At 39.7% G+C, this 65383-nt stretch overlaps 2 protein-coding genes across 2 annotated transcripts; both read right to left on the minus strand.

Annotated features, from left to right (window-relative positions):
* Window positions 1-1275: 1275 nt before the first annotated feature.
* Window positions 1276-11651, minus strand: LOC100772132 (cell surface glycoprotein CD200 receptor 5). The gene is made up of 5 exons (XM_035444116.1): window positions 11588-11651; window positions 7214-7357; window positions 4900-5142; window positions 4539-4760; window positions 1276-1394 (listed from the first exon to the last, which is right to left on the minus strand). Exons 1-5 carry the CDS (start codon window positions 11649-11651, stop codon window positions 1276-1278), a joined length of 792 nt encoding a protein of 263 aa, XP_035300007.1.
* Window positions 11652-18958: 7307 nt separating this feature from the next.
* On the minus strand, window positions 18959-54065 carry LOC100772423 (cell surface glycoprotein CD200 receptor 2-like). Its single transcript, XM_035444117.1, has 5 exons — window positions 53885-54065; window positions 31708-32028; window positions 31348-31596; window positions 28826-28940; window positions 18959-19238 (listed from the first exon to the last, which is right to left on the minus strand). The coding sequence occupies exons 1-5, from the start codon at window positions 54063-54065 to the stop codon at window positions 18959-18961; spliced, it is 1146 nt and encodes a 381-aa protein (XP_035300008.1).
* Between the last annotated feature and the right edge of the window lie 11318 nt (window positions 54066-65383).

Genomic DNA, 65383 nt, shown 5'->3' on the forward strand with positions numbered 1-65383 from the left:
ACCACTGAATATAAATTACCCTGAAAACAGAGCAGTGGAATAAACCAGTAGCTTAGATCAGCACCCCTTTACCATCTGTCTTGGCCCAACCAACTACATACATTAATTTTCCCCCTAGATCTTTACTAAAAATAAAAGTAATAGCCCAAATAACTTGACACTTTACCCAAGAAATAATTCTTTTAACTAAAAATATATTTTTATTATAGGACTACTGTGTCAAGTGAAGACAATGTCTTTGTTTAGAGTTATTAGGGTTCACCTGTGTTTTATCCTTACCTTCACTGATCTATCCCAATACCTATATGTCATAATGCAAACAGCAAAGGAAATTGAGACACTGAGACTCTAAACAGTAAGGGGATTTTGAGTGTTATCTCCATGATACTGGCAGTGCCTTCTCTGGGCTCAACATTTAATTTTTAACTAAAATACAGAGATAGCACTTTAAAAAATGGTTCCTAGCTATGTATTCAATGATTGATGTAAAAGGCAACTGTCCAGATACTTGGTAGCAAGGAAACAAGGAAAGAAGGCCAGTTAGTGGCTGACTTGAAGGTGTTGCTTGTCATGGCACCTGACAGTGTAACATTTGTGATCACATAAAATAAAGCTATGAATAGGAATTTGATGGAAGCAATTCCCAGAGGATGTGGGTGAAGGAAATCCAGCCAACACTGTTGTTCACCTTTTGCTAAGCCATCTTCTTCTTTGGTCTGAGAAATGGGGAAGGGAGAGAGTAGATGGCCATTCATACATGTATGGTGGGAAACACCAAGCTTTTGCCTGTAGATTCACACTGCATGGCTGCCAGCTGTCACACAGTTTCTAACAAACATGAAAACATCAGGAACAGGTATGCTGGATGTCAACAAGAAAGGTGATTGCAAATGGCTGTTTTCTTGTATTATGTCATCAGACTAATGGGCTTCAGAAATTAGATTTTCATTTTCTAGAAATAAACAACATAAAATTCAAATAAGCAGGAATGAACAGAAACCCACCAAGAGAAACTTGTAAATAAATTCATAAAGTTCCATCTACTTCATTTTTACCAATGAAGCCTGAATAAGAGGGCCTTCTTAATTAGCACTGCAGCAAGGCACACACTTTTGTCAGAGCTGTGGTCTCCCTTATGTAAAGAAAGCCAATTCTGAAGAAGGCTGAGGGAACAACAATGACAGGGCCATCTAACATACTTTCCCAGGCCACTGGAACTCAAACTTATGACAATATTTTCTTCCTAATGAGCCTTAGCATTTCAGTTTTCTGTTCCTACCTGAAATAATTTCTCTTCTGGAAGAAAGCAAATCCTAGGATGAGCAGAATAATCCCCAAAAGGGAAAGTTTCACATAGAGAATGATCAGCAAGGAATGCAGAGGGCTGGTGACACCTTTAACAACAGGCAAGGACAAAAATTCAGGTCAGTTCAGTAATAGTTCTAATCAAGAAACTGAAAACAAACAGCTTTAAAATCACTTAAAGTATTTCCAAAATTTTAGAGAATGTCAAAATCAGAAAACCTTATCAATTATAATTCAAATACCACTCATATATCTTTATTTCAGGATCAAGTTTATAAATGAAGTCCAACTTTTGTGCTTGGTAGGCATTAACAAATATTTTAAAGTGATTAAAAGCACACTAAGTATTGTTAATACTAGCCAGTTATGCAAGGGAAAAGTTCGCATGCAAATTTTATTTTTAATGAAAATACAATTGCACCATTTGCATCAATTCCTCTTTCTTCCTCCATCCTCCTCCATTTGTCCCCACCTCCCAATACTCCCTCTCAAATTGCTAGCCTATTCTACACTGCTATTGTTGAATATTTATACATAATATGTAAGTGCAGTCTGCTGAGTCCATTTGTTGTTGTTTGCACGTACATAATTTCAGGACTGACCACTTGGTTTTAGATAAACAATTGGGGGCCATCTTCTCTCCCACTCAGCATACCTTAGTCAACTGTAGTTCTCTGACTAAGGGTGAGGTCATATGAGATTTCGCCTTTTCATGTTTGCTATCTATTGTTGGTTTACTAATTCAGGTCTTGTTTGAGCAGCCATATTATTGAGGTTTCATGGGTGAAGCTTCCGAGTCTTCTTAGGAGGCACAACTCTATAATAGATTTCCTGGTCCTCTGACTCATATAATGTTCTGCCTCTACTCTACAATGTTTCCTGAGTGTTAGGTGTAGGAATTGGGTTGTAGAAATATTCATGGGGCTGGACATACCATGATCAGTGTTCTCTGCATTTTGATCATCTGTGTGTTCTATAATGGTTTCTGTCTAATACAAAGAGAAGCTTTTTGGTAAGGGTTAAGAGTCACATTCGTTGGTGGTCATAATTATGGACACTTAGAATTTAGATAGAAATTATGCTGATTTAGTGAAGGGATGTAGTAGGGTCATCTCTGATCAATGACAATTGATCAATGACATCAATATCCTTGAGTAGTTGGCTAGTTTTCCAGTACAAGGCATGGCTTTTCTTCTGGTAGGTGTCACTCTAATGTAACCGGACAGCTATTGGTTGCTGCTAAGATATGATTGCCACTATTTCGCCATAGAGACCAACCAGCCTTGCTGGTGATTGTTGTGGTTCATAAGCTTCATAGTTCAATGGCACTACCAGTTGTTTCCCTTTGATGATTATGAGAGTTAGTCATCAGGGAGGAGGCTTTCAGGTCAAATCCAGTTTAGATTCTCTGAGTCCTCTGTCTAAAGTGCATCCCATGCAAATTTTAGTCTTTTGAAAGACATTGGTTTTTTTTAATAAAAAAACAGTTTTGAGAATTTCACAAAATGTGTTTTGATTATATTTACCTACAATTCCTTTTAACTCCTACCATATCCACACCCCACTTTGTTACTCCACCAACTTTGTGTCCTATTTTTTAACACACTGATGTTGTTTGTTGTACAGATTGTTCTAGATGACTTACAAGACATCAGTGCTATCCAAGGATTACATGCTCTAAACATCTGAAGAATCAGAATGGTTCCTCAGCACCAGCTCGGGGTCCAGGAGAAGTGGGAATAACTAGATGAAAGAGGTTATAGAAAGAGGAATTTTGGAAAGGAGCAACTTGAAAATCCATCTGAGCTGGGTAGTGGGGGCACAAATCTTTGATCTCAGCACTCAGCAGGCAGGGGTAGGCAGATCTATGAGTTCAAAGTCAGCCTGGTCTACAGAGAAAGTTCCAGGACAGCCAGGGCTAGGTATACAGAGAAACTGTGCCTTGCAAAACAAAAAACAACAAAGCAAAATAAGAGAGAGAAAGAAAAACCCATCTGAGAATGAATTAACCTGAATCCTGTTGGGAACACAGAAAGGGGAATGTGGAGATCAGATCTATGACAATCACAACCTAATTACAGGTGTCAGAGTTTGGAAATGCAGAACTGAACAACACAGTTCTTACACTTGAGGAGATCCTTATACTGGGGTAGAGAAGATGCTGCTTGAGGTACAGTGAGAAATACAAAGCCAGTATGGTACCCCACACCTTTAATCCCACTGTAACCTGCACGGTGAGTTACAGACTGCCAGGGCTATGTAATGAGATGCAATCTCAAACAAAAAAAACCAATTAAAATAAAAGTAAAAAAGAAATTCATGCATGGTCTGTGTTCTCCATCTCCTGAAACACAGCTCCTAGAAGAATTGCCACCATAATAGAAACATCTTAGGTATGCCAGGAAGATGATTGATGTCTAGAAACTCTTAGAGAGATTCATGGTGGGGGACTATCACCAGAAAGACTAAATTGTGATTAGATGGTTAGGAATTGGAGCCAGATACTACCTCCATCACCATCACCAAACTTGTCATGAAGGAAGAGGGGCTAGGGATTGATCTAATCACCAATGACCAATTATTAGCCATCATGACTATGTAACAAAATCTTAAAAGAAATCCTAAACACTATGGTGTGAAAAGTTTCTGTACAGGGATAACATCAGGGAACTGAAAGAACAAAAATCCTTGAGATAGCATGAAGCTCTATGCTCCCTCCTCCACAGAGGGCCCTATGAACCTCTTCAACTTGTCTGTCCCCTGTTGCAGTCTTTATAATAAGCCAGTAATAGTAAGCAACATGCATCCTCAGTTCTGTGAACCATTCTACCAAATAACTGAGCCTGATACATAGATTATGGAAACATCCTGAATTTATAGCTAGAGTCTGAAGTGGATCTGTTGTGCTAGTTAGCTTTAACTGCCCATTTCTAGGGCAGGTGAGGTAGATAGATGATAGATAGATAGATAGATAGATAGATAGATAGATAGATAGATAGATAGATGGATAGATAGATAGATAGAGCTAACTATGGGTCTGAGTAGCCAGCAAGCAATGTTCATCCATTGTTTCTGCTTCAAGATTCTGCTTGAGTTGTCTTGACTTCCCTCTTTCTTTCCTTAAGTGGTGTTTGGCCACATTTGTCATAAACAGAATGAACTTCAAATATTTATTTATCGTGGAATAAGTTAAATATCAATTCTTTCTTTTTTAAAGAAAAAGTAATACTCACCTTGATTTTGTTCTATGGACAGAGTCTGGTTGCCAGTCAGATGGGAGACGAAGCAGAACACAGCAGACACATTGCTGTGCTCCCTGTGGTATGTGCTCCTCACAGTAACAGTTCCATTGCTGTGTGATTCAGTCTTAGTCACATAACACCCATCTGGGGTCCAAGAGATCTGAGCCGCAGGCTTGCCAGCAATGGCCTCACAAACTGCAGCTCTCTTTTCCCCTGGAATCAGGGTTACTTCAGGGGGGACTGTAGAGATAGTAAGGGAAAAGATACAGTCTTGCCACAAATTCCAAAGTCATTTGTTTCTGTTTAAAATCCTGTGACCTGAAATACCACAATTTGTGACATTGTCACTTACCTAGAACTTGGAGGTCATGTATCTGTTGGAAATGCCCTTCAGTTGATGCCATCTGACATGAATAATGCCCCTCATGACTGAGTTCCACTGTATCGATGTGAATGTCAGGACTCTGGTCAGGTGTGAAGGCCAGGGTGATTCTCCTGTCGGTACAGTTGATTGCACTGATCTCCTCTGTTTCTACTTCATAGGATATTGTGCAGCGAGGCTGGTCTCTGAGGGTTATTTTCCACGTTATTAATACTACCTTTGTCAATGGAATAGGAGTGCAGCCCAGCACAACCGTTGTACCCATTAATACAAACACTTGGGTGCTACCTGGACACACACACACACACACACACACAGAGAGAGAGAGAGAGAGAGAGAGAGAGAGAGAGAGAGAGAGAGAGAGAGAGAGACTTAATAAAGGACTTGGTGTATTAAATTTACCAACAATAAATTACACAAAGTTGTATTAGAATGTCTTTTGTTCTGGCAATCACATCATAAAAACTTTATAATTAATAAATTACAGTTCACAAAGCACACATTGTTTTTAAAACCAGTTCACATACTAGCCAACTGTGCCCTCTGATACACATTTCTGGTGGATCAGTGTGTTATTAAATTATTTTAATTTAACACAACAGTTTTGCTATCTAGACACAGAAAATTGCTTCTCAGTCTTTGAACTGAGAGCAAATAATCCAGACATGAGAACACAATAAAATCACATTACATTACAAAAATAGTGTTCTAAATACAATTTATGGTGGTTGACAATATCACACAATCTGAGCTTCTCAAGAAACAAATGGAATACTCAATCATGTAATCGTCTGCTAAGATTTAATAAGTACCAGTATAATCACCAAGACCCCACCAAGGATTGAGATAAACATTAATGTAGAAAATATAAAGACACTGTCACTAAAAGTAGTTCATGGCATATACATTAAACTAGTTAGAAATTTTTATATTTATTTTATTGACAGATTACAAATATGTGAAATCGATTGAATTTAAAACATTGTATAACTTCCCCAGCTTGACCATCTCATGAAAAATAAAAACAATAATCAGTAGAAATAGAAGATGCCTAGAAATATTTGCTTCCAGTGAAAATGTATGAATATTTTGAGAACCTTTAAAATTCATAATTTTACTGAAAATGTGTAAAACTGTCACACATACTACTTAGATATGTGTTCCTTCCTTCCTATTAGATAAGTATAAAATTCAGACAGTTCAGCTGTAAGTTTTGTTCATAGATCTTATTTTTGTATTTTATGAGGATGAAATTCACAAGTTGACCATTGTGCCTATCTATAAATATTAAATTAAACCCTGGAATCTTCTAGCTTTTCTTACTTAGAACTCATGCAATCTGTGCATTGTTAAAAGACACCATGACTGATAAGTTTGCTGGAGGGTGTTTATTCAATCAAAACATCAGTTCCAGCCGACCTGTGACAAATGCAGGTGTCAGGACGATCTCAAATTAACATAATCAGAAGCAGTTATATGATGGAGGAACTTTGTGCATCTCTCCCCTTTTTTGTTCTTCTGCCAATTCCCTCCTCTGGGCACACAAGCAAGCCTCATGTCTTGTGCCCAAATAAAGGCCAATATAACCAGATAAAGGAAAAGGTAGGACTTTAAACCCATTGTGGTCATTTGAATGAGAATGGCCTCCATAGGTTCATATATTTGAATGCTCAGTCAGAAGGGAGTGGAACTATTTGAAAAGATTAGAAAGATTAGGAGGTATGGCTTTGTTGGAGTGGGTGTGGCCTTGAAGTAGGAAATGTATCATCAAGGGTGGGCTTTGAGGTTTCAAAACCTCATGCCAGGCCTTGTTTCTCTCTAGTTCTCTCTAGTTCTCTCTAGTTTTCTCTCTCCCTCTCTTTCTCTCTCTCGCTCTCTTTTCTCCCCTCTCTCTCCATGATTTCTGCCTGTGGATCAGGACCTATCTGTCAAATCTCTCCATATGAGCCACTATGGACCCACCCTGATGATATTGGACTAAACTTTATAAACTGTGAGCAGGTCCTCAATTAAATGCTTTCTTTTATAAGATTTGCTTGGTCATGGTGTCTCTTCCTTCACACCAGTAGAACTCTGACTAAGACACCCATAGTCTTTCTATCACCACAAGTTTGCAAAGGCTTAGAGGAAAACAAGGATGCATGTTGTTAGGGAAACAACTAACCATCCATTTATGCAGGACCTGTCATAGCAGAGCACTTGGACTACTAGGTGTTTCTACTAAGAAGAGTAAGGCTGGAATACTACAGCCAGGGTATCAGCTACTTTTATAACCAAGACTCACTCTCCATCTCCTCAGTGATAACCACTACATGAGCAAGAATATTACCATCTCCTGGAAGTAGCTCCTGCTGTTTATCATCACTTTGTTCTGGCTGCTGATAACCCCATGGCTCCTGATGCTGTTCCGTAATTGAACAACTTGAATCTAGAAAATATTTAAAGAGAAATCTATGTTATATGTTCATATAGAGTAAAAGTCTTCTTTCTCAACAAAGTCTTATTCAACACAACAGATAATCATTAACCTTGACTAAAATTACTCACCAAAACTCATTGTAAAATATTAGATATTATAACATCCGGGATGAGACTAGATTATTGTCTTAAAATCACGTTTACAAAGTATTAATTAATAGTTTCTTATTTATAAGAAAACTCATTTAAGCAACAGTATTTTACAAGGGGCCCTTTCCCTTTCCCCATGTTCTAATCATGCCACAGGCATAGCATTAGTCATTGTGGGCATCCTCATCCAAGTTGATCTTAAAAACTTTCTACATATACCATACTCTGATTATGTTTCATGAAATGATAGGCACCTAACCTAGACAATGTACAGATTTTTTCAATACATTTAGAATCAGAATTAAAAATGATTTTTCCAATATCTCCCTTCCTCTTTGGTTTTTCCTACTTTATAACAGGAAAAAATAAAACAAAAATCAAAGGAAGAATTGAAATGAGAATTAAGGTCTACTTTGACTTTTGAGTTTCATAGCTCCAGATTCCTAATGGCAATTAATTCCTGTGTATTCTGTAGAATACTTGACAATTGGAATAGTTCTATTCTATGTCATTAGCTTAGTTTTTGTTGATCTTTGCGGTTACACTCTACTTATTCTTATTCTCTATTCTAGGTTAACAATGAGGCCATGGCTTCTGTTACTTTAGTGGAAAATGCTGCTACACAGAACTCTATATCCTTTCTACTCTTGTTGAAAATCCTATCTTTCAGAAACCATTCTTCCTCCATTTTCAGATGTTAGAGTCTGATCAAAGATGATTTTAAAATTCTATGCTAATAGTAAACAAAGGTTGGTAGTTGTATTTATTTTAGATAAAGAAATTTGAGAACAAGAAAAGATATCAAGGATAAGTTGGGCATTGTAGAAAGATGCACCATCAATTCTCCTCCAAGAACAAATTCCAACTCTGAGCTTGTAGATACATACCAACAGAGAGTCCAGACAAAGAAGCAAAACCTCTTACAACTTCTAGAAGAAATAGGCAAAAACACTTCTGTAGTTTACAGATTTCAACATCCCTCTATTAGAAAGGGAGAAACAAATAATTGGTACAAAATCAGGTAAGGCATAACTGAACATTAAAGCTCTGTCACCAGCTCAGTATAATTTATGTCTCTACAGAAATCTACCTATAGTAGAATACATATTTTCCAAGCTCATATGGAGCTTCCATGAACATGAGTGTATCTTCATCCATGACCCACATATTACATTTTTAATGTATTTTATGTGTATGGTTATGGTTCTTGTATGGTTCTATATGCACCACTTACATGCCTGGGGGCCTCAGAAGACAGAAGAAGACATTAGATCCCCTAGAATTGGAGTCATAAATTGTTGTGAGCCACCATGTGGCTACTGAGAGTCAATCTAAGTCCTCTTCAAGAGCAGCCAGTGCTATGAACAGCTCTGATACATCTCTCCAGCCAGGCATATTAACATATTTCAAAGAACGGAATCATACCATGACTACTCTTTGACTATAATGGAATTAAGCTAGAAACCAATAATTGTAAATGGACCAACAAGTATTTTTGAGATGATGTCATATAATTTTTAAATAATAATTTAGTGAAAGAAAAAATCTTATATTTTTGGTGGGAGCCAGACTTTAATGACCAAGTTATCTCTCCTTCATGAAAAAAGAAATCTTAAGAAAAAATTTAAAATATTTTGAAATAAGTAAGAATAGAAATTATCAATACTTATAGAATACTATCAAGCAGTGCTTAGAATGAAAGTTTTAGCCATGACTGTTATTATAAGATAAGAAAAATTATCTAAAAATCAATCATTTAAACTCCAACTTCAAGAAACTATAAAAAGAAGAGCAAATCAATCCCAAAATAAGCAGAAGAAAAATTAGAGTCAAAATTATTGAACAGAGGAGAATGGAGAAAATCAAGAAAACTAAAGCTGATTCTTTCAAGGGATCAGTAAATATCCCAATAACTAGCCAAACTAGTTATGAAAATTAATCAACTAGCCAAACTAAGGAGGAAAAAAATCAGAAGTGGTATGACTTGAATTCCAAAGGACATTAAAAGAGTAGTGGGATTTCTATAAAGAATTCTATGACAAGAAATTTGATAATCTATATGAAACAGACAAAATTTTGAATGACGCAACTGCCTAAATTTATACAAAGAGAAACATATGGGGGGAGGGAAGTGGAGAAGAGGAGGAGAGGGAAGAAAGGAACTAGTTTATATTAATCAGGAAAATCTTCAAAAACAAAAGATTTTATTAGAAACTTTTAAAACTGTATAATGTTAATCATAATGATGAAGAATAGCTTCAGACTACATAAAGCAAAATTTTAACTAAAGAGACATGTACATGGTTTCACAGTCATAGATGGAGACTATGGCACATCTTCCTCAAAAAATGTATAGAACAACAAGAACTTTTTTATCATTTTTTATTTGAATTAGAAACAAGATTGAATTATATGACAATCCCAGTTACCTTCTCCTTCCCTACTCTATGTCTAAAATCCAAATATGAGTGAGTATATATCATATTTGTCTTTTTTGAGATAGGGTTACCTCACTCAGAATGGTTTCTTCCAGTTCCATCTATTTTCCTGCAAATTTCAAGATTCCATTGTTTTTTTCTGCTGAATAGTACTCCATTGTGTAAATGTACCACATTTTCTCCATCCATTCTTCAGTTGAGGGGCATCTAGGCTGCTTCCAGCTTCTGGCTATTACAAATAGTGCTGCTATGAATATCGTTGAACAGATGTCTTTGTTGAATGAATGTGCTTCTTTTGGGTATATGCCTAGGAGTGGAATTGCTGGATCTTGTTGTAGACTGATTCCCATTTTAACAAGAACTTTTAAAAGTATAGATAAAGAATATATTACATCACTATCAATTGTAGTGACCAAAATTGCTGTTATGAGACAATTCCAATGTAATACTACATGTTTTTAAAGTGTCCTAGTTATGTTAATCAAAGTTGATTAAATGTGCTGGATCACAGTACAAATCTATACCTTTAAGCAAGAAGGCTCAGCAGGTACAGGTATGTAGCCGAGCCTGAGGATCTGAGTTTGAACTCTAGAACCCATATAGTGAAAGATAAGAAAAATACCTGCAAGTTATCCTTTGACCCCCACACAAATGCTATGTAATGAACACATTCACACACACACACACACACACACACACACACACACACACACACACACACACACACACACAGGCAGCAAGAATGGCACACACATTAAATACATATATACTTTTAAAAATTTTTAAAGGTTAAATTATTTTCATATAAAAACCTCCCATGCTTTCTTAATTGTTGACAATGGATTATTAATGTTGGAATTTATGTCACACTTGCATCTTATACATTTTGAAGTAGAAGGAAATACACTGGTATTTTTCTATTTGAAGAAAAGTCAATTTGCTTTCACATTGATCAGCCTGCTTAGGAACTGTGCTCCTGGTGAAGCAGAATCTGGACTAGAGTTTTACCGTTCAGCTAGCAGACTGGTCTGTCCCGTCTTTGTGATGATGATTTCACAGACTCCACTCCTTATCTTACCCCCTCTTTCCACTGGTAACTTCCAAGAGCTTTACCTCAATTGCTTAAGAGTAAGTATTCTGTAACACCAATCCATAAACTGACCTGCTTCCAGGCCACTTTTTCTCTCCCTTATGATGATGGACTGTCCCTTCCTAGCTCATTTCAGTGTCTCCACTTTACTCTGGGTCCCACTTCTTGGAGATGTTTTCCTATCTCCTCTTTTTCTCTGTCTGTCTCTGTTTCTCTCTTTCTTTCTATCTGTATCTATCTCTCCCTCTCTCTCTCTGGTACATGGCAACATTAAAGAGGAAAAGCAAGAAACATAGGATAACATTTCTTTTCAGGCAGTTACTCATCTTCAAAGTCATGATAATAACTAATAGAATAATCTTTTGTGGGATATTTGTAGAAAACCTGCTTATTAAAAATAATCAGCTTTAGAGTAACCTGTAGAGTGTTAAAGTTGTCCTGTTAGACTGAAACAAAGGTAGATGCCTGTAATCCTAGGAGTCAGAAGGTTGAGGCAGGAGGATTGTCACCATCCAAAGTGAGCATAAAGAATGTTTTCATTTCCTAAAAATTGCACACTTACCAGACATCAAAATCTTGATGGAGATCAGTATGCCCAAAGCTGAGATCCTGCCGATAGCATTCATCTGGAATGTTTTCTAATTAAACATAAATCACCATAAACCCTGGATGGATTCAGTGAATCTGTCCCTTGAGGTCAACTTTGTTTGTGCTCAGTTCACCAGATTTAAGGGTGACTTTTCTTCCTCATTTTGCTTCTCTTCTTCATCTCCATTCTATGTGCTGTTGGATGATTAAGTCTGCACAGGAAATAGGTATAGTGATGTTTGCTGAGTGATAAAGAAAGAAGCCAAAGCTTAACTCATTCACTCCCTTGCAATATTAAAACATTAAGACACATTTTATGACAATTCCCATTTTAATGCAGCTTTTAAAGAATAAGTTATATACTAGAAAATGAGGAAATACTGTGTGTACAGCTGATGAATCTGTACATCTGTGTGAACTCAGATAAGCATTTGCAAAATTTCCAAACCAAGGTGCTAACATATTGTTACTCAAAGTTCCTGACATACTCTTCCTTTGTTCTCTTTCTCAAGAGGCAAACAGGGCCCTAACACCTCTCACAGTTTGCCTATTGTGCTGGTTAATGAGCCCCACATAAATGAAATGCTTTAGTGAGTTCATCCCTGCATGCTGGTTTGGACTTATCAAAGAATACATCATAATTCATTCATCAGTTTCTCTGTGACTTTGATTTGCTTTCTTTGATGACTAATATATAAAGCTTCTAGGAGAACTCTTGATTTGCATATACTTTTTGGTCTCTATGGGACCATTTTCTCAGATATATACATACAAATAAAGGCGATGGTCATAGGATAGTGTGACTTTAAACAAATGCTTCCTGTTATGACTTAACTGCCAGCCTGTCCCTCCTTTTCTTCCCTTTTTTATATTTCTTTTTTTTTATTTGAGTTAGAAACAAGATTGTTTTACATGTCACTCCCAGTTCCCACCCCCTCCTCTCCTCCCCTAGCAACCCCCCCAACTAAAACGCTACCTATCACATATCCTTTCTGCTCTCCAGGGAGGGTGAGACCTTCCATAGGGGGTCATCAGAGTCTATCATATCCTTTGGGATAGGGCCTAGGCCCACCCCAGTGTGTCTTGGATCCTTAAGTCCATTCCTATGGTAGCTATAAGTACTGATCCGCTACAAGCGGCCTCATAGGTTTCCAAGGTCTCCTCACTGACACCCACATTCAGGGAGTCTGTATCAGTCCCATGCTGGTTTCCCAGTTATCAGTCTGGGGACCAAGAGCTCTCCCTTGTTCAGGTCAGCTGTTTCTGTGTGTTTCACCAGTCTGGTATGGACCACTTTGCACATCAGTTCTCCTCTGCAACTGGATTTCAGTTCAGTTTAAGGTTGAGCTGTGGGTGTCTGCTTCTGCTTCCACCAGCTGCTAGATGAAGGCTACATGATGGCATATGAACTAGTCATCAATCTCATTATAAGGAGAAGGCATTTAAAGTAGCCACTCCTCTGTTCCTTAGATTGTTAGTTGGTGTCATCTTTGTAGCTCTCCAGACATTTCCCTCCTGATTTCTCTTTGAACTTACAATGTCTCCCTCTATTATACTATCTCTTATCTTGATCTCTTCTGTTCTCCCCCCAACTCATCCTCGCTGTCCCATCATGTCTTCCTCCCCCCTCTTCTCTCATTCTCCAAGTTCCCTCTCCCCTCCCCCCATGCTCCCAATATGCTCAGGAGATCTTGTCCCTTTCCCCTTCTCCAGGGGACCATGGATGTCTCTCTTAGGGTCCTCCTTGTTTACCAGCCTTTCCGGCAGCCTGGGCTGCAGGCTGGTAATCCTTTACTCTATGTCTAAAACCCACATATGAGTGAATAAATACCATGCCAGTCTTTTGTGACTGGGTTACCTCACTCAGAATGGTTTCTTCTAGTTCCATCCATTTGTCTGCGAATTTCAAGTTTCCATTGCTTTTTTTCCACTGAGTAGTACTCCATTGTGTAAATGTACCACATTTTCTCCATCTATTCTTCGATTGAGGGGCATCTAGGCTGCTTCCAGTTTCTGGCTGTTACAAATAGTGCTGCTATGAACATCGTTGAACAGATGTCTTTGTTGTATGAATGTGCTTCTTTTGGGTATATGCCTAGGAGTGGAATTGCTGGATCTTGTGGTAGACTCATTCCCATTTTCTTGAGGAGTTGCCATACTGATTTCCAAAGTGGCTGTACAAGTTGGCACTCCCACCAGCAGTGGAGAAGTGTTCCCCTTTCTCCACATCCTCTCCAGCATAAACTGTCATTGGTGTTTTTTATTTTTGCCATTCTAACAGTTGTAAGATGGTTTCTCAGAGTTGTTTTGATTTGCATTTCCCTGACGACTAAGGATATTGAACACTTTCTTATGTGTCTTTCAGCCATTTTAGATTCCTCTATTGAGAATTGTCTATTTAGTTCTGTACCCCACTTTTTAATTGGATTGTTTGGTGTTTTGGAGACTAGCTTCTTGAGTTCTTTGTATATTTTGGAGATCAGCCCTCTGCCAGATGAGCGGTTGGTGATTATCTTTTCCCAGTCCATGGGCTGCCGTTGTGTATTGCTATGTCCTTTGCCTTACAGAAGCTTCTCAGTTTCAGGAGGTCACATTTATCAATTGTCGATCTCAGTGTCTGTGCTACTGGTGTACTGTTCAGGAAGCAGTCTCCTGTACCAATTAATTCAAGGGTATTTCCCACTTTGTCTTGTAATAAGTTCAGTGTGGCTGGATTTATGTTGAGGTCTTTGATCCATTTTGACTTAAGTTATGTACAAGGCAATTGGCTTTGGTCTATCTGCAGTCTTCTACATGTCCGCAACCAGTTACGGCAGCACCATTTGTTGAAGATGTTCTCTTTATTCCATCGTATATATTTGGATTGTTTGTCAAAAATCAGGTGTTTGTAGGTGTATGGGTTAATATCAGGGTTTTAAACTCTATTCCATTGGTCTACCTGTCTATTATTGTGCCAATACTAAGCTGTTTTCAGGACTATAGCTCTGTAATAGAGCTTGAAGTCAGGGATGGTGATGCCTCCTGAAGTTCCCTTATTGTACAGGGTTGTTTTGGCTATTTTGGGTCTTTTGTTTTTCTATATAAAGTTGAGTATTGTTCTTTCAAGTTCTGTGAAGAATTGTGCTGTGATTTTGATGGGGATTGCATTGAATCTGTAGATTGCTTTTGGCAAGATTGCCGTTTTTACTATGTTGGTCCTACCTATCCAAGAACATGGGAGATCCTTCCATTTTCTGGTATCTTATTTGATTTCTTTCTTTAAAGACTCAAAATTCTTATGATACAGGTCTTTCACTTTTTTGGTTAGCATTACCCCAAGGTATTTTTTGTTGTTTGTGGCAATTGTAAAGGGTGATGTTTCTCTGATTTCTTTCTCAGCACATTTATCATCCATATATAGTAGCGCTACTGATTTTTTTTTTTTGAGTTAATCTTGTATCCTGCCACTTTGCTGAAGGTGTTTATCAGCTTCAGGAGTTCCTTGGTAGTGTTTTTTGGTTCACATATGTAGACGATCATATCATCTGCAAATAGTGAAAGTTTGACTTCTGCCTTTCCAATATGTATTCCCTTGATCTCCTTTTGTTGTCTTACTACCCTAGATAGAACTTCAAGGACAATATTGAAGAGATATGGAGAGAGTGGACAGCCTTGTCTTGTCCTGATTTTAGAGGAATAGCTTTGAGTTTCTCTCTATTTAGTTTGATGTTGGCTGTCAGCTTGCTGTGTATTGCTTTTATTATGTTCAGGTATGTTCCTGTTATTCCTGATCCCTCCAGGACCTTTATCATGAAGGGATATTTGGGTATGTTGTGTCCGCATTCTCACTGAATTCTAGGAAATCTTTAATTTCTTTTTTTATTTCTTCTTAGATGCAGGAATTGTGCAATTGGGAGTTGCTTAATTTCCATGAGTTTGTAGGTTTTCTGCGATTTGTATTGTTGTTAAATTCTAACTTTAAAGCATGGTGATCTGATAAGATACAGGGGGTTATTTTAAATGTTTTGTACCTGTTGCAGTTTGCTATGTTGCCAAGTATGTGGTCGATTTTAGAGATGGTTGCATGTGGTGCTGAGAAGAAGGTATATTCTTTTGTATTTGGATGGAATGTTCTATAGATGTCTGTTAAGCCCAATTGGGCCATAACTTCTGTTAGTTCCTTTGTTTCTTTGTTAAGTTTCTGTCTGGTGTTCCTGTCCAGTGGTGAGAGTGAGGTGTTGAAGTCTCCCACTATAAGTGTGTGCAGTTTTATGTGTGATTTGAGTTTTAGTAATGTTTCTTTTACCAACATGGATGCTTTTGTATTTGGGGCATAAATGTTCAAAATTGAGACTTCATCCTGATGGATTTCTCCTGTGATGAGTAGGAAGTGACTTCCTTCATCTCTTTTGATTGATTTTAATTTAAAGTTCAATTAGTTGGATATTAGGATTGCTATGCCCGCTTGTTTCTTGGGTCCATTTGATTAGAAAATCTTTTCCCAGCCTTTAATTTAGGTACCGCCTGTCTTTGAAGTTGAGGTGTGTTTCTTGTAGGCAGCAGAAGGATGGATTCTGTCTTCTTATCCATTCTGCTAACCTTTGTCTTTTAATGGGCCTGTTAAGACCATTAATACTGAGGGATACTAACGACCCTCAGGAGGCTGTCCTGGAACTAGCTCTTGTAGACCAGGCTGGTCTCGAACTCACAGAGATCCACCTGCCTCTGCCTCTGCCTCCCAAGTGCTGGGGTTAAAGGCATGTGCCACCACCGCCCGGCCTTGGTGGTGGTAAAATTATGTGTGGGTTTCCATACCTTTTTTGTTTTGTCTGTTGGTAAAGTGGGATTATCTATTGCCTTTATTTTTCTGGTTGTAGTTAACTTCCTTGGGTTGCAGTTTTCCTTCCAGAACTTTCTGTAGGGTTGGATTGGTGGATATGTGTTGGTTGAATCTGGTTTTGTCATGGAATATCTTGCTTTCCCCATCCATATTGATTGAAAGCTTTGCTAGGTATAGTAGTCTGGGCTGGCATCTGTGGTCTCTTAGTGTACGTAGAATATCTATCCAGGACTTCTGGCTTTCAGAGTTTCCATGGAAAAGTCAGGTGTAATTCTGATAGGTTTGCCTTTTTCCTTTGCTGCTCTTAATATTTTCTCTTTATTTTGTATGTTTGGGGTTTTGATTATTATGTGGTGAGGGAACTTTTTTTTGGTCCAGTCTATTTGGTGTTCTGTAGGCTTCTTGTACTTTCATTGGCATGTCTTTCTTTAGGTTGGGAAAGTTTTCTTCTATGATTTTGTTGAATATGTTTTCTGGGCCTTTCAGTTGAATTTCTTCAACTTCTTTTATACCTATTATTCTTAGGTTTGGTCTTTTCATGTTATCCCATATTTCCTGGATATTTTTTGTTAGGGATTTGCTGGACTTAAGGTTTTCTTTGGTTGATGAGTCTATTTCTCCAAGTGTATCTTCAACTCCTGAGATTCTTCTTCCATCTCTTGTATTCTGTTGGTTGTGTTTGCATCTGTAGTTCCTGATCATTTATCCAGCTTCTCTATTTCCAGCATTCCCTCAGATTGTGCTTTCTTTATTGTCTCTACTTCAGTTTTTAGTCTTGAAGTGTTTCCTTGAAAGATTTGTTGATATCTTGTATTTTTGGTTTGTTTTTTCTTCCATTTCTTTAAGGGATTTTCTCATATCCTCTTTGAGACCCACCATCATTTTCATGAACTTGCTTTTAAGGTCATTCTCTTCTGTTTCATCTGCATTGTGATATTCTGGTCTTGTTGGTGTATGGTCCCTAGTCGCTGGTGGTGTCATATTGTTTTTTCTGTTGTTGAATGTGCTTTTATATTTTCTTCTTCCCATCCTTACTTCTGGTAGGTGTAAGAGGAGTCTCTTCCTCTCCTGGTGGGTATGGACCAAGGTTCCCTTCTGGTAGATGCAAACAGTTCCAATACTCTGATGTCTGTCCTCTTCTCTGGGATGGAGGTGTCCCGCGCGCTATATGTTCTCGCCGGCAAGAAATACACGCAGGACACTCGGATCCTTCTGCAGGAAAGCTATAATGCGTCTTGAGAGAGGAGAGCATAAGCTTACCAGAGCGGAGACCCTGAACCAAGAATCCCATCCCTTAATAAAGGCTGGCCGCGGCCACCTGGGACGTGTTACCCTATGAATGGCTTCAGCTCCCCAGGCCAAATGAGCCACGGGATAGGCAGAGATCAAAGGAATGGAAATTACCCAGCGCCTGTGAAATAATTTACATTTGGTGCCTGCAGGCACCATCATTGTAATGGAGAATGCAAGGACGGCTCCCTACATATCCCCCTTTTTTTATTAATTAATGATAAGGCTTTATATTTTTACAAGCAAATAGGTCACCCATATGTTGAGGGATAGAGGCAGAGGTTGTACCTTCCCAAATCAAACAATAAGACTGTGTACGAGAGTCGCGACTAGGCTGTTAGCTTGACCCGAAGCACTCTCGACCTGTCCTCTGCCGTTTTTCTGGGAAAGGGAGGCTGGGGCAGGCAACCCTTATGCAGGACAACATGCCTCCCAGAGAAGCCTGCATACTGGGCAACTTCTCTGTGTGAAGCTCTGTTCGACATCCCTCATGGGCTGCTCAAACCAGACACTCTACCCTGTGCAATGAGCCTAGGCTCCGGGTGTGTAAGAGGTGTCTGGCCAGCGGCCTATTGCTTAAGCATAGTTAGCCAAATATCAGTGGAAGCCCCTTGTTTTAAAACTACAGGCGCTTGGGCTATAACCATCTTGCCTCTCTTAGTTTGAGCCTTGAGCTTACAGACCAGCCAGAGAAGTAACACCAATCCACAGCAAACGGCTGCACCAAACAATCCCACCCCCACCCCTTTCTCTCCATCAAGGACAGGAGTTAATCTGGATAATAATAGCGGCTCTCAACTCCCGGGGAGAGGGTGGAGTTTCAACTTTTGAAGGTCCGAAGGGGCTCTTCGGGTGAGTCTTTCTGGGATCCACAGGGGATTTTCTTCATCCTGTGGGAAAAACACAATAGCTCCCCTGGATCTTATGAGAATAGGATCCGGGCCTCTCCAAAGACCAGTTAAGATATCTTTTTATTTTATCATTTTCTTTGGCCTTTTAGGTTTTGAGGTGAGATGCTTGGCCTCAGTATGGCCCTGAGTGTCAATGTTTATGAGGCTTTAAAGCCCCAGGCATTCCAGGCCTAACATGCATGGCCTTTTCCCCTATCAAAGACTGGGAAAGCCATCTGTAATTTCCTCCGCTCCTCTAATGGTAAGAAGGAGTCGGTACCAAATAATAGGGGTGTTGATGGAAGTACACCCGCTGGATTAACAGGCGATGGCCTCATATTTGCTTTCACTTTTGGCAGCCGATATCTATCGGGGTGGTATCTGTCCTCTTTATATCGTGCTGCTCCTCCTCTAGCTCTGCTTCCTTGCTAGAGTCTAAAATCTCAGAGTCTGAGCTGCTCAGCTCCAAGGCCTCTAGTTTCATTGTAGGGCAGAGGCTAGGTTTTGAGTCTTTATTTCTCTTAAATTTACCGGGGTGTGACTGGTTATCTCCTATTTTCTCTCCCTCCTTTTTTGTTTCTTTTTCATCTAGCTGAGCTGTTTTCTCTAAAACTTTATCTCTTGAGCTTTCAGAGTCATCAGAGCTATCAAGATTTAAAGCTTTAAACTTATTTACAGAATCATCTAACAAATTATTCACTCCCTTGTCATTAGACATTCCGGGAGGTCCTTTTTTCTTACACACTCCCTTGTCAGTAGACATCCCGGGAGGTCCTTTTTCCTTATATTTTATTGTTGGACGCGCCCCATCTCTCACTACATTCGGTTTCTGACATGTAATTCTGGACTTCTTTAAGATTGCTACAACAGTGAGAAAGGTCAAAATAGCTCCTAGTAAAAGCACAGAAGCCTCTATATTAACCTCCCAAAATAGCAACATTCCCAAGCCAAAGTCCAGAAAAGACATACCTCTCCGAATTTACCACCCTGCAGTTCTGAATCCACCCCGTTAGAGGGGTCTCCGTGGTGCCGGTGATGTTGAGGTCAATTTCCCGGGTTTCGGCACCAGATGTCCCGCGTGCTATATGTTCTCGCCAGCAAGAAATATGCACAGGACACTCGGATCCTTCTGCAGGAAAGCTTTAATGCATCTTGAGAGTGGGAGAGCATAAGCTTACCAGAGCGGAGACACTGAGCCAAGAATCCCATCCCTTAATAAAGGCTGGCCGCGGCCGCCTGGGACGTGTTACCCTATGAATGGCTTCAGCTCCTCAGGCCAAATGAGCCACGGGATAGGCAGAGATCAAAGGAATGGAAATTACCCAGCGCCTGTGAAATAATTTACATTTGGTGCCTGCAGGCACCATCATTGTAATGGAGAATGCAAGGACGGCTCCCTACATGGAGGCAGGACTATTACTGGGGCCTTGGCAATCTCTTGTTATTCTGGAGCCTGCCAGCCGAGTTTGGATCCCGTGAGCAGATCTCTGGTGTCAGGTGTCCCCCAGTAGGACAGGTGTCCCCCCTTTTCTTTGTGTACCAAAACCTGAGAATGTGGTTTTATTTTAAAATAAAGATATTTCATCTGTAACTAGTTAAAAAAAAACATACAGGGTTGGTATAGGTAGAGTGTGGCTGGCATCCTTATGAAAGAAGAATGGGCATATACATGCATATACGGAAACGTTCCTGTGAAGACAAAGGCAAAGACAGAGATGTGTGTCTTCTACAAGTTAAGAAACAAGGATCAGCAGGCCCCCAGAAGCTAGGAAACAGGAAAGGACCAGATCCTTCCTTCCTGCATTAGAACATTTAGATTCATGTGATGACAAACCACAGCACAAAGACACTTGGAGAGCCAAAACTCTCTTACTTATTTACTTACTTACTTACAGCCTCAAGAAAATGCTGCTATGCAGGGTCACAGAAGACTTGTGCCCACCAACAGGAGAACAGCAAGCTGGATGAGTAGCGGGTGGCTCATGTGTGAAAAGCAAGGGGTAAGGGTGGGGAGTAGGACTGAGGTTGTTGAGTTTGAATAACCTCACAAGACCTGGGCATGGCTATCTGTAGGACAGTATTTCCCCCCTTTAATTAAAACTAGATTCTTTTCTTATACAGTATACCCTTATTTCAGTTTCTCTTCCCTCTACTCCTCCAAGTTCCTCCCCACCTCCACTCCTATCAAAATCCACTCGCTTTCTGTCTCTCATTAGAAAAACACAGGCTTCTAAGGTATAACCACAAAACATACCAAAATAAAATATAGTAAGACTAACAAAAACCATCACACTAAGGCTGAACAAGGAAATGAACATAGGGAAAAGAGTCTAAGAGAAGACACAAGAATCAGAGACCTACCTGTTCACATTCTCAGGGTTCCCATGAAAATATTAAAACTGAAAGCGATGGTATATACACAGAAGCCTGTGTCCCCTGAGCCCTGTAGCTTTGTGCTTGCTGCTGCAGTCCCTGTAAGGAGATATGTGCCTTGCTTAGCTGATTTAGAAGGCCTGTTCTCCTGGTGTCCTCTATGCCCTCTGGATCTTACACTCTTTCCACTTTCTAAACAACAGGGATCCCCAATCACTGAGGGGAGGGACTTGATGGAGGCATTCCATTTAAAACTGTGTGTTCTAAGGTCTCTCTCTCTCTCTCTCTCTCTCTCTCTCTCTCTCTCTGTGTGTGTGTGTGTGTGTGTGTGTGTGTGTGTGTGTGTGTGTGTGTTAGAGTGTAAAGTTCGGATATGGACTTCTGTATTTATCTCTATCTGCTGCAGGAGGAAGCTTCTCAGATGATGGTTGGATAAAGCACTGATCTATGAGAATAGCAGACTATCATTAGGAGTCATATTATTATTATTTTCTTAGATTAATACTATTTGATTTTACCCTGAGTCTCTGGGCTATCTAGTCACTAGTTCATGGTCACCTGAGCAGTGTCAGTTGGGTTCTATCTGGTAGAGTGGACCTCAAGTCAAATCAGATGTTTACCGGTTCTGCCACAAGCTTAGTGCCACCATTGCCCTAGCATATTATATGCAGTATAAATTGTAGATCAAGACTATTGTGTCTGGATTGGTGCGTACATTTCCCTGATAATATACCGCAGAGTGCCTTCCCATACCAAAAATACTAGAATGTAGTGTTGAAGGCTATATTTAGGCACCAGCTCAAACTCTCCATGTTCAATGACTTCTGTAGGTGTTGTCTTCAGCAATGTGGCCTTGCTGTCAGTCTGTGGAGAAAAAGATCCTGGATTGTTTGGGGGAGGTTCTCAGGGGCCCCTGTGACCAACAACTCAATGAGATATAATCCAATCCCAGTACTGGAAGCTCTGTTTAGTGACAAGAGATGGCCACCTGAGACTTCATCTTCCTCATTTTTTAGAGACTTCATTAGGATTGCCTTCATGTATTTTAGAAAGATTTCACTCTTCTAGGTTTCCATATTGTTTCTCAAATGGCCCTCCCTTCTAGCTGTCTTTCCCTGAATTCCATGTCCTTTCCCCTTCCCCACCTGATCCTGCTGTTCCCATTGACTCATGACCCCAGTCCACCCATAACATCTATTCCATTTCCCCCTCCCAAGGAGATCCACGATCACCCTAGCCCTTTCCTATATTCCTAACCTCCCTTGGTCTACAGTTTATAGCTTAGTTACCATTTATCAATAGAAAATATCTACTTATGAGTGAATAGAATACATCAGATATGATTTTTCTGAATCGGGGTTAGCTCACTCAGGATGATTTTTTTTCTAGATCCATCCATTTGCCTGCAAATTTCATGATGTTATTTTTTTAATAGCTGAGTAATGCTCCATTGTATAAAGCATTACTTTTTCCTTATCTATTCTTCAGTGGAGGGACTACCTTCAGTGTTTCCAGTTTCTGGCTATTATGAATACAGCAACAGTGAACATGTTTAAGCAAGTGTCATTGAGATAGGCAGAAGTATCCTTTGGGTGTATGCCCAAGAGTTGTATAGCTGGGTCTTGAGTTAGATTGTTTCCCATCTTTTTCAGGAACTAGCATACTGATTTCCATAGTGGTTATATAAGTTCCCACTCCCACCTGCTATGGTGGAGTGTTCCCTTTATTCCATATGCTGGCCAGCATCAGCTGTCACTTGTATTATTTATCTTAGCCATTCTGACATGTGTAAGTAGTTGTGATTTGCATCTCCTGGTAGCTAATGATGTTGAACATTTATTTCTTTATTTCTTTAAATATTTCTGGACCATTTGAGTATCCTATATTGGGAGTTTTCTTTTTAAGTCTTTAACCCATTAATCCTCTATTAGATGTGAAGTTAGGAAAACACTTTTCCCATAGTGTCCTTAGCATTATAGAAATTATTCAGTTTCTTGAGGTTCCACTTATTAATTTTTGGTCTTATTGCCTGTGCTACTGGTGCTACTGGTGTTCTGTTTAGAACATGTCCTTGTCAAAGGATGTTCCCCACATTCTATCAGGTTCAGTGTATCTGGTCTTATGATAAGATTTTTGATCCATTTGAAGTTGAGTTTTGTGCAGGGTGATAGATATGGATAGATATGGATCTATTCACATTATACATGCAGACATCTAGTGTGACCAGCCATTTGTTTAAAATTCTCTCTTTATTCCAGTGTGTGTTTCTGGCTTGTTTATCAAAACAGATGTCTGTAGGTATGTGCATTATGTCTGGATTTTCAATTCAATTCCACTGATCAACACTTCAATTCCATTGATCAACACATCTGTTTTTATCCTAATAGCATGCTATTTTTATTACTTTAGCTTCATAGTACAACTTGAAATCAGGAATGGTGGTATCTCCTGCAGTTCTGTTATTGTTCATGATTGTTTTAGCTGTCTTGGGTTTTTTTTTCCATATGACACTGAGAATTGACCTTTCAAGATCTATCAAGAATTTCATTGAATCTGTAGACTTCTTTTAGTGGGATGAACTTTATATACTTTGTTTAAAAACAAAAAAAAACACTTTCCATCTTCTAATGTCTTTTCTTATTTCTTATTTCAAAGCATTGAATTTTTGTCATACAAGGCTTTCACTTGTTTGGGTACAGTTACCCCAAGATATTTTGTATTAATTTTGGCTATTGTGAATGGTGTTGTTTTTTTGATTTCTTTCTCAGTAAATTTATCACTTGTATATAGGAATGCTACTGATTTTTTTAGTTAATCTTGGATCTAGCAACATCACTAAAGGTGTTTATCAGCTGTAGGAGCTCCTGAGTAGAAATTTTAGGGACACTTATGCATACTATTGTGTCATCTGCAAATAGCAAAAGTTTGACTTCTTCCTTTCCAATTTGTATCCCCCTTGATTTACTTCAGTAGTCTTATTGCTTTAGCTAAGAATTCAAGTACTATATTGCATAGGTATGGAGAGAGTGGAGAACCCTGTGTTATTCCTTATTTTAGTGGAATTGATTTCATTTTTTCTATGTTTAAATTGATGACTATGGGCTTGCTGTAAACTGCCATTATCCCTAATCTCTCCAGGACTTGTGTTTTTATATTAATTAATTTTTCCCAGTCCAATGACAGTTTCCCCTCCCAGTCTCTCTTTCTTACACTTCTACTCCTCAGTTCTCCTCAGGAGAGTACAGGCCTCTCGAGTATATCAGGCAGTCGTGGCATATCAAGTTGCAGTAACATTAGGCACCTCCTCTCCTGTTAAGGCTGGATGACGCAACCCAGTAAGAGGAAAGAGTCCCAAAAGCCGGTAACAGAGTCGGAGATAGCCCCTGCTCCTTCTGTTAGGAATGTCACAAGAAGACCAAACTACAAAATTGTAATATATGTGAAGAGGGCTTCAGTCAGTCAGTCCCATGCAAGTTCTCCTGTTGGCAGTTTAGTCTCTGTGAGACCCTAAAATCCGAGCTTTGTTGATTCTGTGAGTTTTCTTGTGGTGTCTTTGGTCCTTATGGCTCCCTTAATCCTTTCTGTCTATTTTCCACAGGATTCCCTGAGATCTGACTAATGTTTGGCTGTGGGTCTGCACAGGTTTCTACCAGTTAGTTGGTGAAACCTCTCTGATTACAATTGGGCTAGGCAACAATCTGTGGGTATAACAGTATTTCATTAGGAATAACTTCATTGACTTTTCTTCTTTTTTGCCAGTCATGGTTGGTTCTATCCTAGGTTTCTGGGTATCCAGTCCCTGGGTTCTGGCCCTCTAGACTGTGTGAGGTATGGGCTCACTTTCATAGTATGGGTCTCAAGTCATTGATTGGCTACACCCATAGTTTCTGCTCTACCTTTGTCCCAGCATAGCTTGTAGGGAGGGCAAATTGTAGGTCAAAGGGTATGCAGCTGGGTTTGGGTACCAAGCCCTCCAATGGAACTCTTACCTGATGACAGGAGATGGCCACTTTGGCACCATATCTGCCATTGCTAGGAGTCTGGTCTAGGATCATGTTCATAGATTCTAGGAAGTTTCCATTACACTAGGTTTCTATCTCACCTCAGCAGTGCCCCTGATTCCAGCTGTCTTCTTCAGTACTCTCTCCTTCTATCCTCCCCACACCTAATCCCTCCTGTTCCCATGCCTACCCCTAGTTCAGACTTCTCCCCCATCCATCTGTGATGTCTGTTCTGTTTCCAATTCACAGTGAGATTCCTATGTTCCTCTCACTCACGTCTGGAGCCTTTCTTGTTACCTAGCTTCTTTGGGTCTGTGGATTGTAGCATGGTTATCCTTTATTTTACAGTTAATATCCACCTATAAATGAGTACATATCATGCTTGTCTTTCTTGGTCTGGGTTACCTCACTCAGAATGATCTTTTCTAGTTCCATCTATTTGCTGGCAAATTTCATGATGTCATTGTTTTTAACAGATGAGTAATACTCCATTGTGTAAATGTAACACATTTTCTTTCTTCACTCTTCATTTTATGGATGTCCATGTCATTTCCAGATTTTGGCTATTATGAATAAACCTGCTATGAAAATAGTTGTCGAAGTGTCCTTGTGGTATGTTAGAGCATCCTTTGGGTATACACCTGTGAGAGGTATAGCTCGGTCTTGAGGTAGGTCTGTTCCCAATTTTCTGAGGATCCACCACATTGATTTCCATAGTAGCTGTACAAGTTTGCATTCACACTGGCAATGGAGAAGTGTTCCCCTTGCTCTACATCCTCTCCAGCTTAAGCTGTCACTTAATTGATATTAGCCATTCTGACAGGTGTAAGATGAAATCTCAGAGTCAGTTTGGTTTTCATTTCCCTGAGAGGTTGTTCAAGTGTTTCTTGGCCACTTAAGATTCCTCTGTGAGAATTTTCTGTTTATATCTATACCCCATTTTTAACTGGATTATTTGGTTTGTTGCTGTCTAGTTTTTTTATATATATTTTGGAAACTGGCCATTAGTCAGATGTTGCTTTTGTGAAGATCCTTTCCTATTCCATAGTCTGCAGTTCTTTCTCTCTTTTCCTTCCTTCCTTCCTACCTTCCTCTCTTCCCTTCTTTTTGTTTGCTTTTTAGACAGGGCCATTCTGTGTAACCACTCTGGATGTCCTGGAACTTGTTTTGTAGACTACGCTGAACTGGAACTCAGAGATCTGCCTCCCAAGTGCAGGGATTAAAGTCCTGTACCACCATCAACAGGCTCTTCAGGACTTTTATAATGAAAGGGTTTTGCATTTGTCAAAGGCCTTTTCTGCATCTACTGTGATGTAGGTTTTTTCCTTTTCTTTTCTTTTTTTTTTTTTTTTGCTCTCAGTTTTTTTATATGATGGAATACAGTTATTGATGTTCATATATTGACCTATCCCTGGGATGAAGTCTACTTGATTTTGTTGGGTTTTTGATGTGTTCTTGGATTTGGTTTGCCAGTATTTTGCTGAGTATTTTTGCATCAGTGTTCATAAGGGAAATTAATCTGTGTTTCTCTTTCTCGGTTGTGTCTTTATGTGGTGTGCGTACCATGGTAACTGTCGCATCATAAAATGAATTGGGCAAGCTTTCTTTTCTATTTTGTGGAGTTAGGTTTGAGCAATGTATGAGTTACTTAATGCCACAAATGTGCTACCTGATACATAATCACAGGAACTCTATGGCAATGACTCTTTATTTGTCTGGGATCAGCACTGGCTCATGTCTAATAATGCTGATTGAGCTTGCTCAAGTGTCTGAGGGAAAGCTGACTCCTGCTTCTTGAGATGGCCTCCACAGAGAGATGAAAGTCTTGACTACCATGGATCAGTTGTGTTCTATTCTCATCCTCCAGCAGGCTAGGCCTTCCATATTCCCTTAGAATAAAAAGTAGAAACATTCAGGAACTTTTGAGACCCAAACTCAAAATTGACAAACTGACATTTATGTATCTTTTTATTGGCCAGAAAAAAAAACTAGTTCAAGTGAATACAGAGCCATGGACTCTATATGGAAAGAACTTTGAGATCTACTAAAAATGTGAGAGACAGGTGACAGGAAGATTTAGTCATGAACAGAATTGTCTTCCACAATAGAACATGGAAGAGAGACAGCAACCCAAGCTACTTGCAATCTCTGCCCCTGTATTTCCCAGTGTGTTAGAGAATTCCAGTATTAGACCTCTTCCCTCTTTATGTTCTGACTTAAACATGAAGACCTTGTAAGGAAAGAGGAGATAAAAAGAGCACAAACTTTACAGGTGTTTGAGTGACAGTTATGATTTTATTCACTGTTTGACACATAGTGATTTCCCACTACTAAAGTAGGCATTCATCTTGAGATTAGCACCCTTTCTCCTCTTTATTGTGTGCAGAGATTTGCTAAGTGTGCAGAAACCCTCATTCTCAGTACTAGTCATGGAATCTCAGCAGGTGGCTTACTACTCCAGGACTGATTCATAAATTATCCCATATACAATCTTCCCCTCTCTGCAGTCACCACTGAATACAAACTATCCTGAGAACAGAGTTGTGGAATAAACCAGCAGGTTAGATCAGCACCCCTTTATCCTCTGTCTTGACCTGATCAATACATTAGAGTGTACAATGGACAAACTTAAACTTTTAAAGAACCACCCGAAGCTCCTGTGCAAGTATCCTTTAGCATCATACATTCATTTTCTTCCTAGACTTTTACTAAAAAATAAAAGTAATAGCACAAATCACTTGCCACCTTACCCAGGAAATAATTATTTTAAATATATATTTTTATTATAGGTCTACTATCTGTGTCAAATGAAGACAAAGTCTTTGTTTACAGTTATTAGGGTACACCCGTGTCTTATCATTACCCTCACTGATCCATCCCTGTAAGTTACAATCCAGACAGGAAAGGAAATTGAGACACTGAGGCTCTAAACAGTAAGGAGATTTTGAGTGTTATCTCCATGACATTGGACATTGGCAGTGCCTTCTCTGGGTTCAATGTTTAACTTCTACTAACATGCAGAGATACTGCAAAAAAAAAAAAAAAAAGCTCCTAGCCATGTATTCAAAGATTTACACAAAAGCAACTTGGTACCAAGGAAGTAAGGAAAGAAGGCCAGATGGGGATGACTTGAAGGTGCTGCTTTCATTGCACTGACAGTGCAATATTTATGATCGCATAAAATTGCTAGGAACAGGAAGTTGATGGAAGCCATTCCTGTAGGACCCAGCCAACACTGTTGTTCACCTTTTGCTAAGCCATCTTCTTCTTTAGTCTGACAAGTGGGGAAGGGAGAGAGTAGATGGCCATTCATACATGTATGGTGGGAAACACCAAGCTTTTGCCTGTATGTTCATACTGCATGGCTGCCAGCTGTCACACGGCTTCTAACAAACATGAAAACATCAGGAACAGGTATGCTGGATGTCAACATGAGGGATGATTGCAAATGGCTGTTTTCTTGCATTCTGTCATCAGACTAATGGGCTTAAGAAATCTAGATTTTCATTTTCTAGAAATAAACAACATAAAATTCAAATAAGCAGGAATGAACAGAAACCCACCAAGAGAAACTTGTAAATAAATTCATAAAGTTCCATCTACTTCATTTCAACCAATGAAGCCTGAATGAGAGGGCCTTCTTAATTAGAACTGCAGTAAGCCACACACTTTTGTCAGAGCTGTGGGCTCCCTTATTTAAAGAAAGCTGGATTCTGAAGAAGACTGAGGGAACAACCATGACAGGGCCATATAAAATACTTCCTCAGGCCACTGGATCTCAACCTTATGACAATATTTTCTTCCTAATGAGCCTTAACATTTCAGTTTTCTGTTCCTACCTGAAATAATTTCTCTTCTGCAAGAAAGCAAATCCTAGGATGAGCAGAATAATCCCCAAAAGGGAAAGTTTTGCATAGAGAATGGTCAGCAAGGAATGCAGAGGGCTGGTGACACCTTTAACAACAGGCAAGAATAAAAATTCAGGTCAGTTCAGTCATAGTGCTAATCAAGAAATTAAAAGCAAACAACTTTAAAATCACTTACAGTGTATCTAAAGTTTTAGAGAACGTCAAAATCAGAAAACCTTATCAATTATAATTCAAATAACACTCAGATGTCATTATTTCCGGATCAAGTTGAGAAATAAAGACCAGCTTTTTTGCTTGGTAAGCATTAACAAATATTTTAAGGTGAATAAATGCCCACTAAGTATTGCTAATACTTCCTAGTTATATAAGGAAAAAGTTCCCAAGCAAATATTACTTTATTTTATGAACATATAAGTACATCATTTCCATCCATTCATCTCTTCCTCCAACATTTGGTTTTTATTTTTGGTTTTTATTCTAAATGACTTACATGTTCTAAATACAAACCCTCTGCCAACTCTGTAATTAGCAAATATGTTTCCCACTCTATAGGCTGCCTCTGTAGCCAGTTAAGAGTTTCCTTTGCAGTACAGAAACTTCAATCCCATTTAGTTCCACTTGCAGATCCTTTTCTTATTTTCTAAGCAACCAGAGTCCTATTTAGAAAGTCCTTACCTGAGCCTATACCCTGCACTGTACTCAGTGAACCCCCTGCTCTTTATTCTGCAAGTTTTAGAGTAACAGGTGTAACAATGAGATCCTTGCTACATTCGGGATTTATTTGTGTGCAATGAGAAGAATTGAGTTTCATTTCAACATGTAGATATCCTATTTTCCCAACACCATTTTTAAAGGTGCCATTTTCTTCAGTGAATGTTTTTTGAATTGAAAAAATCGGGTGGCTATACACACATGGATCAATTCTGTTCCATTAATCAATATGTCTAGTTTTGTTCTGATACCATTCTGGTTTTGCCACTTTCCCTGCATAGTAGATCCTGAAATTGGGTCTGATGATACTTCTAGTGGTTGTTGTTGTTGTCCTTATTGTTCTAGATGACTTACAAGACACCAAACAATGCTAAGCAAGGAAGACATGCTCTAAACATCTGAAGCATCAGAATGGTTCCTCAGTACCAGCTCCAGGTCAGGGAGAGATGGAATTAGGATAGCATCTTGCTGACCTACTAGATGGAAGAGATTAGGGGAGGGCTCTTCTGGGAAAGAGAGCAACTGGAAAAACCATCAGAAAATGAATTAACCTGAATTCTGTTGGGAACACAGAAAGGGAAATGTGGAGATTAGAGCTATAATGATCAGAACCTAATTACAGGTAAGTATGTCAGGTGACACATCAGACTTTGGAAATGCAGAACAAAACAACATAGTTCTTACTCTTGAGATTCTTCTACTGCGATCAGAGAAGTAGATTTTTGAGATATAATAAGAAATAAGAAACCATTATAGTGGCTCACACCTTGACTCCCAGCAGCGGGATTAAATGCAGGTGGAGGCAGAGGCAGGTGGATCTCTGTGAATTCCTGGCCATCCTGGTCTGCATAATGAGTACCTCCTAGGACTAGGTACTAGGATCCTATCTCAAATAAACAAACAAAAAAATCTTAAAATTCAAAATAAAAAAGAAATACATAGATGGTCTTTGTTCTCCACATCCTGAAACACAGCTCCTAGAATAATTGTCACGATAATAAAAATACCTTTAATATGCCAGGAAGATTATCAATGTCTAGAAGCTCTTAGAGAGCTTCATGGTGGGGACTGTCACCAGAAAGACTAAATTGTGGTTAGAGAATTCGGATTTAGAACCAGAATCTACCACCATCACCACCATTGACTTGTTGTGAAGGAAGAGTGGCTAGAGATTGAGTCAATCACCAATGATCAATAATTAGCTATAGTGACTATGCAACAAAATCTTATTAGCAATCCTAAACACTACAGTTTGAAAGGGTTCATTATGGAAAACTGGAAGAACAGAAGTCCTTGTCTGTCCCCCTGTTGCAGTCTTTATAATAAACCACCAATAGTAAGCAAAGTGCATCCTCAGTTCTGTGAACCATTCTACCAAATCACTGAGCCTGAGACATACAGAAACATCCTGAATTTATAGCTAGTTGATAAGAACTGCAGGTGATAGATAACTGAAAACTTGTTACTAATGTCTGGAGTGGGTCATTGTCCTAGTTAGCTTTAACTTTCTATTTCACACAGCCTAGATCCACCCAAGAGGTCCGTACACTGTAGATGGCACCATTCCCTGGGCATGTGAAATACCTTGGCATAGGTCTGAGGAGCTAGCAAGCAGCTTCATGGTTTCTGCCTGAGTTGTCTTGACTTTCCTCTTTCCTCCCCTAAGTGGATTTTGGCCACAGTATTTGTCACAAATGGAATGAAATTAGAATGCTTCTCTTTCATAAAAGAAGAAGTTAAATATCAATGATTTCTTCTTTTAAAAAGGAGGAGGTACTCACCTTGATTCAGTTCTATGGACAGAGTCTGGTTGCCAGTCGGATGGGAGACAAAGCAGAACACAGCAGACACATTGCTGTGCTCCCCATGGTATGTGCTCCTCACAGTCACAGTGCCATTGCTGTGTGATTCATTCTTAGTCACATGATACCCATCTGGGGTCCAAGAGATCTGAGCAGCAGGCTTGCCTGCAATGGCCTCACAAACTGCAGCTCTCTTTTCCCCTGGAATCAGGGTTACTTCAGGGGGGACTGTGGACACAGAAGGAAAAGAGACTCAGCCTTGTCACAAATTCCAAAGGCATTTGATTCTGTTTAAAATCTGGTGGCCTGAAATAGCACAATGTGTGACAAGTTGCTTACCTAGAACTTGGAGGTCATGTATCTGTTGGAAATGCCCTTCAGGTGATGCCATCTGACATGAATAATGCCCCTCATGACTGAGGGCCACTGTATTGATCTGAAGGTCAGGACTCTGGTCAGGTGTGAAGGCCCAGGTGATTCTCCTGTCCGTACAGTTGACTTCACCAATCTCCTTTGTTTCTACATTGTAGAATATTTTGCAAGGAGGCTGGCCTCTGAGGGTTATTTTCCACATTATTAATACTACTGGCTTTGTCCATGAAATAGGAGGGCAGCACAGCAGAGCCTTTGTACCCATCAGTACAGACACTGGAGCGCTATCTGGACACACACACAAAGAGAACGAGAAAGGGAAACCTGTGAGCTAAGTCTGTCCACAGTAGCATATATAAAGTTACACTAGAGCATTGTTTGGCTAATGAATGTTTTCCAGAAAAAATAGATTTTTCTCATATTTCTTTTTCTATATGTTCAATCTATTAGAGAATTAAATACATTTTCACCTTCTAATGTAAAAAATACAAGGCCTCTGGCCTACACACATCTTGTACCATAAAATCTCACAGTGCCTGTACATAGACTTAAAGAGCCCATGAGGGATACAAGTTTTCTGAGTGGTGATTACTTAACAAAATTATCTGTTACACTCACCTGTGGCAAAAAGTCAATCAAGTCATCACTCTAACAGGAGCAGAAATTGCTTGCTTCTGATAAACATTGTATTAACTATCTCAACCATTCTATTTCAATGGTACTTGCTCTTTGGAGTCCTCAAGTCCTCACATCACATCCAGATAAGGGTCATCGAATTAGATGGTGAAGGGTTCTTTAATGCAGACCTGGGATGGTGCTAATCCCATAGCCTTTCTTACTCTAAGGCAGCAAAGCTTTAGAAGGATCAGTTCACCGTCCCTTAAACCAAAAACCTCACATCACCGGATTATCCCATTCATCCTGAATCTGTCCAGCATCCAAGGCATTAGCTACTATTTCTAAGCAAGGTGAACTCTCCATTCCCTCAGTACAGGCCACAGACAAAGAAAAATAGTACCTTCTGATACAGGCAATGAACTATTCTATGTCATTTGATTCCAATCAATACCTGAACATCTTGACTCTAAAAAATATTTAAATAAGAGTTTTAAATATTTAAGTGATTATAAAATAGTAATTAGAAGTCATATCATATGTCAACATCTTTAAAACTAGATTTATGATATATTGATTAAGTATTTCTCATTTATGAGTAACCCTATTTTGTCAAATTGTTTGTAGAGTAGCCCTGCTTTCTTTCTTCCAACCCCTTGCTAGGCAGGCATAACAGATGAGCTGACATGATTAAACTCCTTTCTCTAGATGTCATCTGTTGGGGGGATATTCAGTCACACTGTGAAGACCAACTGTGCATTTGCATTGATTAAATGAAATTAATCTAGTTTCAGGAGACTGAGTTAGCAGCTAGTTAACAGAAAGTAAACATGGAACATCACAGGGCATCCTGCAGAGATAGAAACAGGAAATAGTAGGGAGAGGTTTGGAATGCACTGCTTTGTTTGTTTGTTTGTTTTGAAAGAGTGGAAGTACTCATGTTTTTGGAAACACCAGCAAGAAGAGAAGTTTGGCTGGTTGTAAATCAGCTTCTTTGAGCTAGCAGGTTTTCTTTATGTTGTTGTTTGCTTGCTTGTTTCCATTTTTTATTTAAAACAAAATTGTTTTACATGTCAATCCCAGTTCCCTCTCCCTCCCCTCCTCCCCCCCCCCCAACTAAAACCCTACCTATCACATACCCTTTCTGCTCCCCAGGGAGGGTGAGGCCTTCCATAGGGGGTCTTCAGAGTCTGTCATATCCTTTGGGATAGGGTCTAGGCCCACCCCCATGTGTCTAGGCTCAGGGATTATCCCTCTATGTGGAATGGGCTTCCAAAGTCCATTCCCATGCTAGGGATAAGTACTGATCTACTACAAGAGACCCCATAGATTTCCAAGGCCTCCTCACTGACACCCACGTTCATGGGGTCTGGATCAGTCCCATGCTGGTTTCCCAGCTATCAGTCTGGGGAGCAAGAGTTCCCGATGTTCAGGTCAGCTGTTTCTGTGTGTTTCACCAGCCTGGTCTTGACCCCTTTACTCTTCACACCTCCTTCTCTACAACTAGATTCCAGTTTAGTTCAGTGTTTAGCTGTGGGTGTCTGCTTCTTCTTCCACCAGCTGCTGGATGAAGGCCATAGGATGGCATATAACTCAGTCATCCATCTCTTTATCAGGGGAGGGCATTTAAGGTAGCCTCTCCTCTGTTGCTTAGATTGTTAGCTGGTGTCATCTTTGTAGATCTCTAGACATTTCCCTAGTGCCTGATTTCTCTGTAAACCTAAAATGTCTCCCTCTATTATGGTATCTCTTATCTTGCTCTCTTCTATTCGTCCCCCGACTCAACCTTCCTGCTCCCTCATGTCCTCCTCACCCCTCCTCTTCTCCCCTTCTCATTCTCCCAGCTCCCTTTCTGCTTCCCCCATACTCCCAATTTGCTCAGGAGATCTTGTCCCTTTCCCCTTCTCCGGGGGACCATGTATGTCTCTCTTAAGGTTCTCCTTGTTTACTAGCTTCTCTGGCAGTGTGGATTGTAGGCTGGTAATCCTTTGCTCTATGTCTAAAATCCATATATGAGTGAGTACATATCATGTTTGTCTTTTTGTGACTGGGTTACCTCGCTCAAAATGGTTTCTTCTAGTTCCATCCATTTGCCTGCGAATTTCCATATTCCGTTAGTTTTTTTCCACTGAGTAGTACTCCATTGTGTAAATGTACCACATTTTCTCTATCCATTCTTCAGTTGAGGGGCATCTAGGATGCTTCTAGGTTCTGGCTGTTACACATAATGAGCTAGCAGGTTTTCAACCCAACCTTGACCTTGAGTCTTATTTATAAATAGAATGATAGAGATTTGGTTATAGCTACCTTTAGTGGCAGTAAGAGAGCCAGTGCCTGAAGGAACAGAATTCCTGCCAGGCTGCCACCCTGGGATGCTGCTAGAGAATCAGGTCAGCAATTTCTGGGTTACAATTATTGGATGAAATAACAGTATATTAAGGCATGGACACTGTGCCAAAGTTAAAACATTTGGTGCTCCAACAAATGGCATGAGAGAAGTCACACCAGTCTGGCTCTGCTGCAGTTGCTGTCCTGCTGTCTGCATGAGCACTCACAACAGCCAGCTGCCATTTGCCTAGGCTCTGGAAAGCAGGCTTGCGCTTGGAAATTGTGGGAGGGGCTTGAGTTCCCCACCAACACCATGGACAAACAGTGAAAAGTCAGCAGATTTGGTGAGATACCTGGCAAGTCCTTTAAGGAAGAGTTAAATAATTTAGAAAAGAAAAATATTTCCCACATTAAGAATGGAGAATATCATGATGCAGGGTGGTAGTACCCTGCATAGTGATACTATGGATTGTTTGAAAATGGAAAATTTAAATGAATAGATAAATGACTTAAATGGAATTGACCTAATGTTGATTATAATTACTATCATCAGCTTGGTAATTAATACCTTATCTTTTTTTTAAAAAATGGTTTGATAACTGTGCCAAACATGATAATTTGACTGATAAGATACAAGCCTTAGAAAGACTTACTATTGATAACATACAAGCTTTAGAAATACCTACTACTGATTAAGACACAAGCATTAGAAAGACTTACTAATGAAAATAAGAAAAATTTTGCTGATTGGATACAAGTCTTAGAAGGACTTACTATTCATAAGAGATAAGTTTTAGAAATAAGAAAAATCTCAGACACAGGAATTTAGAGCAGAACTATTGCATTATGAAAATGAAAAAAGGAGCAGCCTAAAATTATTAGAAGTCAACCTTGATCCAGTTACCATACAAGAATGACCACCAGATGATAGGTACCCCCAAGGCAATGCAGAACTTGATTGTGATCTTGTAGAAATGTTATATTTGAAGAGATTTAGGGAAGCAATCATTTCATATGATATGCATTAACTTTTGTGAAACAAATGTTTTTTTTCAGATTTTTTTATTTGAATTAGAAACAAGATTGTTTGACATGACAATCCCAGTTCCCTTCTCCCTCCCATCCTCCCCTATCACACTCCCAACTAAAATCCTACCTATCACATATCCTTTCTGCTTCCCCTGGATGGTGAGGCCTTCCATAGGTTGTCATCAGAGTCTATTGTATTCTTTAGAATAGGGTGTAGGCTCACCCCTGTGTGTCTTGGCTCAGGGAGTATTCCTCTATGTGGAATGTGCTCCCAAAGTCCACACCTGTGCTAGGGATAAGTACTGAATAACTACAGGAGGTCCCATAGATTTCCGAGGTTTCCTCACTGAAACCCATGTTCCTGGGGTCTGGATCAGTCCCATGCTGGTATCCAGCTATTAGTCTGGGGAGCAAGAGTTCCCCAATGTTCAGGTCAGCTGTTTCTGTGGGTTTCACCAGCCTGGTCTGGAGCCCTGTGCTCTTCACTTGTCCTTCTCTGCGTCTGGGTTCCAGTTCAGTTCGGTGATTAGTTGTGGGTGTCTGCTTCTACTTCCACCAGCTGCTGGATGAGGGCTATCGGGTGGCATATAAGTCAGTCATCAATCTCATTATCAGGGGAGGGCATTTAAGGTAGCCTCTCCTCTGTTGCTTAGATTGTTAGCTGGTGTCATCTTTGTAGATCTCCAGACATTTCCCTAGTGCCTGATTTCTCTGTAAACCTAAAATGTCTCCCTCTATTATGGTATCTCCATTCTTGTTATCTTCTTTCTTCCCCTGACTCAACCTTGTGAAACAATTGTTAACCATCAAAACTGACAAAGATTAAATTCAAACAGGGGACACCTCTTGATTAAGAGAGGCAATAGTTTATCAAACAGGTTTCATTCAACTCAAACTAACTTCTAAGATTAACAAAATCCTTCATTTGATCAAGTAAGAAAGTAATTAATAATAATAGTAATGATAATAAATAAAATAATTTTATTATGAAAAGATAACACTTTTTCTGTTGCCAAAAAAATACTTTGTCTTAACAAAAGTATAACCTGACAAAAAAGGAACTCCTTGAAATTAAGATTGGGGAAGGGTTTTGTTTTTGTCTTTTCAAGAGAATAAAAGCATCCAACAAAGGAATCTGAAGTCCATTGGACACATGAGACATCTGAAGAAGCAGGAAGAATCATCCAGACAAAAATGTCCCAAGAAAAAAGAGTAAAATTTTTAAAAAAGAGCAAAATTAGCGTATTGGCATAAGGCATTTCTAACAGGTTAAAATTTCATAAATCTTCCCAAATATTTGCTTCTGCTGCTCTCTATAAACATAAAAGGCAAATGGGCTGCTTATGGTCCCAATTCAATTAAAAATCAAAGCTGGTTTTGGAGTTGGAGCATGGCTCTCTCCTTCTCTACACACTAGCATGACTGTTAAAGGAGATTGCAAAATCTCCTTATGTCAAAATCTGTCTTATGTCAGAAGAGCCACCTGAGATGAGACAGAAGAAAACCAAAATTAAGGGACCATTCTATTGTTACTAAGGTGTATAAATTACCTCTAAATTTACAAGACTACTATACATATAGTAATTTTATATAACATATAACACTATTAAATATGTATAATATATTTAACATTTATTACATTTACATGTATTTTGTAATATAACATATATAAATAGTATATATTTAAAGTAATAAGTAATCTATATTTAAACTTTCTCTTGTGATAGTAATGGTCATATAGAGTACTAATTCTAGACATCGGCTTCATCTTGCATTGTGTACATGATTTCAGGCTGAGTCTGAATCAGGTAACTTAAGAATTAAGTTTGTGTAGCCCAGATAGATTGCTCTCCTTTAACTTCTCTGAGATATGCTGATATGATATTCAAAGATTTAACAAAGAAAGAATTAAAGACCAGCTTTTCCTCATAAATGCAGATGCAAAAATACTCATGAACTGAATCCAAGAATACATCAATTGGTCATCTACCATGATGGAGTAGGCTTCTCTCAGAAGTGCAGGGATTTTTAACATATGAAAATCAGTCAATGTAATCAACCATATAAACAAACTGAAAGAAAAAAAAACTACATGATTATTTCATTAGATGCTGAAAAAGCCCTGGACAAAATCCAACACCCCTTCATTCTAAAATTCTTAGAGAGATAAGGGATACAAGGGACATACCTAAAAACAATAAAGGCTGTTTATATCAAGCCTATGCCAAAATCAAATTAAATGGATACAAACTCAAAATAATTCCACTGAAATAAGGAACAAAACAAGGGTCTCCATACTCTGCATACCTATTCAATATAGTACTTGAATTCTTAGCTAGAAAAATAAGACAACTGAAGGAGAACAAGGGGATACAAATAGGAAGGGAAGTAGTCAAAGTATTTTTATTTACAGATGTTGTGATTGTATATAAGTGAATCTAAAAACTCCACCAGGAAACTCCTGTAACTGATAAACACTTTCTGCAAAGTATCTGGATAAAAGACTAACTTAAAAACAATCAATAGCCCTCCTGTATACAAATGATAAATTGACTGAGAAAGAAGTCGTCGGGGGTGGTGGTAAAAATACCATTCACAATAACCTCAAATGATACAAAATATCTTGGGGTTGTAGGGAGAAACCCTGATTAGAGGTACCACTGACCACACTCACTTGGGCCTTGTCACAGGTTCCGCTGACCACACCGGCTTCTGACACCAGATATAGATGATTACAAAGTGGAGTCAGAAATAGTTTGATAACCAATAGTTTATTGGGAAAAAGTACTCTCACAAGGGAGCGGGTGACCAGGTTTGCACCTGAGCAGGACGGACCCAGAAATGCTTCCTAGTCAGCTCAGCCAGGCAAAAGAGAGAGAGCTGAGTGCGTGTGTCCCTCCTTCATAACCCTTGTTACGTAACTCTGACCAGGCCTAAGCAGGCTTGGTCAGCAGTACCTCTAATCAGGGCTTTGCCCTACATGAGGTAATTCTAACAATTCTAAGGCAAGTGAAAGCCTTGTATAACCAAAACTTCAAGTCTTTGAAGAAAGAAATCAAAGAAGATACCAGAAGATGGAAGATATTCCATGCTCATGGATTGATAGCATTAACCATGCTAAAAATGCTCACCCTATCAAAAACAATCTACAGATTCAATACAATTCCCATCAGAGTCCCAATATAATTCTTTACACACCTTAAAAGAACAGTAGTCAATTTCATATGGAAAAACAAAAAAAAGTAGGATAGCTAAAACAATCCTGTACAATAAGAGAACTTCCCAAAATATCACCATCTCTGATTTCAAGCTATAGTAATGAAAACCGGAAGGTTTATCAATAGAATCCAACTGAAGACCCAGATATAAATCTATACTCCTGGGGGTTATAATTTAAGAAAATCAGCTTGTGAGAGAAAGATGCCATGAGACAGGGTTCAAGCAGAGGGTTTTTATCTTTAATTAGGAAAAGGGATCATTAAAAGAGGGAAGGGGAAAGGGGAGGGGGAGGACTGGTCTCCAGAAAAAGGAGCAGCAGGAAATAGGAGAGAGGAAAGCTGGGGACAGAGAGGGAGAAGAAAGAGCAGAACAGAGAGAAGGAGAGAAAGAGAGAGAGAGGGATGGGAGGTAGGCAGGGCCCTCTTAAAACGGAGCATGCACAGGTGGTGCACTTAGTGGCTGCAGGTGAGGCCGTGTCCTGTCAGAACCCCAAGGACAGGCCAGTACAGATGCCTAAATACTAAGACTAGGGACACCTGATTTTTGCTAAAGAAACCAGAAATACACACTGGAATAAAAAAGAAAGCATCTTCAACAAACGGTGCTGGTCTAACTGGATGTCAGCATGTAGAATTATGCACATAGTTCAACCTCTATGACCCTGCACAAAACTCAAGTCCAAGTGTATTAAAGACCTCAACATAAAACTAGATACACTGAACCTAACAGAAGACAAAGTTGGGATAGCTTTGAATGCGCTGTCGCAAGAGACATCTTCCTAAACAGAACACTGATAGCACAAGCCCTGAGATCAACAATCAATAAATGGGACCTCATGAAACTGAAAAGCTTTGGTAAGGCAAAGAACACTATCAATAGGATAAAATAGCAACCTACAGAATGCAAAAGGATTTTTACAAACTCCACATCTGACAGAGGGCTAATATGCAAAATATATAAGGAATAAAAAAAACTAGATATCAACAAATCAAATAATCCAATTTTTAAAATGGGATACAGATCTAAACAGAATTCTCAAGAATCCCCTGAGAGAATCCTCTAAGAGGAATCTCAAATGGCTGAAAAAGACTTAAAGAAATGTTAAGCATCCTTAGTCTCAGGAGAAATACAAATCAAAAGTACTTTGAGATTCCATCGAATGGCTAGGATCAACAGCACAAGTGACAGCTCGTGCTGGCAAGTATATGGAATAAGGGTAGCACTCACTCATTGCTGATGGTAGTGTAAACTTTTGTAGCCACAATGGAAATCAATATGCCAGTTCCTCAGAAAATTGGGAATCGACCTACCTCCAGACCCAGCCATACCTCTCCTAGGCGTATACCCAAAGGACACCCTACTATTCCACAAGGAAACTTGCTCAGCTCTGTTCATAAAAGCATTATTGATAAAATAACAGAAACTGGAAACAACCGAGATCTCTCTCAAGTAACAAATGGATAAAGAAAATGTTGTATATTTACACAATAGAGTATTCCTCAGCTGTTTAAAAAATAACACCATGAAATTTGCAGGTAAATGGACAGAAATAGAAAAAATCAACGTGTGAAATGACCCAGACCCAGAGAGACAAATATGATATGCACTCACTTTAAGCGAATATTAGGTGTTAATTAAAAGACAATCACGCTACAATCCATAGACCCAGAGAGGCTAAGTAACAAGGAGGGCCCAAAGGGGGGGGAACTCATAGACATCCATGGGAAGGGGAAGTAGAATAGATTTTATGGAAGGACTGGGGGAGAGTGAGGGCAGGAACAGGAGGATTCGTGTGAAACGGATGGAAGGGGAGAGTACTGGGAGAGATGACTGGAATTGGTGGAAATGGGGAACTATGTAGAAAACCTAGTACAGTGGACACTTCCTAGAATCTACAGAAGTGACCCTAGTAAAGTCTAGTAATGGGAGATACAGAGCTTGAACTGGCCATCTTCTATAGCCAGGCAAGGTTTCCAGCTGTGTGGCTGTTTGAGAAAAGGGAAAAAATATTGAAAAGGAAAAACATGTAAAAACAGATTCTGATCAATTTCCCTTCTTCATATCCTTACCTACCCAAATCCACACACTTTCCTGCTCTCTCTCCTTAGAAAATAAACAGCAGACATCTAAAAACTAGTAGTAGTAATATAATAACAATAAATAAAAACAAGACAGAATTGGAGGAAACAAACAAATGAACAGGAAAAGAGAGAGAGCATGCCAACAAAAAAGCACAAGAAACATAGAGACACACAAATTCTCACACAAAGAAATCCCATAAAAGCACAAAACCAGAAACCATAATATGTAAGCAAAGACCTATAAAGTTAAAAATAAATATTCCCAGACAAAACATTATCACACACACACGCACACGCACACGCACACGCACACGCACACGCACACGCACACGCACACGCACACGCACACGCACACGCACATGCACACACACAATACTATTAAGTTAATTTTGTGTTGGTCATCTACTGCTGGGCGCGAGGCCTACCCTTAAGTGTGGTTTATATACCCAGTGAGACTCCGTTGGAAAAAAACAAGTTTTCCTTTGTGCACGCTTGTCAATTTGAGACAGTTTTCAGGTTAGGGACAGGGCTCTGTCCACTTCCTCTCTCAGCATTGGGACCCCATCTGGGTTAGACCTTTACAGGCTGTGTTCATGTTGCCAGGGTCTCTGAGAATCCATGTATCAGTCCTTCCGTGTCTAGGTCTTGTTTCCTTGCTGTCTTCCCTTCCCGCTGACTCTTGAAATCTTTCTGCCTCCTCTTGAGCAGAGTTGCCTGAGCCTTGGCAGAAGGGATTTGATGGAGACATCCTGGTTAGTACTGTTACTTCTTCCTGTGGTAACATGCAGAATACCTTCCACTCTTATGATCACTAATCAGCAGGGGTGAAGGTTCTAGGTCGGCACCAGCTTGATTTCTCCATGTTCAATGAGTTATATAAATGTGGTCTTCAGCAGAGAGCCTTCCCATAAGTTTGTGGAGCTGAACCAATAGCCTTCTCAATACAGCCACCTGATTTCTAGCAAAAATATCAGAAATATACATTGGAGGAAGATAACCTTATCAAAAATAGTGCTGTGAAACTGGATATCCATATATAGATGGATAAAAGCAGATTCCTACCTCTCGTGTCACATAAGAATCAACTTCAAATGGAGCAAAGACAATACAGCCCTGAAACTGTGACATTGTTAGAGAGAAAAGTAGAAGAAACATTCAAGATATAACAATAGACAAAGATTTTAGTCACTCAGGAAATAAGGCCAGCAATTGACAAGAGAGATTTTTATTAAATTAAGAAATTTCAGTACAGCAAGGGGAATAATTGAGTGAAAAGGCAGCCTACAGAATGGGAGAGACATCTTTGCTAACTATATATCCAATGGAGGACTAACACAGAGAAGATAAAAAAAAGATTAATAAATGTAACAAAAGCGTCAAATGACCCAATTAACAAGTGAGTTAATGAAATGAATAGACAATTCTCACAAAAGGAGTGCAAGTAAATAATAAACATATAAAAGTATTCAATATTATTAGCTGTCACAGAAATGAAAATTAAAAATATATTGAGATTAAATATTACTCCAATCAGAAAACAATTACAGGCTGGAGGTAGGAGAGGGAGTGGGAAATATTGTAATAATATTTTAATTAAATAAAATAGAAAATTTATTTTAACAATAAAGAAAAGGAAAACAACCACACACATGCAAATAAGGATATAGAGAAAGGGTAGCCCTTATACATTGCTGCTAAGAATCTATATTAGCTTCCATCTTAATTGCCAAAATTTGGAAAGCAACAACAGATTCCTTAGTAAATAAATACGTAAATATATTATATCACATTTGAAAATGGCAATATCACTTGGTATTTGAAAGAAATAGGTTACTAGAACTGAGGGCTTGGGTAGAGTGCTTGTTTAGCATACGCAAAGCCCTGAGTTCAATTCCCTAGCCCTGCACAGAACTGGACATGGTAACTTGTACATGTAATTCTAGCAATTGGGAGTTAGAAGTCCAAGGATTAGAAGTTCACAAAACTATTAGCTAATCAAATTCATGAACTTATAAAAGGGTCATAAAACATGACCAGTGGGATTTATCTCAGGGATGCAACATTCAGAGAGCCATCACACCAACAGGCTAAGGAGAAAAGTCATGTGATCATTATCAGTAGATACCAAAGAAGCATTTGATACAATCTAACACTCACCCATGAAGAACTCTCAATGAACTATTCAATCACGTTAAAAACCAGATTTGAAAACTAGAAAGCTTATTTGAACAAACACTTCACAAGAATAATGGTAGTAAATGGCTAGTAGACACAAGGAAATGAGTAGTAATAGAAAGTAATGCCAATCGAAAACACAGAAAAATAATCACTATTTACCTAGAAGCATGACCAAAATTAAAATGACTGGTGATATGTGCATGCATATGGAGTGTTGATAGTGTTGACATTCATTGACCTGTGTAGATCTGTGTCTGTGGGACCTGGGATTTGAAGACCTTAAAGGATAGAGTTGACTACAGTCTAATGCTGTAGACAACTGGACTTCAGTTTAAATATACTTTCACGTATTTATTTCATGTAACTAAGAAAACAATGATACAAAAAAAAGTTGTTTGAATTCAGAAAAACATGCAAATAATTGCCAGTAAGCACATAATTAACATTGACAAAGCAGCCCTTTTCAAGAAATTTCTCACAACAGACCAATTTAAACACAATGTGCCTGGCACGTAGATTGTATCTGCAAAAGCATAAAAGCAAGGCAGGAGACCATATCCAGAGTCAAAGTCCACTGAGGACAGCACTCAGCAATCTTGACACCAAACTGGATTCTATAGTTAGAATCTGACATCCAACAAGGTACTGTTCACCATGGGTCATTCTTTTAACCATGTTCGACAGGTAGTTACAGGCATTACTGTTAATAACTGTAAAACACCATAGAACTACACCACAAACTTCTGGGGGCAAAATATTAACTTCACACAACATGGGAGAGGTGCAGGAAGGAGAAGGGAAGAGAGAAACTAGAGTCTACATTAATAACAGAAAAATTATTCAAAAGCAAAAAATGCTACTAGTCATTTTAAAATTTGTGCAATGTTAATTGTCATGATTAAGTACATATCATAATAATGAAGCTTCAACCACATAAAGCAAAACTTAACTAAATTGAAGAGACATGTAGATAGTTTCACAAACATAGACAGAGGTTTTGACAGCTCTTCCTCAGAAATGGATGGAACAATCAGAATTTTAAGAAGTAGTATAGACATAGAATAATATATCAATAACAGTATCAATTTTAGTGACTAAGGAGACATTAATAAAACAATTTCAATGTACATCATATGTATTTTTCGAATGACCCAGGTACTTTCATCAAAGTTGATTGTGTACTGGATCACAATACAGATCTCTACCTTTAAGAATGTCAGGGGTCAACAAGATGGCTCAGAAGGTAAAGGTATGTGCATCCACACCTGAAGACCTGAGTTTAATCCCTGGAATCCATGCCTACAGTTGTCCTGTGATCTGCACACAAATGCTATGTCATGGGTACACACACACACACCACACACACACACACACACACACACACACACACACACACCACACTAAATACATACATATATATTTTTAATAATTTGAAGATGGTTAAATTAACTTCATATAAAGGTCTCTCATGCTTTCGTAATTGTTGACAATGGATTATTAATGTGGTAATTTATGTCAGACTTGCATCTTATACATTTTGAAATAGAAGAAAATATACTGGTATTTTTGTATTGAAAGAAAAGTCAATTTGCTTTCACATTGATCAGCCTGCTTAGGAACTGTGCTCCTGGTGAAGCAGAGCTAAGACTAGAGTTCTAACACTCAGCTAGCACACTGGCCTGTCCAATCTTTGTGATGATTATTTCACAGACTCCATTCCTTACTCCTTATGTTGCCCCCTCTTTCTATTGGTAAATTCCAATAGCTTTACTTCAAATGCTTTATACTTCAAATGCTTTAAGACAGACACCATAGGACCCTAAGAGAGACATACATGGACACCCCCAGAAGGGGAAAGGGAGAGGATCTCCTAAGTAAATTGTCAGTACAGGGGTGGGAAGACAGGAGGGGAGAAGAGGAGGGGAGAGGAGAACATAAGGGATCAGGAAGATCTAGTTGGGGGAAGAACAGAGAAAGAGAGCAAGGAATGAGAGACCTACATAGGGGGAGCCATCCACAAGGATGACCCCAACTAAGAATCTAAGCAATAGTGAAGAGGCTACCTATAATGAGATTGATGAATACCTTAAATGACTACCATCATAGAACCTTCATCAGTAGCTGATGGAAGCAGAAGCAGAGATTCACAGCTAAGCACTGAGCCAAACTCCTGGAATCCAGTTGTAGAGAGGGAGGAATGATGAGCAAAGGGATCAAGACCATGCTGGGGAAACCCACAAAAACAGCTGAACTGAACCAGGTGAAGCTCATGGACCCCAGACTGATAGCTGGGGTACCTGCCTAGGACTGAACCAGGCCCCCGAATGTGGGTATCCGTAGGGGGGCATGGGCAGTTATGAGGCTGCTGACAGTGGAACCTGTATCTATTCCTAGTGTATGAACAGCTTTTTGGAGACCATTCCCTATGGAGGGATAGTCTCTCAGCCTAGATACAGTGGGGAGGGCCTCGATCCTGACTCAGATGATGTAACAGACTTTGATGATCCCCCATGGGAGGACTCGCCCTCTTTGAGGAGTGAATGGGGGTGGAACGGAGAGATGGTGGGAGAATGGGAGGATGGGGGATAGAGAAAACAGAGATTTGCATGTAAAATAAAATTGTTTTTAATTTAAATTAAAAAATGAAAAAAGACAGGCTCCATAATCTATGACAACAATCCATAAGCTGACCTGCACCCAGGCCACCTTGTCCCTCTTTCCCTTATTATACTGGAGAACTGTCCCTTCCTAGCTATGTTTAGTGCCTCCACTTTACTCTGGGTCCCGCTGATTCCCTTCTTAAAGGTTCTGATCTGTTTCTATTTGTTTGCTTTTTTCTGATATGTTTCAGCCTTAAAGATGGGACAAGCAAGAAGTGTAGCAAAACATTTCTTTTTAGGCAGTCACTAATCTTCAAATTCATGATAATGACTAATAGAATAATCTATTCCATGGAATACTTATAGCAAATCTGCTTATTGAAGATAATCAGCCTTATGGCTTTTTTGAGCCCATTCTCTATGGTGGGATGCCTTCCTTGCTCAGCCTTGATGCAGGGAGGAGGAGTTTGGTCCTGCCTCAATGTACCAGGCTTTGTGACTCTCCATGGGAGGCCTGCTCCCTTCTGAGGAGTGGATGGTGGAGCAGAGTAGAAAGGAGGTGCAGGGAGGGAACATGAGGAAAGGAGAGAGGGGAAACTGTTATGTAAAATAAGCATTTAAAAAAAAAGAACAATCAGCTTTAAAATAACCTATAGAGTGTTAAAGTGACCTTGTTAGCCTGCAACAAAGGTGTATGCCTGTAATTCCAAGAGTAAGGAGGCTGAGACAGGAGGATTATTATAGTCTAAAGTCAGCCAGAAAGATAATTCCATTTCCTAAAAATCTCAGAATGTCACTCACCAGTCCCATCTGTCACCAAAATCATGATGGAGATCAGTATCCCCAAAGCCAAAGTCCTGCCCAGAGCATTCATCTGGAGGGATTTCTAGTTAAACACAAATCACCATAACCCTGGACGGACTCAGTGAATCTCTTCCTCGAGGTCAACTTTCTTTGTGCTCAGTTCACCAGATTTAAGGGTGACTTTTCTTCCTCATTTTGCTTCTCTTTCTTCATCTCCATTTTATATGCTGTTGGATGATTATGCCTGCATAGGAAATAGGTGCGGTGATGTTTGCTGAGTGATAAAGAAAAAAGCCAAAGCTTAACTCATTCATTTTCTCACGATATTAAGACATTAAGACACATTTTATGGCAATTCTCTTTTTAATGCAGTTTTAAAGAATAAGTCATATACTGGAAAATGATTGAATACTATGTGTACAGCTGATGAATCTGTGCATCTGTATGAACTTGGACAAGCATTGGCAAAATTTTCAAACCAAGGTGCTAATATTTTGTTACTCAAAGTTCCTGACATACTTTTCCTTTGTTCTCCTTCTCAAGAGGCAAACCGGGCCCTATCACCTCTCACAGTTTGCCTATTGTGCCAGTTACTGAGCTCCACATAAACAAAATGCATTAGTGTGTTCATCCCTGCATACTGGTTTGGACTTACCAAAGAATATATCATAATTCATTCATCAGTTTCTCTGTGAATTTGATTTGCTTTCTTTGATGACTAATATATAAAGCTTCTATGAGAATTCTTGCACATACTTTTTGGTCTCTATGGCACCTATTCTCTTGGATATATACATACAAATAAAAGCGATGGATCATACAGTAGTGTGACTTTAAACTTCCTGTTAGTGGGTTACTGCCTGCCTGTCCCTCCTTTTTTATCTTAAAATTATGTACCAAAACCTGAGAATGTGGTCTTATTTTCAAATAAAGTCATTTCATCTGTAACTAGTTAAAATGAAACTATACAGGGTTGGGATAGGTTGAGTGTGGCTGGCATCCTTATGAAAGAAGAATGGGCATATACATGCATATACGGAAACGTTCCTGTCAAGACAAAACAAAGACAGAGATGTGTGTCTTCTACAAGTCAAGAAACAAGGATCAGCAGGCCCCCAGAAGCTAGGAAACAGGCAAGGACAAGATCCTTCCTTCCTGAATTAGAAAATTTAGAGTCCTGTGATGACAAACCACAGCACAACGACACTCAGAGAGCCAAAAGGCTTTTACTTACTTACTTACTTACTTACTTACTTACTTACTTACTTACTTACTTACTTACTTATTTACTTACTTACAGCCCCAAGAAAGAGAAAGCTGCTGTGTAGCATCACAGAGGACTTGTGCCCAACAACAGGAGAACAGCAAGCTGGATCAGTAGCTCATGTGTGAAAAGCCAGGGGTAAGGCCAGGGAGTAGGGCTGAGGTTGTTGACTTTGAATAACCTCACAAGACCTGAGCATGGTTATCTGTAGGACAGTATTTTCCCCTTTTATTAAAAATAGATTCTTTTCTCATGCAGTATATCCTTATTTCAGTTTCTCTTCCCGCTACTCCTCCCAGTTCCTCCCCACCTCCACTCCCATCCAAATCCACTCCGTTTCTGCCTCTCATTAGAAAAAAAAAAAAAGACTTCTAAGGTAGAACCACAAAACATAACAAAATAAAATATAAGATTAACAAAAACCATCACACTAAGGCTGAACAAGGAAATCAACATAGGGAGAAAAGTCTAAGAGAAGGCACAAGAATCAGAGACCTACGTGTTCACATTCTCAGGATTCCCATAAAAATATTGAACTAAAAGCTATAACATGTTCACAGAAGACCCGGTGCAGAGCCTGGTAGCCTTATGATTGCTGCCGCAGTCATTGTAAGGTCATATGAGCTTTGCTTAGCTGATTTAGAAGGCTTTTTTATCCTGGTGTTTTCCATTCCCTCTGGCTCTTACACTCTTTCCATCTTTTCTTCAGCAGGGTTCCCAGAGCACTGAGGGGAGGGGTTTGATAGAGCCATTCCATGTAGAGATGTGTGTTCCAATTTCTCTCTGGGTCTCAGTCTCTGTCTCTCTGTCTCTGTCTCTGTCTCTCTCTCTCTCTCTCTCTCTCTCTCTCTCTCTCTCTCTCTCTCTCTCTCTCTGTGTCTGTGTGTGTGTGTGTGTGTGTGTGTGTGTGTGTGTGTGTGTGTAATGTCTGGCTGTGGGTTTCTGTATTTTTTTCCCATCTGCTGTAGGAGGAAGCTTCTCTGATGATGGCTTTATAAAGCACTAATCCCTGAGTATAGAAGAGTATCATTAGAAGTCATTTTATTGTTACTTTGGTTTTTTCAGACCAGCAGTATTCAGACCCTAGGTATCTCGGCTAGCTAGTTTCTGGTCTTGGTCACCTAAGCAGTGTTAGGTATTGGCTCTACCTCATGGAATGGCCTTTTATCAAATCAAACAGTGGTTGGTTACTTCCACATCCTTTACTTTATGCCTTCATTGCCCAAGCATATTTTGCAGGCAGAACAGATTGTAGATCAAAGGTTTTGTGGTGACTGGATTGGTGCTTAACTTTCTCTTTTGGTAGCCTGCAGAATACCAGACACTAGAATGTATGGGTGAAAGTTCTATGTAGGCACAAGGTCAACCTCTCCATGTTCAATGAGTTACATAAGTGTTTTCTTCAGCAATGGGGCCTTACTGTCAGTTTGTGGAGAGCAGCCTATTGTCTTGGCAACAGCCCAGGTTGTCTGGGGATTTTCACGGGCCCCTTTGGTCAACAACTCAATTGATTGTAACCCAATCCCAGTACTGGAAGCTTCATTTGATGACAAGAGATGGCCAGTTGGGACTCTGTCTCCCTCATTGTTTGAAGACTTCATTAGGATTATCTTCATATATTTTTAAGAAGTTTCCACCATACTAGTTTTCCATACTATCCCCCAAATGCCCCTCCATTCTAGCTATCTTTCCCTGAATTCCATGTCCCCTCCCAGTCCCCTCCTGATCCTGCTGTTCCCATTACCTCCTGCCCCCCAGTCCACCCATAAAATCTATTCAACTTCCCTCTCCCAAGGAGATCCATGACCCCCCTAGTCCTTTCCTATATACCTAACCTCGCTTGGTCCACAGGTTATAGCTTAGTTAACATGTATTTAACAGCTAATATCCACATTGAAAGAGGTAAACTAAAACTCAAAGGCTTCACTTTTAATAAATCTCACTGGGGAGAAATTGTGTGAATGTGGCAAAGCCTTAAGTTCCCATTCAACTCTTATTATTCATATTAGAGAGAAACTATATAAATGTAAAGGTTGTGGAAAAGCCTTCAAAACAAAACCAGACCCCTAGCCTCTAGTTCTTGTAGTGTGAACAAAACTTTAAGACGTCTTTGCTCTTAGACTTAGTAAGTGCCTGGATAGCATGTTTAGCAACAAACCACTTCCAAGTAACAGACAAAGCCGTAGACACCACAGAATGCTCCCTCCCAGCACCAACCAATGAGAACAGGCTACCTGCAAATAACAGAAAAAGCCATAGAAACCACCAATGCTCCCATCTGTAGCCAACCAATCAAAAATACTAACAAACCAGTTGCCCTGACTCTGGGAAATTTCCCTAATTGTTCCCCAAATGTCAACCAATCAGGATCCGACCCATACCTACTGATGTAATTCTGCGATTTTTTTATTTTATTATTTTTTTAATTAGTAACAAGATTTTTCTTCACATGTCAATCCCATCTCCCTCTCCCTCCCCTCCTCCTCCACCAACACCCCAAGCCCCCACCCCATCCCCCCTCTGCTCCCCAGGGAGGGTGTGACCCTCCATGGGGGATCTCCAAAGTCTATCATATCATCCCAGGCAGGGCCTAGGCTGTCTCCCAGTGGAAAGTCCAAGAATTCAGTAGTTGTTCAGCCCATGAGGCTGGATGTCTCAACTGGTCTTCAGTATATGACAGAATCCATATAGGTAGGCTCTAACATCAGTGAAGGAATGCTTCAGTAGCAGGATAGATAAACTTGCCAGTGAGAATGAGGGCAAGCAAAAAAAAAGAAAAAAAAAAAGCTTCTTTTTTTCATCCCACCTCAAATGATCAGTTAAAAAAACAAATCCCACATAGGAGTGCCCAGCTACTTGGGGATTTAAGCTACATAATTCTGGATGTAGTCAACTTGTCAATCAAGAATACCTGTCACATTGATGGAAACCACAGCAAGAATTGGGGGTGAGTCAGAGGGATGTTGGGAGGGACATGGAGGCAGGAGCTGATGCAGAGCTCATGGAGGACTGTTGCTTACTGGCTTACTCGATCAATGGACTGTTATGTGAGATACATAAGCCAAATAAACCCTTTCCTCCCTCAAGTTGCCTTTGGCCATGCTGTTTTCATCACAGTAATAGCAATCCTAAGACACAATGTCAGAGCCACAGAAGCAAGACCCACATCAACCTGAGTTGGCATCCACTTAATAATGATAGTGTTGTCCCACCTTGCAAATGACATTGCTCCAGCCTAAGACCTGGACCCTGGATATAACCTTTCCTCTCTGAATGGCCTCACATAGGACATAGACCATTTGTCCAGCAATATCTCTTCTATGGACAGACACAAGCTACTTTTGTCCATTTGATACCAGATAACAGGATAGCAGAGACTAAGTAACATAAAAAAAAATAAATGTATTTGTCTCATAGTTCTAAATGCTAGAAAGCCTAGGACTGAGGGGTTTGCCCTATGTGGGGAGCTTTATTGCTGCATTACCCTATGGTAGACAGAAAATCACAGAGAAGAGAGAGAACCTATAAACAGATAGAGATAGAGATAGAGATAGATAGAGATAAATATAGATAGAGATGAGAGAGATTCATTCCATAAGTTCTGTGATTCTGCAGAACCTTGACTAATATAGTATGGATACAATTTACATAAATATATATTTTTCATTCTTGCATTGGCAACCTATTTGCATCTTTTGTTCTAAAGTTACTCTCTTATAGATGGCATATAATTGGATCATGTTAGGTGCCCTCCCATTCTGCTAACCTCTGACATTTAACTGAAAAGTTTAATCGGTAACATAATTTTAGGAAAGAACTAACTCTTGCTCCCTTTTCATTTATTTTCTTTCTGTCTTATACATCAGTTTTTCTCAACTCTTTCATAATTCTTTTTTATTTGATTTTTTTCTAGTGTTATTTTCTTTCTCATATCCCTTTTGAGGTTTTGGTTATGATAACTGTAGTTAAATTTATAGGGCTAGAGAGATGGTTCTTCATCTACGAACACTGGCTGCTCTTGCAGAGGACCTAGTTTCAGTTCCCAGCACCCACACAGCAGATCAGAACCATCTGTAACTCCGATTACAGGGAATCTGATGCCCTTTCCTGGCCTCGGTGGACACCAGGCCTAAACTCACACTGGATGAGTCATCACACTTGCAGACTGTGCCCAAGAGGGGGTCAGGACACCAGACACATAATAGGAATTCCTTTAAAATAACTGGGTAATACTTTTCCCGCCCTGCGGTTTTTCATTTTAAGAGGGCTTTGCTGTTAAATAAAGAAAGAAATAAATGAGATCTTGCTTGACTTGACTCCCTGCTATGTCTCATTGTCTCTGGGTTTGAGGGAGGCTGCAGAACCAGTGAACACTGCACTCTACCCTCTCTGACCTCAGAGACCCCAACACAGATTCCAAGAATCCCTCTGTCTTTTGACAGTTTGGTTACAATGTGCTACAATATGGATGTCTTTGTGCTTATAATATTTGGAGTTCCTTGAAATGATTGAATGTGAAAAGCCCAACCTTTCTCAAGTTGGGGAACTTTTTCATTCCTTCAGATCTTTCTGCCATTTTCTCTCTGACTGCCATTTCTTCTGACTGTTGCTTGAACGTCATGAATCCTTTGATGCTATTCCACAGTATCCAGGGTTCTTTTCTTTTCCTTCAGTTCAAGCCCCCTTCATCATGCTTTCTGCTTCCTTGGCATGTCCAGATCTCCTTTGGAGCTTCTCTAGAGAATATTTTAACTTAGTTATTCTTCTTCAGAGCTCCAGAGTTTCTATTTGATTCTCCTCTCACATTTGATCTTTTATTTGGTTTTGTTTCTCTGTGGCTTTCTTCAGTTCTTTAAACATATTCAAAATGCTTAGTTTTTTTAGTTTGTTTTTTTTTGACACAGGGTTTCTCTGTGTAGCTTTGTAGACCAGCTTGGCCTCGAACTCACAGAGATCTGCCTGACTCTGCCTCCTGAGTGCTGGGATTAAAGGCATTTGCTACCACTACCCGGCTAAAATAAATTGATTTTTTAATCATGAGTTAAGTTATCTGTGCTTCCTTAGAGATATTTCCTATTTCCTCTTTCTGGCTATGATTTCCTGTTTCTTTGCCTTCCTCATTTTTTTAATTGTTAAAGATAAACATTTGCATATTAGGTTATAATACAGCTGCCTGGAATTCAGATTCTTCTTTCTCCCTTAGGATTTCTGTTGCTCGTGGTCAGTACTTTTTGCCCAGTGACTTTTCTACATTAATTTTTAAAGTTTATATTTCTCATTATTTGTGCCTGCTGCCATGTCTATTTAGCTTGCTAATCAGCTACTGATTTGACAATGATTTCCTTAGACAACTACATCTCAAGAAAGCATTTTCAGACTTTGCAGGTGAACAGTGTATCTCTCTTAGGGCGCAAACTCAACACTCACTAGAAAGCTTACATATTTGCCCAGTTCTTCACTTCCTGCTTGCCTGCTTAGTTCCCAGTCTCTTACTTCCCATACTTTTGGTCTCTCTCCTGCTTATCCTAGATTTCTAATCCCTTATCCAGAGAGCTACCTGTAAGTGGCTTTTTACAAATGCTACTCGGGAGGCTGTTTCAGTACCGAGGCAGGCTGAACCATTCACTTCCTTAAGAGAAGTCAAATACACAAACACAATTATTTATATATATTATCCCATAAAGAATTATGTTTCATTACGGCTGTTTTCAAACAAAATTTGTTTTGTTGTTTCCCTCCTTACACTCCTCTTTCTCATCTTTCCTTTACCCTACAACCCCCAGTAGGCTCATTTCCATTCTCCTGTCACATGTGACCCCTTCCCCGTTCTTAGTACTTCCTGTTCCCTTCTCCTAGTCTCATAGTCTCCCACCTCTATGTGCTCACATCCACTTACACACATATAACCATGAAGAGTTAGTTGTTTTTGTCTATGTTACCCCATTTAATACACCACTTCCAAGCACATTTCATTTGTCTTTAGAGTCAAATAGAATCCCATTGTGTACACACCACATTTTTATTACCTTCATTTGTTGGTGTACACCTAGACCCATCCCCTTCTTTGCTATTGCGAATGATGCAGCGGTAGTCATGGATATACAGGTATCTTTTTGTTATGATATTGACTCCTATGGACCTATGCCCAGGAGTGGGATAGCTGGGTCCTATGGCAGCTCTGCTTCTACAGTACTCACACCAGTTCATGCTCTCACCAACAGTGAATAAGGGTTCCTCTTTCGCACATCCACGTCAGCATCTGTGATTTGTTTATTCGATCACGGCCACTCTGACTGGGATGACATGGAGCCTCAAAGTAGTTTGGATTTGCTTTTCTCTGGTAGCTAAAAATGAAAGACACTGCTTCAAAAGAAGGACTTTTGAGCCTGCTTCCAGTTCAGTGGTCACTAGCTAGCCAGGAAGGAAGCAGTAAGCAGGTGAGTTAAGATGCCAACACCCTCTCTTGCTGAAGTCTAGCAGCCCTCCTCTCGTGGTATATACTGAGTCACAGAACTCTGAAAATGTGCAGTGGGGGCCACTTAGTTTTTGCCTTGGTGGAGGGACAAAGCTTCGAGGCTTCTGATACTACCAGTTTTGCTGATGTGACCCAACATATTTGCTCTGAAATGGTTTGGGGCCATTTCTACGCCATAGTTCCTAACAACTGCTGGCATTTTCCAGACCCCTGCAGCCCTGCTGACCTCAGAAGCTAAGCTCTGCCATTTATTTTGAGGGTAGATAAACTATCTTCTACATGGAAAATGTGTTCATTTTCGAGGTGGCAGCCTTTTGCCTCACATGCTTTTGCCGTCTTCTTGAACATGTCAGGTTCTCTGGTCTCTGCCTTCCTTCACAGCCAGCCTGCACCATTGTCCCCCACTGCTCTGGACAGCCCTTTGACCCTTCCTCACCTGCTTTTCTAAAGTGCACATTCAACACTTAGTTACCCACATGGATTTCCTGTTCTGACTGATGTTATCACAAATATTTCCACCACAAAATAAAAGCATTCTGTGTAATGGCATTGATTGCATGAAGAAAAATACCAAGTATATATATAAAAGCAGAAAATTGGTCAGGACCTGGTGACCACTTGAGGCTGTGAGCCTCGGTTCAGCTTAGAATACACTGCCCTTTGTTCATCTCTCATCCAGACCACATGCAAATTTGTTCAACTGCTGCAGGTTCTATGTCTTCCTAACCTCTAACACAAATAATATTTAACCTATTAATGCCTCCAAATGGTTTTGATGACAAGTTAGAATTCAGTTTGTTCCTAAGAGCTTGGCCTATTTTGTTTCTCTCACTCAGAATGGTCATTAGCCATGTTGATCCTCCATTGTGGGGATCTCACTATGTTTCAATAAATAACATCACAAAGAGAAACAGACACTGTGAACCAAAATGAGCACCAATGGGATTTCCTTTATCTTACCTGAAGATCTGTAACAAAGAATACAAAACTAAAATAAATAGATGGATGGATGGATGGATGGATGGATGGATGGATGGATGGATAGATAGATAGATAGATAGATAGATAGATAGATAGATAGATAGATAGATTAAAAATCCATGGCTCAACATTTAAGAGCATTTAGTGAGCTTGATTCCCAGAAGCCATATTACGTGGCTTTCAACAATCTGCAACTCTGGTGCTAAAGGATCTAACAGCCTCTGCTGACTTCTGCAGGTTCTTGCACACACATGGTGCATGCAGGCAAAATACTCATACACATACAATAGTTTCTTATCTTCAGTGATACTAGGTCAGTAGGCACTGTGTAAAGGTGAAAATACAGTCTTACAAATGTACATTGACTTAATTCTTGAGTATGATACATGGTATTATTTTAGTATTTTAGAGAATTCCTTTAGTATCATCCAGTCTGATAAAGTTATCTTTTTCTTTAAAAAAAAAAAAATACAGGACCTAAAGACATGGTTCAGCATTTAGAAACATGCACTGCTCTTGCAGAAGACCTTTGTTCAGTTCGCAGAACCCATGTCAGGAAGATTATAACATCCCATAACAAAGTCTCCTGAGGATCTGAAGCCCTCTTCTGGTTCCCATGAGCAACAGCACTCATGAGCACACACACCCACACAGACACACATGCATACACATAATTAAAATTTTTAAGTAAATCTTAAGAAAACATAGAGGACTGTGCTCCAGACTCATTAAAATACATGTTTTGTGTAGCTGTCTCTCTCTATTTAACATGGTTCTTTTTAATTTGTTGAATAGCTTACATATTATGGTAGGTCAGAAAATTACTACTAAAATGAAGTTCATTAGAAAGGCACAGGGGATAGACAATAATTGTATTTTAGTTTTAAGTTCATAGTTAAAATGAAGTGGCAGGTACAAAGCATTTCTAATACTCTGCCCTTCTCAGGAGCATAGACTCCCCCACCATCAGCATTCCTTACTATTCACGGGAAGACATGTAAGCAGTGGAGCTGGGAGAAGCAGCTCATATATGGCAGCCCAAGCCTCATTCCCGTCTGCACAGACAGACAGCCTATAGTAAAACATCAACCTCTGCTTAATAATACAGCAACAGTTTTTTATTTTTTAATTTAGTTCAAAATATTTTCTAAATGTACTTTATTTTTCTCTTTGATCCAACAGTTATTAAGAATAGTTATTTTTTTCTTTTTTTATTTGATTTACAAACACAATTGAATTACATGACAATTCCAGTTCCCTTCTCCTTCCCCTCCTCCCCTATCACCCCCCAACTAAAACCCTGCCTATCAAATATCCTTTCTTCTAATCTATACCTGACTCAACCTTTCTGCTCCCTCATGACCTCTGCATCCTTCCTCTTCTTCCCTTCTCATTCTCGTAGCTCCCTCTGCCCTCTTCTCATGCTCTCAATTTGCTCAGGGGATCATGACCCTTTCCCTTTCTCCAGGAGACAAAGTTTGTCTCTTTTAGGGGCCTCCTTGTTTACTAGTTTCTCTGGCAGTGTCGATTGTAGGCTGGTAATTCCTTACTCTATGTTTAAAATCCACATGTGAGTGTATACATATCATGTTTGTCTTTTTGCGATTGGGTTACCTCACTCAGAATGGTTTCTTCTAGATCCATCCATTTTCTTGCAAATTTCAAGATTCCATTTTTTTTCCTGCTGAGTAGTATTCCATTGTGTAAATGTACCACAATTTCTCTATCCATTCTTCAGTTGAGGGGCATCTAGGCTGATTCCAGTTTCTGGCTATTACAAATAGTGCTATGAACATCGGCAACAGTTTTTTAAAATGACAGAATTTCTTAGCACAAGCCAGCAAATGTCTTAATCAAAGGACAGTCATGAGACCTTGAGCAGTCTTGAGAAGCTGGACATGAAGGAATAATAAAATTACACCTTTATTTTGCTACCCATGTCTCTTGATGTCACAATAAACTTCCCTGAGGCTGCAGATAGATTGTTCCCATTGCTTCATAATCTAAGGCTCCAGGGCATTTCCCACACGTGTGTACTAACGAAGTATCTGAATCTTCAAAAGATGTCTGCTTAATTGTTATGTCTTTCATATTGTGGTTTTGACACTTCCCCCTTTGTGGGTTTGTCTAGAGGGTCATGGTAAGAAACATCTGAAAGGTACCATCCATCTGCTCCATCATGATTCAGGAGAGAAAACTGTCATCTTACCCAAAGAATATGCCACCTACCTCATAAATATTCATAATACTTCTTTAACACTCAAAATATGGAACTCAGGATGCTTCTACAGCCACCTTCCTTGGGACAACCCATTCTAATCTCCCTTTGGAGTGCTTCTTATGGATTGCTAAATAAACTTCTGCATAACCATCTCTTTGTTGACTTCTTGCCTTCAGAAAGACAGTAACTAGGAGACACATTTGTTATAGCTGATGAACCTACCCTGATGCTGGATCATTCAAAGTCACTAACTCATACTGGTATTCACTCAGGGCTGCATGTGCTTAAGATATTTTTAATCTCAAATTCAGAAATGGACTCACTTTCTTGCTTTGGTTTAAAACATAGAAATGATAAATATGCTGTTTTAATTTAAAATCAAACTTTTGTTGAAAGTATTTTTTATTTTATGTATGGGGGTGCTTTGCCTGCAGGTATGTTTTACACCACACATGTGTACAGTGACCATAGAGGCCAGAGGATGGTGTTGCATCCGCCTGGAACTGGAATTAAAGATAGTTGTGAGCTATCACATAGGTTCTGGGGACAGAACTCCGGTCCTCTGAGAAAGCAGTTGGTGCTCTTAACCACTGAGCTATCTCTTCAGGTACAGTGAAAACACTTTTTAAAATTCTTTTTTCTTCCATGTAAAATATATACCTATATGTATATTCATGAAAAATCGTTCATCTAATACTAATAGTATCTGTGACCAATAAAAATTGACACACTCACGTTTTTGTGTAGTGCTTGAAGTGCATATAAAAAGCATGTCTCATTTTTTTCAAAAATAAAATGTCATTTTTAAAAATGAGAAAAGTAAATGCCTAAAGGACCACTAGTAAACATTTCTACAAAAAATGTGAGTGCTTGTTATAACTATATAGCAGAGTCTTGTGTATGCTATAACAAGGTAGTACATGACAGTTTAAGGGAGTGCTGTGGCTTAAATCTAAAATCTACTTAACAAGCTGAAGAATAAAGCATACAAAACCCAAGTTTTTCTTGGGGTCTAAGGGCTTTCAGAAAGAAAAGCTTACTTGGCAGAATCAGCTAGGTAGGGGTGTACCTTTGAAGGATGTAACAGGACCCATGTTCTTTTCCCTTCTCTCCTTTCCACTCTGCAATGATGTAAAGAGTCTCCACAACTATCATGAATGACAGCCCACTATCATGAATGACAGCACACTTTCCCTACCAAGATGGAAACGAAATTCTCTGAAACAGTGAGGTAAAATAGACCTTCTTTCTCTAAAATTGTTCTGCTGTCAGATATTCTGTTATAGTGACACAAAGTAACTATTATGTGGAAGATTTATTTTTGCTTCATTATTTCAGAGGCTCAAACACATAAGGGCAGAAAGGGTGTGGCTGAGTGAAGCAATTCAGGCCACAGGAGGTCAGGAACTGGAGAGAGGGGAGATGTCAGCATGCTACTTGCTTTTTCTGTCTCTTTTATTCACTCAATGTTCTGGTGCCACCTGGAATTAGTCAGGATGGGTCTTTCTTATCAGGTAATCTTATGGAAAATTCCTCAAGATGAAAATGAAAGTATCTGGAAAAATCAGTAAGAAAGACGAAAGAAAATCTATGAGAAACTTGAAACCAACAAAGAAGAACCCAGAAAACATCTCAGTTTTGTAAGCTAAAGTACAATAGGTAGAAAAAGCCAAATGCTCAATGAAGGCTAAAAGTAACAATGTACTTATATCAAAGACAATGCCTCCATTAGGTCATCTGCGAGAGCACTTTCCTCTGTCTGCTCTACTCAACACCCAATGTATTTCTTCTGCAGTCCACAAGCAATTTCATAATTGTCTTTTCATATGTAGACATCTTCATTTAATGTGCCCTCTTTTTATTATAATCAAAATTAAATCTTTAGACAGAGTGCAGAGAGTGCAGAGGTAAGCTGCTTCAGCCCCGGCCTTGGGCCCAACTTCCCCCTGCCCACCCTGGCAAATCCCACCCTGGGGTCTGCAGGCAGACTGAATCGGTCCCTGAGGACCCTGGGATCCTGACTCTTCTGAGATCGCTGGACTATTCCGGCCCCCACAGAGTGCAGAGAGTGCAGAGGTGATCTGCTTCAGCCCCTGCCTTGGGCCCAACTTCTGCCTGCCCACTCTGGGAACTCCTGCCCAAAGGTCTGCAGACAGGACATCTCGACCCCTGAGGACCAAGCAACCCAGAGTCTGCTGACATCTCTGTGCCAGTGCTGCTCTCACCCACCTGGAAACCAAGTGCCTCAGACCTGCCTGCACCCAACTTGAGACCCATCAGAGTATCGGAGCCAATTGCACCCACCTGAAGAGAACACTGGACCCATACACACCAGAAAAGGAAGAGACACCACCTGTACCCAGTGGAAGAAGAGATGGGAAGACGACAATATAAGGACACATCCAACAACAGGAAAACCAATATGACACCACCAGAGTCTAAGGACTCTACACCAGCAAGACATGAACATCCCAACACAGAAGAAGCAGAAGAGAGCAACCTTAAAAACAATTTCATGAAGATGATAGAGACCCTATGAGAGGAAATCAGAAAATCCTAGAGAAATGGAAGAAAAGACGAACCAAAAGATTCAAGAAATCAAGGAAAGCCAAAAAGAAAAAAAAAAAAAAACAAGAAAATACAATTAAACAGCTGAAGGAAACAGTGCAGGACCTGAAAACTGAATTAGAGACAATAAAGAAAACACAAACTGAGGGAATTCTGGAAGTGGAAAAGCTGAGTAAACAATCAGGAATCACAACCATAACCAACCAACATACAAGCAAGCATAGCCAACAGAATACAAGAGATGGAAGACAGAATCTCAGACGCTGAAGACAAACTAGAGGAAATAAACTCATCAAGCAAAGAAAATCTGAAGTCTAACAAATCCATAACACAAAATATCCAGGAAATATAGGACACTGTGAAAAGACCAAACCTAATGATAATAGGTATAGAAGAAGGTGAAGAACCCTAACTCAAAGGTGCAGAAAACATATTCAACACAATCATAAAATCAGGGATAACAGAAACATAGCTCAACATAATAAAAGCAATATACAGCAAGCCAACAGCCAACATCAAATTAAATGGAGAGAAACTCGATCCAATTCCTCTAAAATTGGGGACAAGACAAGGCTGTCCACTCTCTCCATACCTCTTCAATATTGTCCTTGAAGTTCTAGCTAGAGCAATAAGACAACAAAAGGAGATCAAGGGAAAGGAAGAATTGGAAAGGAAGAAGTCAAACTCTCACTATTTGCAGACGATGTGATAGTCTACATTAGTGACCTGAAAAACTCTACCAGGGAACTCCTACAGCTGATAAACACCTTCAGCAAAGTGGCAGGATACAAGATTAACTCAAAAAATCTGTAGCCCTACTATATACCAATGACACATTGGTGGAGAAAGAGAAACATCACCCTTTATAATTGCCACAAACAACATGAAACACCTTCTGGTAACAATAACCAAAAAACGTGAAAGATCTGTACCATAAGAATTTTGAGTTTCTAAAGAAAGAAATTAAAGAAGATACCAGAAAATGGAAAGATCTCCCATGCTCTTGGATAAGTAGGATCAACATAGTAAAAATGTCAATCTTGCCAAAAGCAATCTACAGATTCAATGCAATCCCCATCAAAATCCCAACACAATTCTTCACAGACCTTGAAAGAACAATTCTCAACTTTATATGGAGAAACAAAAGACCCAGGATAGCCAAAACAACCCTGTACAATAAAGGAACTTCAGGAGGCATCACCATCCCTGACTTCAAGCTCTATTATAGAGCTATAGTCCTGAAAACAGCTTGGTATTAGCACAAAAATAGACAGGTAGATCAATGGAATAGAGTTGAAAACACTGATATTAACCCACACATCTATGAACACCTGATTTTTTTTATAAATAATACAAATTTATACAATGGAACAAAGAGAACATCTTCAACAAATGGTGCTGGCATAACTGATTGCAGACATGTAGAAGACTGCAGGTAGACCCAAGCCTATCGCCTTGCACAAAACTTAAGTCAAAATATCAAAGATCTCAACACAAATCCAGCTACACTGAACCTATTAAAAGACAAACTGGGAAATACCCTTGAATTAATTGGTACAGGAGACCGCTTTCTGAACATTACACCAGTAGCACAGACACTGAGGTCAACAATTGATAAACGTGACCTCCTGAAACTGAGAAGCTTCTGTAAGGCAAAGGAGACAGTCCGAAAGACAAAGCAGCAACCCACAGACTGGGAAAAGATATTCACTAACCCCTCATTTGACAGAGGGCTGATCTCCAAAATATACAAAGAACTCAAGAAGCTAGTCTACAAAACACCAAACAATCCAATTAAAAAGTGGGGTACAGAACTAAATAGACAATTCTCAATAGAGGAATCTAAAATGGCTGAAAAACACATAAGAAAGTGTTCAACATCCTTAGCCATCAGGGAAATGCAAATCAAAACAACTCTGAGATACCATCTTACTCCTGTCAGAATGGCTAAAATCAAAAACACCAATGACAGTTCATTCTGGAGAGGATGTGGAGAAAGGGGAACAGTTCTCCACCTAATGGTGGGAGTGCCAACTTGTACAGCCACTTTGGAAATCAGTATGGCAACTCCTCAAGAAAATGGGAATGAGTCTACCACAAGATCCAGCAATTCCACTCCTAGGCATATACCCAAAAGAAGCACATTCATACAACAAGGACATCTGTTCAACTATGTTCATAGCAGCACTATTTGTAATAGCCAGAAACTGGAAGCAGCCTAGATGCCCCTCAACCGAAGAATGGAAAGAGAAAATGTGGTACATTAACACAATGGAATACTACTCAGCAAAAAAAAAAACAATGGAATCTTGAAATTTGCCGGAAAATGGATGGATCTAGAAGAAACCATTCTGAGAGAGGTAACCCAATCGCAAAAAGACAAACATGGTATGTACTCACTCATATGCGGATTTTAGACATAGAGTAAAGGATTACCAACCTACAATCCACACTGCTAAAGAAGCTAATAAACAGGGAGGACCCTAAGAGAGACATACATGGTCCCCTGGAGAAGGGGAGAGGGTAAAGATCTGCTGAGCAAATGGGAGCACAGGAAGAGGTGGAAGGGAGCTAGGAGAATAAGGGGAGAAGAGGAGGGATGCAGAGGACATGAGGGAGCAGAAAGGTTGAGGCACGGAAAGAATAGATGATAACAAGAATGGAGATATCATAATAGAGGGAGACATTTTTGGTTTACAGAGAAATCAGGCACTAGGGAAATGTCTGGAGATCTACAAAGATGACACCAGCTAACACTCTAAGCAACAGAGGAGAGGCTACCTTAATTGCCCTCCCCTGATTATGAGACTGATAACTGACTTGTATGCCATCCTATAGCCTTCATCCAGCTGCTGGTGGAAGTAGAAGCAGACACCCACAACTAATCACCGAATTGAACTGGAACCCAGATGCAGAGAAGGACGAGTGAAGAGCACAGGGCTCCAGACCAGGCTGGTGAAACCCACAGAAACAGCTGACATGAACATTGGGGATCTCTTGCTCCCCAGACTGATAGCTGGAATACCAGCAGAGTACCGACCCAGACCCCAGGGACAAGGATTTCTGTGAGGAAACCTCAGAAATCTACAGGACCTCCTGTAGAAATTCAGTACTTATCCCTAGCATAGGTGTGGACTTTGGGAGCCCATTCCATATAGAGGAATACTCCCTGTGCCAAGACACATGGGGTGGGCCTCGGCCCTATCCCAAAGGATACAATAGGCTCTGATGACACCCTATGGAAGACCTCACCATCCAGGGGGAGCAGAAAGTATATGTGATAGGTAGGGTTTTAGTTGGGGGGAGCAGTAGGGGCAGAAGGGTGGGAGAAGGGAACTGGGATTGTCATGTAAAACAATTCTGTTTCTAATTCAAATAAAAAAAGTTGAAAAAAATTAAATTTTTAAATACCTAACAGACTTTCTAAAGTATTCTCTTGCTCCCTGCCACACACAACACTCCCATTAACTATATATTGGTCATTGTATCTATAAGTCTACAGTTCTACCATAGCAATCAATCCACAGGAGATATGTCAAAACAATAATTGAAAATAACATAAGAGAGTAAAAGCCACCCTAAAATAACACATGGTTATTATGATTTAAAAGGAAAAGAAGAAACAAAATAAAGCAAAAACACTGACTTTTAGAAATATAATCATTGAAGTTAAATCTTAGTGGTAAATTAACAACAGACTGGAGACAATTGAAAAAGAAATCCACGAACTTAGCACTGAATGGAAATAAATGTGTGTGCCTATGGGTATTTCAAAAATAAATGCAATGTCAAAAGAAGGTGGAGTTGCCTTTTTTAAAGAAATAAATTTAGTTCCTATGAAAAGGTGTAAATCAACTGATGCCATTCACTGTTTTATACATTGCCCTTCAGTTCTTTAGTGAATCTTTTTAAACTAGTAGAAGAGAAAGCAAGAAGATGATTGATCTGAGACCAACCTCAGTGTGAACTCTAGAGAAGAGAAATAAATGGAAAGAAGAATAAGAAAACCCAATCTAAGTCTCTCTGGATTTTGGAGGAGATAATTCAGTGAGTGAAAAAATTTTAATAACTGTATCCATTAATTTCAGCCTACTCACCAGTGGTCAGATTCTTGCTTCAAACAAATGACCAAGAGAACAGGTCTTCCTGGTTACGTGTGCTCTTTGCAGTCACATCTTGTGACTTTGCTCAATTTCCTCCTGTGGTCTAGAGCTACACCATTCACTTTCCATACACTATTCACATATACTGCACTGCTGTCCTTTCCTGAGAAAGGTGTGACCTCAAGGGATGACATAAACAAGGACAGGAAATTGCTTCCAGCTTAACTTTTTTAAAAAAGCAGGGGGGCTTATGAATAATGACTGAGGTCTATTAGTCCTGAGTTAAGGGGCTTAAACTCTGGAGTAAGACGTCCAGCTTCAGCCTCTGCCCAAACTACGTCCTGTGACTTGAGCGATACTGTTGATTTCTAGCATATTAACTATATAGAGAAGGGATTGAAAAAACTTGCCAATTATTTGTGACGTGATATTTCTCATAAGGTTCATCCTGTGCTGGAATATCTCGTTTGTCTGTCTAGTCCACACCCCAGCCTTTTCCATCCTTCTATGAGACTCAGAAGGAGATACATCAGCAGCACTGGCAGAAAACAGACAGTAAATGTAGATCAGGAGCTAGGGAGAAAGTGAGATCACAATATTAGTCCTATGGAGATGCCACATTGTATGTCACTACTGTGATCGACTCGGCTGAGCACTGGAGACGGGGTCGGGGGCAGATAGGCAGATCCCCAGGGTTGCTGGTCAGCCAATCTAGTTGAAACATCAAACATTCGTTTCAGTGAAAGACCCTACCTCAAAAAAAAAAAAGGTAAAAAAGCAATAGAGAAAGATACCTGTAGAAAACAAGAAGGTCTAGGCCCCACCCTGCACCCTCTGTGTTAGGTGAGTATGGGTTCCACTCACACCCAACTTCCCCCATCCCCTCCTTGGAGCTTTCTGGGTCTGCTCAGCATGGAGTAAACCTGTCCCAGCAGCCCGGATCATCTGAAGTCTGCCCACATGGCAGTCTTGGCCCCACTACGCCCTCTGCTTGAGATGAGTGTGGGCTCAGGACCAATTCCTCCCATCCCCTCCTTGGAGCTTTCTGGGTCTGCTCCACATGTAGCGGAGCTGCCCTGGCAGCTGGGACCATCCAGAGTCTGCCCACATCTCAGTCTTGGCCTCCCTACAATCTCTGGGTGAAGAGAACTCCAGGAGAGGGCAGACCATTCAGAGT

Source organism: Cricetulus griseus, chromosome 4 (assembly GCF_003668045.3).
Source record: "Cricetulus griseus strain 17A/GY chromosome 4, alternate assembly CriGri-PICRH-1.0, whole genome shotgun sequence".
NCBI lineage: Eukaryota > Metazoa > Chordata > Mammalia > Rodentia > Cricetidae > Cricetulus > Cricetulus griseus.

Excerpts from the sequence above, each read along its gene's own strand:
- LOC100772132 (XM_035444116.1), bottom strand. The coding sequence starts at position 11,651 with ATGAATGCTATCGGCAGGATCTCAGCTTTGGGCATACTGATCTCCATC. Across the intron at positions 7,358-11,587 it reads CATCAAGATTTTGATGTCTG|ATTCAAGTTGTTCAATTACG; the intron begins GTAAGTGTGCAA and ends AATATTTTCTAG. Across the intron at positions 4,761-4,899 it reads ACATGACCTCCAAGTTCTAG|GGGAAAAGAGAGCTGCAGTT; the intron begins GTAAGTGACAAT and ends CCCTGATTCCAG.
- LOC100772423 (XM_035444117.1), bottom strand. The coding sequence starts at position 54,065 with ATGAACTGGTGTGAGTACTGTAGAAGCAGAGCTGCCATAGGACCCAGC. Across the intron at positions 28,941-31,347 it reads GTCCATAGAACTGAATCAAG|GTGTCACCAGCCCTCTGCAT; the intron begins GTGAGTACCTCC and ends CTGTTGTTAAAG. Across the intron at positions 19,239-28,825 it reads CAGAAGAGAAATTATTTCAG|CTCAAGAGATAAAGTTTTAG; the intron begins GTAGGAACAGAA and ends TGACTCTGAAAG.